Source organism: Mytilus trossulus, chromosome 1, assembly GCF_036588685.1.
Source record: "Mytilus trossulus isolate FHL-02 chromosome 1, PNRI_Mtr1.1.1.hap1, whole genome shotgun sequence".
Classification (NCBI taxonomy): domain Eukaryota; kingdom Metazoa; phylum Mollusca; class Bivalvia; order Mytilida; family Mytilidae; genus Mytilus; species Mytilus trossulus.
In genome coordinates this window covers 91,752,223-91,824,311 of record NC_086373.1, presented here as the reverse complement: position 1 = coordinate 91,824,311, position 72,089 = coordinate 91,752,223, and the positions used below count along the sequence as shown (strand labels likewise).

At 32.2% G+C, this 72,089-nt stretch overlaps 2 protein-coding genes and 2 pseudogenes across 2 annotated transcripts; all 4 read right to left on the bottom strand.

Moving 5' to 3' along the window:
* Positions 1 to 27,568: 27,568 nt before the first annotated feature.
* LOC134690551 (protein rolling stone-like) lies at positions 27,569 to 34,853 on the bottom strand. Its single transcript, XM_063550512.1, has 5 exons — positions 34,566 to 34,853; positions 32,408 to 32,529; positions 30,050 to 30,284; positions 29,515 to 29,625; positions 27,569 to 28,770 (listed from the first exon to the last, which is right to left on the bottom strand). Exons 2-5 carry the CDS (start codon positions 32,495 to 32,497, stop codon positions 28,397 to 28,399), a joined length of 810 nt encoding a protein of 269 aa, XP_063406582.1. The 5' UTR covers positions 32,498 to 32,529; positions 34,566 to 34,853; the 3' UTR covers positions 27,569 to 28,396.
* Positions 34,854 to 39,715: 4,862 nt separating this feature from the next.
* On the bottom strand, positions 39,716 to 44,884 carry LOC134704746 (uncharacterized; annotated as a pseudogene).
* A 2,639-nt stretch (positions 44,885 to 47,523) lies between these two features.
* LOC134711170 (uncharacterized) lies at positions 47,524 to 49,200 on the bottom strand (annotated as a pseudogene).
* Positions 49,201 to 57,723: 8,523 nt separating this feature from the next.
* Positions 57,724 to 60,942, bottom strand: LOC134704730 (protein rolling stone-like). Its single transcript, XM_063563580.1, has 4 exons — positions 60,856 to 60,942; positions 59,974 to 60,211; positions 58,647 to 58,757; positions 57,724 to 58,137 (listed from the first exon to the last, which is right to left on the bottom strand). The coding sequence occupies exons 1-4, from the start codon at positions 60,940 to 60,942 to the stop codon at positions 57,761 to 57,763; spliced, it is 813 nt and encodes a 270-aa protein (XP_063419650.1). The 3' UTR covers positions 57,724 to 57,760.
* Positions 60,943 to 72,089: the final 11,147 nt, after the last annotated feature.

Genomic DNA, 72,089 nt, shown 5'->3' with positions numbered 1-72,089 from the left:
TTGAAATTGTATAAATTAGTTCCATTTAGTAGTATGTAATACATTTCCCCCTATTTCCGTAAGAGTAAAATTTGCAGTTAGATATTGCCAATAATCTCTGCACGATTGAAATGGAAAAGAACTAGAAGTAAGTGACATAACTGGCGATTCAAAATGCTGAAATGTTCAAAAGATTTTGACCTTTTTATATATATAAATACATTTATACACACGTATACTAATATTATATTGCTATGCAATAATACCTTTTCCCTTAAAATAAAGAATTTGAATAAAATTACTGAATAAAAGACAACCCACTTACTTCAGTAACAACGAACAGACGAGGAGAATCGTGGTCAAATCCAAATGACTGAAACTGAAATTCTTCTTTACAGACTTTCTTGAAATATGCCTTCTTCATGATACTTGTTCTGATTTTTAAATAAATGGATGACCTATACGTATACAAAAATATATTTACGTTGATATAGTTCAATGCATGAAATATGATATTCGTTATGCCAGGGTCAGATGTTGAATGTCTGATATTATTATAATACAATTTCAATACACATTGTTCTTTAATCAAATATGTATTGCTATAATAGTCTGCAGGTTCTTTACAAAGTATATTTATTAAAGAGATTATCTGATGTCACAGTTTTTAAACCTCGCAATTGTTTCTGCGTTATTATCTTTTACAATATGTCTTTATGCACGTTTTCACGGAATTTGTTGGTGTTTTGATAAACAGAAATGAATTGACAACGAATCATTCCTTTTTTTTAAAACGGTTTAACAAACAACGTGGAATGGCTATTTGGTCAAGCTTTTTTTTTTATATTTATTACAGCATTGATTTGAATTATTTGAGTTTTACAATATCCTAAGAAAAAGATGGTATACCGTAAACATGAAGTGCAAAAAATTATACACCGTATCCGGATTTCGTCAATTAATGATTCTTCAGTAATGTAAGGAACCGAAACGATAGTCGGAAGGCCATACAATATACTGTACCTTGAAGAGTCGAAATAGGACGAACGGATCATATAAACATGAAGACAAATATAATAAAAGGTCAAACGAAAACGAAAACAATGTTCAAACCTATGATTGCGTTGGATAAAACAGCAATTTTTATACGTGTGCATGCAAATAAATTTCGTGATACAGAGGTCTAAAACTAGCACAAATAACATTTTCCAAAAGACCAAAAAATGTGAAAACGTATATGTTAACAGGTTGAACAACGGATTCTTAAAACCTGCTGACTGCTGGGGCGATTGCTAAAAAAACCCGGATCACCAGATGAAACAAAGTGGATCTTAATTATAAATTTTATACTAAACAGAAAACAATAAAATTGCGGAAAAGATGGTATACCGCTAATATGAGGTGAACAAATTTGTACACCATATCCGGATTACGACAATCAATGTCTTTACAGTGATGAGAGGAATCGAAACAGTATTTGGAAGGCCATAAAATTTACCTCAATTTAAAAAAGGCTCTTGAATTTTGAAGAGTCGAAATAGAAATAACGGATCTTATAAACCCGAAGGCAAACATATAAGCACTAACGAATGAAATATTAACAAATCTAAATTGAAAACAACAATCAAACTTGTGTTTGCGTTGGATAAAAACTTCCGGTTTTATACGTGTGCATGCACAACAAATTTCTTGGTAAAGGGGTCTTAGTACAGTACAACATTTTTAAAATTCTAATAGTCCCAGATTATATCATGTAATGATCAAATAGATTTAAAATAGTTTGTTGTTTGCATTACGTCAAGGGTCTAATATATATAGCCCGATTGTCAGGGCTACAACAAGTAAAAAAATAACCAACTACTTATTTTTTGCTTAATGGGTTATATAAACCTAGAAAGGATAAATGTCTAGAATGACACAGTAAAGACATGGTATATTTGTAAAACGCAGTAACCTGTTTTGTAAAAGGTGACACGAGGACCTTTCAAAGAGTTACCGAAATATTATAAATACTGAGTGAATATTTGTTATGTAACATTCTCAAGTAAGGAGAATGTAAGCTTGCGGTTTGTCGATGGTTGCCGTTGGTCAGACCAGTTTTTCATTTATTGTTGAAGTATAAACCAGGCTGTGTGCTTGCTCTTTGACATTTTATCATACAAAGGCCTTTATAGTTAACTTTATAAAACATAAAAAGAAGTAAAACAGAAATGCATCTGAAAAGTCGCCAAAAGGTAAAGCCTGGTACCAAATTGGTCTGAAAAAGATAAGATTAAAAGTTGTTACAGATGGGCAAAGGTCATCCTGTGCGTCACTTTTTTTTTTTAAAAGTCGAATCAAAACCTTAAACGAAACGATAGAATAACATCAATATAGTCTCTTAGAATAGGATGATTTTATTTGTTTCTTTTAAAAAACAAAAAATGTCTAATAAGGAAAAAGATTCAAAAACAATTTCTGAATGTGTCCCCTTTATAACTATTACTTTTCAACTGAAATCTTGGTATGACACACTATAAGTTATTAAAGTCCTAAAGATTGAATCACATTTCCACAAGATGTTCATAATTTAAAAATAAAAAAAACCCGAAGTACAATCTTATGATTCCTTTCCATGATGTCAATATTTCAAATTTGATATTTTTATTTCGTCTGAAAAAATCTAATCTGTTTTCGATGAAAACACGTGAATATGGAACAAAATGAATTCATCATTAAAAGAAGACAACTGAATGTCACCACCAAGGAAAGGAAAATCAAATAAATGAGAATAAAAGTCCTACAGTTTATCATAATAATAAAGTTTGGTAAGAATGTAGATTAACAATAGAAATTCCGATATCAAAGCCTTTCGAAAAAGGTACAATGGCCAATTGTATCTGTAGTCAGAGAGATACAAACAGGACGGACTAGGATAGAAGTTTGCGTGCTTGAGGAGGAATCTACACGGTGAGAATAATTTGAGACGAGTTATCAGATAAACGCAGAGTGAAATTGAGTAGTTATGTGTATCCAATAAAACATAGAACCCAAACCTTGATCACACCAGATATTTTGTCTCTCAAGTAGGCAGAACTGTACTGCTACAGTTAAGATATGTGTCCTCACACAGGACAATGTTTCATAACAGTTTATATTTAATTAAGTCTTCCAAGGGAGAGACAACAAAGGTTATCAAAATGTTTTATTATAAAGAAATAGATGGCAATGAATACAGCTTTCATTTACACTAAGTTCAAAGAAATACCAAGAAAAGTTCAATGAAAATGCCAGGCGAACACTTCGAAGAAAATGTAAAAATTATAAAATCGAATTGGAGAGGCAGTTTTCAAAATTGCATCAATATGTTACTGGCGTATAAAATTATAATCCTGGTACTTTTGATAACTATTTACACCACTGGGTCGATGCCACTGCTGGTGGACGTTTCGTCCCCGAGGGTATCACCAGCCCAGTAGTCAGCACTTCGGTGTTGACATGAATATCAATTATATGGTCATTTTTTTAAATTTCTGTTTACAAAACTTTGAATTTTTCGAAAAACTAAGGATTTTCTTACCCCAGGAGTAGATTACCTTAGCCGTATTTGGCACAACTTTTTGGAATTTTGGATCCTCAATGCTCTTCAACTTTGTATTTATTTGGCTTTTTAACTATTTCGATCTGAGCGTCACTGATGAGTCTTATGTAGACGAAACGCGCGTCTGGCGTATAAAATTATAATCCTGGTACTTTTGATAACTATTTACTTTCCAATCATTGTCGACACTGTAAGGAAGTACATATCAGCATACGATAAATGGAAATAAAATAACACTAAGAAAGCAAAAAAAAAATGTTTCTGAACTATGTCCAGTGTCTTGTGAAAAAAGAATGTTCGAAAAATTGGTATTGATTAAGGTGGACCATTCTTGAAAAAGGAAAGACGATCCAAACCAACTGATGGCTATAGATCAGGAGATGTCAACGAGGCGGTACTAGGACTAGGAAGTGTCTCAGCAAGGTATAAGGACACGTTTTAGTAAAGTTAACGAAAGTCTCCTAAATAAGAAATTTTCTAAACTTGGTCCTACAGTTAGAATATATAAATAGATTTCAAGGATGATGGTCTTATGATAGTCATAAAAGTTACGGTGTCCCAAGTTGAAATGAAAAGAATATGACCGCTTTGTATGTTCATGTAAGACGACGATCGAATATCATTCGTCAAAACAGAGTGTTTAGTGCCATTGGATTATTTGCACGATGCTGATATTGTTCGTAATATACGTTTCTAAACCAAAGATTGTAGAATTTTGCGGAATGTTTTAAAATGAGCTCGATAGGCCGACTAAAAGGTCTTATGTAATTCCAATATCATTACAAATAATGGTAGCCTTAAGATTGTATGCAACTGTGAGCTTTCAACTGGTTAATGCTGATTTCCATCGTATTTTAAGAGCAAGTGTTTCGTATATTGCACGTGACGTCACACAATATAAGAAAATTGTTTGCAATCAATACATTTCGAAACTATAAGATCAAGCATCTCTTCATGCTTTAAAGCAAGATTTTTGTGACATTTAAATTTTCTACATGCTATTGGTGCTGTTGATGGTACCCATGTGCGTATCAAAAGCCCAGTTGATGAACACTTACACGTGAACAGAAGGAAATACCACTCGCTTAATGTAACGGGAGTTTGTGACTTTAACTTGAAGTCTTTATACATAGTGGAAAAGTGGACTGGTAGTACACATGCATCATTTGCGTTACCCAATTCAAAGCTATATGAAAAGTTTGAAGGTGACATAAACGATTGATGGCTTCTTGGGAACAGTTGGTATCCCATTATACCATGGCTCATAACACTAGTCATAAACCCAACAGTAAGACAGGACCAACAGTTTTCATATGAGAACAAAATGTGCTGCTGAGAAGAGTTTTGGAGTGTTAAAATCTCGGTTCCGATGTATCGATTCCACTGCAGAAACATTTTTGTATAGCCCAGTTAGATGTTATGGCTTTATAAAAGCTATTGTTCTGCATATGTGTATTGACAATAGAATTCCATTGCCTCAAGGAAACGATAATCCAAGTGATCGTGGACACATTTGTGGGCAGCAATTTTACAAGATTGATTAAAAACAGATTATACAAGTAATAAAAACATATTCTTATTCTTTTTAACCCCTTATGGGTTGTTCATTGCATTTATTCTTGTTTTCTGATACATGGTCGGATGACTGTCTCGCGGACATATAACCAATACAATTTTATTCTGTGGTACAACACAAATACCAATTAATAGATTAAAAAGTAAAGACTGAGAAAGATTTTTTAGGGACACTCAAAATGACAAGTTGAATACAAACTGACAAAGCCATGGCATTTTTTTTAAAGACAAAGATCATCATCACTATACAAAACACAGTATAAAAACAAAGATGGAGGGACACGGTCCCCTCTACAAACCGGCAACGATAATCATTGAAAACTTATATAATTTTTCAAAGGAAATCAGATAAAATATTTACTGAAATGATAACTTTATGATTGTCTAAAATTGAACCAAGTCATACAGTATATTAAAGCTAAGACTACTATAACACTAGTCTCAGATTAAAGCAATATGCTAGAAATATGATTTTTTTCACTAGTAATCATTGGCTAGATTTGAGTTTTCTGGAATCAGCAAACTTATATCTAGTGGAGACAAACGCAACTATTATTTTGCTTGTTCCAGCTGAAGGTGATGTTAGGAATCGAAACGCTTAGAGGAAGGCCATATAGTTTTCCTCAATTTATGATAGACTCTTGAATTTTGAAGAGTCGAAATAAAATGAACGTATCATACAAACCCGAAGGCAAATATTCATACGTGTCAAATATAATAAAATATTTTTGTAATCGTGATAGTGGTGCCAAATGGTTATCACTTTATACGTCCAGTCTGTCCGTAACCAATTCCTGGGAAACTTAGTAAACCCCTTCGACTTATAACACAGAATAAATATTGCTGGAAAAGGTACAGGTGTTAAGTAAAACTATATATCCGGGTGAAATTTTATCTGGTGTAATTTTTTTTACAGTATTTGTTAATTTTTTTTATCCTTAACCTTCATAATACTATGATGACTATAACAATAGTGTATTTTAAATTAATGCTCAATTGCCTGTTTAATCTACCGTAAATATTTTCAACAAAATATTTTTGTTACTTCAATTTTAATTTCGAAAAAGTGGATCATAATCTATCAAAGTTTCTTTATGATCGCTTTCTAAAGTTTTCCCTCCCTCAGCTCACTACTGATGACCTCTATTTTCGGCGGCCTGACCCAAACAGAAAGTTGTATAAATGACTGTTTTTCCCGGATTGGACTAAATAGTGATAAGGTGTATATTCAAATAAATATCATTCTTTTAAAAAAGACAATTGTCATGAAACATATGTAAGAAAACCAGTAGTAATTTCAAAGATCTAAATTGTGAAATAATATCATGATTAATCAAATACATATAAAATAAGGTAAGTGAAATTCTGGTAAAAGTGAGTTGTTTTCGAATATCAGTACTAATATAAAATTAAAGGTAGATATATAGTTTCATTACTTCTTCAATCAGTCGAATTCGAGAATGGTGCCAGTATCAGTTTCTCAACGTCATCCGATCTTAACAAAAGTAAAAGCGAAATTAAAGAAACAACGAGTACAGATACTGCAGATGAGGGAGAAATAACATGTGGACAAGCGAAATTTTCGTCATTTTCAGAGGAAACTACAATGCTAAATTTTAACATTGACGTATCTGATGTATGTTTATCTGATGAAGATGATCACAGTGCCGATTACAAAAAAACCTGAAGAAAAGGAACAAGAGAAGGCACAAAGAAAATGAAAGTTTAAACAATCAAGCATTTATGAATACTATTGAATACATTGTACTATAATTGAATGTATGGTTTTGTAATATGTGTTTATTTCAATTCATTTGATGAACAATTGTACATTTTTTGGTGTAATAATTTAACTAACTTAATTTTGAATATAATTCATGTGTGTTCATTTATTAAAAGACAGTGTTTAGTTTGTAATCCTGTATATTTTTTGGAATTTTTATATTTCTCTTTTGCTTATGTTCCGTTTTGAATTTTCCTCAGAGTTCAGTAATTTTGTGATTTTAATTTTTGAAGATTTCAAAATCTTTCGAAAAAGGGACATTGTATCTGCAGCACGATAGGTATCTCGTAAGACGCGAAGGGGACGTACTAGGAGATAAGAAGTGTGTGTGCTCGCGGTGGACAGAGTAAAATCCTGTGTATAGTTATTGTGTTTCCACTTGAACCTAGAACCCGAATCTAGATTATCACATCAGATATTGGATAACTATTTTGTCTCTTTTAAGTGAACAGAATATTAGTTATATTTATGATATGTGTCCTCCCAAAGGACAATATTCCATAACATATCATATTAAATGGACAGATGTCCTAAAAGGGAAAGTACACAAAGGTCATCATTTTTGTTTTATTATAAATGAAATGTAATTAATTAAAGAAAGTGTATTAGAAATAGACAAATTTCAACATAAAGAAATAGATGGCATTGAATACCCACACATTTTAAAATTATTTAAGTTCAACGAAATATCCAGATAAGTTCGATGAAAATGAAAGGCTTATACTTCGAAGAAAATGTAAGGCTAACACTTCGAAGAAAATGTCATAATTTTTAAATCAAAGTAGAAGAGTTATACTATATTCATAAGGACATGAACGAAAACAAGTATAGACAAGCTGGAGGTCCATTTTGATAGGCTAGATACTGTATAGAGTATATATTACGATGAAAGTGGCTTTCGTCATTTTCCAAAATTGCATTAAAATATTATTTTCCAAACATTTTTGGCACTGTCAGGAAATACTTAGCAGCATGTGATAAATGCAAAAAAAATAAAGAAGAAAGCCAAATTGATTGTTTTTCTGGAATATTTCCAGTGTCTTGTGGAAAACAATATTGGGAAAAATTGGTATTAAATATTAAGTTGATCCAGGAAAGACAACCCCTATCAATATATGACTTTTGCTTAATATGTTTATTGTGTATTGCATTAAAAACTATATTTATTGTTTAGTGCATTAACAACTATATTTATTGTTTATTGCGTTAAAAAAATGTCGGCTCTGGTTGAGTCAATTTGTCATAGGGCATAACAGATGACGAACTGTTTCCTCACACATATATATTTAGTGAATGTATTTTGAAACCGAGATGGTGCCCTAAAGTTATCACTTTGTACGTCCATCTGTCTGTCTGTCATTTTTTCTTATCAGAATGGAAACTTATAGAATCCCTTGTACATATGACACAGAGTTAAGCTTGGTTAGGTACAGGCACAAACAAATGTGGTGAAATTAAACAATAATTCATAGGGAAAGTTATTAAAACATGGACACTTTATCACAGGTTAGAACGTTATATCATATTCAAGGAACATTGTGTCCGGGACAGTTTAAAATAAAATAAATATTTTCTATGAACAGTATTAACTTTGGTACAAAATTTCCATAACTTAGTTGGGGGCATTATTAACACTTATACAATCTTTCAGACAAGACCGAAATCTGCAAACCACTATTATATATTAATTGGTGATGTTAAAAATAATGTGAGACAAGTGCCTGTGAGGCTAATGCAACACTAAAGGATGATTTAAATTTATAAGGGTCGGTCTAATAGGCGTTGTTCCGTCCGGACCTGTTGATAATCGCAAAAATAGAGATCAATTTCAACTTAACACAATTTAATTACTCGGTTGAATATTATACCTCTAAATTGAAATTAAATTAAAATGCACGATAATTTCACGCTTCAAAATTTATTTTATTATATAAAAGAAAATTTAATTTGCCTTTGTTATACAACTGTAACAATGTTTCGATGTGATACTTGCCAGAAGGAGTACAAATATAAGAAGAACTTTTCTCGACATATGTTGGAAAACACAAGTCTGATTATGAACATTGGAACTGTAGCATGTGTAACAGTCAGTTTATAAGTGCGAGAAAACCTATAACCACTGGTATTAAAGAGATAATGGTAACTGCAATTACGATTATCCCAATATGGCGACGGTAGATATAGGTAAAATCTTTACACTCATTTTTCTAACATGAAAAATTCGGGATGATAATCGTGACTCTATGGTATTTTTCTTCTTTGATAATCGTAATTTTCTTAATCGGATAATAGTAACTGAAACATAATAAATGTGTCTTTCAGCATTTCAATGGTATTTTGTGTGTTAAAAATGTAAATGCCCAGTTTAACGATGGCATTAACGCATATAAAAATAAATGAAAAATCTTACAGGTTAATATCTAGGATAAATTTACCTATATATCTCTATTTGATTAGAAAAAGGATGGATAAGCTATATCCCATATTCCAAAAGTGCAATCCTTTCAATTCATTGCTCAAAATGAAAGTCACGTATACCACATTTTCATATGTCATATGTTGTTTGACTCTTATGTCACTTTTATACTAAAATTCTGTGCGAAATGAACAAAAGTTTCCGTCAATAACTTTATTTATCGCTATTTTGTGCATTTTTCCTTTGATCCTTTTTGTGATAATTTTCATATCATGCTTCTCGCTTGAGATGGAAAAGTTATCGCTAGAAACTAAGGAGGCCACGTGGCGTTGCTAACGAAATTAACATTGAAGTGCTTTTCTTACTTTCGCTGTACCAGCTCAAGCGAGAAAATCAATCTCGTTGAGATAATCAACGATAATCTATGAAACTGCATTATCGGATTTAGTGTTCATATCTGACCCCCATATCTCCCTTTTCCTTATATTTCAATAAATTCAGCCGTCCATATTTTTCCCTTGGATTCACTTTTTTCTATTTTATACTGATATAATATATGATTTTAAAAATTAAGTTCAAATGTTTTTATCAAATTATACCCATGTATTTTAGGACGTTTCTTTAAACAGTGCAATGGTAAAGGATCTAGAATAGTTACCAGTTTATTGTTACTATTGTTTATTGTCACTTTTTTTTTTTTTTTTTTTTTTTACTTTTGTTTATAATTGTTATTTTTGTTTATTGTTATTTTTGTTTCTTGTTACTTTTGTATTTGTTTTTATTAGCCTTACCTGTAGTCTTACGAAGCATTTGACAAAAAAAAACAAAAACACAAATATATATATTGATAAATTACATCAAAGGGCATACATAACATGTAGATCATCACAGTCAGAACTGGTGACACCATGGATTGTTATTTTCGCTCTGCCAAAATTCACAGATTTAGGATAGTTTTTGTTGTGCTATGGAATTAACATTTCGCAAACGTGAATATTATTATCATAATTGACTGATGCAATGAAAAAATTTGAACATTAGATGCTCGAAATTCCACTTTATTAACTTTATGAACTAAACAAAGAAACTTCAAATTTCGTTCATTGAGACCTGCCCTGACTATACCCTTAGGCAGATATACCCTTGGAAAGAGCTCACAACACTTCGAACGAAGTTGGACTTTGTACCTTTACCTTTGTGTATTTCTAGAGGGCATTTCACCTATTATTGATCGATTTTATATCCATATTCCGTAAACAACAGTATGTCTTATCTAACGGAACTTCAATCTAGTGACTTATTAATCCATCCAAGCTATGACGGGAGCCAACATAAACAGTATTACAATTTACCTCTATCCCAACCATGTCCGTACGCAGAGAATGACTCTAATACATTAGAAAATACTTCCAACGAATTTATAAGTTTAATATACAATGAGTTAGGTTCGCTTCCTAGAGACACGTTCATTCAAGAATTAATACAAAACTGCAAATCATCAAACAAAGACATCGAAACAGTTAGACATGAACTTTTTGACGTCGTTAAACGTCAACAGAATTTTCCATATCCAAATGCAATATTAAAGAAAAGACTATGTCCTAGAAAATAAACGGGAGATTCGGTTGAAAGTAAACTTGGAAATGATTGTTATGCATTGTATTTAGCCTCAGTCGGGGAATTTGGTGACGATTTGAAAAACGCGCTTAGTGTAAAATCTTCATCAAGCTCAAATAGAACTATATCGTGTACTGATGAGATATCTGGATCACAAAATGACGCAACAGTTAACCTTGCAGTTAAGGATACGCTAGTTCGTCTAGAAAATGACATGATTTTATTAAAATCTGAATATGCACGCGACTCCGAGATGTTCAACAGGTCAATTGAAGAACTAAAGAAGGAGAATAAACAACTCAAAGACCGCGATTTCAAATACAGTGATCGTTTCAAGAACCTGCAAAATCAAATCAATGTAATAAAAACATGTACAGAAACATTTCAAACGGACATGAAAACAATGAAAGTTCAATTACATCAAAACTGTGAACAGAATAGTAAAACAAAAAGTGATCTAAAATCTTTGTTTTCTCAATTTTTGGATAGTGTCAAAACAGTAACAGAGATGAAATCAGACATTGCTAAAATTCATGAACATATAACGAAACACGCAGTGAACATGAAATCAATAGAAAAAACAGTGAAAGCAGAGTCTGAGCGATTAAACCGAATGTCCGATACCCGCGTAATAGGAGTAAGCAGTCTGAAATCTAAAACAGATCTTATTAATTCAAAGCTTAAAGACCTTGATGCCCAAGTAGAATTAGCATGTCAAACCTATAGCTCACTAAGTGTATCAGTATCCGATGTCCGAAAACGTCTGGTTAATGCAGAAAAGGAATTAAAAACGGTAAACAAAAACCAGAAAACTTATTCAGAAATTGTTAAAAAGGTTACCCCATTAACATTGGTTGAGAACAAACAAACTAACAAAGTCAACGAAACAAGGAAAATAAATGATGTAAATAATGGCAACGAAGTTAACAAAGACAATACAGAGAACAAGGTCAACGAACACTTTTGTAAGTCAACGGCCCATTATGTTAGTAGTCAAGGTATGAACAGTAATGATGCATCGTGCAAACTGAATTCGAAACCAAAATCGACTCGATTAGATGCACTGTCAAATAGAGACTCTGTCACTACAGCTGAAATACATAATACGTTTCACGATGCTGAATCAGCAAAAGACCATATTAAGAATTCCGAAGATAACGGAAATCAAAACATTTTAGTTCACTTCCCTAGATCGGTATGCAACCCAGTTCATAACTTTACGGGTCTCATTCATGTTGAACGTAAAAGAGTCGCTCGTTTCTATGTCGGTGGTATTGACAAAACTGTTTCGTCAGAACAAGGAATGCGATATTTTCTACAACAAAGCGGAATTAGAGTGACATTTCTGAGATATTTTGACAAACAATCATTCAAAACAGCTTCCGCTCAACTCAATATCGATGCACGAGATGAACATATTATACACGACTCCAGTTTTTGGCCGAAGGGAATCTTTACTAGAGATTGGAAGCCTTGGGCTTCATTCATTCACGACAAAGGACACGCTTAATTATGGAACTAAACCTCGCTTGTTGGAACTGTCGTGGAATAATGTCTGGCGTTCCATATCTTATTGACTTCTTAAATACAAATAGAATTGATGTAATTGCTATTGCGGAACACTGGCTTCGGTCTTGTCAGTTGATGTTTTTAGATACAATTGATCCGACTAATTATATTGGTAACGGAAAAGGCGCTGACGACAATTGTCACCAATTATTCAACTTTAATATCAGAGGCGGCGCCGCCTTTCTGGTATCGAAAAGGCTACAGCCTTTTATTGAAGTACTGGACATTCCGAGTAATAGAATAACGGGGATCGAATTAAATATTCCGGACACACCAAACACTTATCTCATATCTGTTTATCTACCAGCAGTAACACAAAGTTATGAATTATTCTCGAAAGAAGTTGAAATTCTGATAGATGTCTATAACATTTATTCAACTATGGGAACTGTTGTCCTTATGGGAGATTTCAATTGTAAAGTTGAAGGTCCAAGATACACGTTCGATTATGATAAACGAAGTGACAGTTTTCGATCATTTATGCAGGAATGTAATCTGCGTTCTCTACATCTGGAAACAAATGGAATTGGACCAGTTTGTACCTTTCAGTCCTACCAAGGAGGACCCAAAACCGCTATTGATCATATAATTGTTAGCACGGAAAATCTCACCAAATTTTCAAACATCCAAGTCCCGGATGAACATATGTTTAATGTTTCAGACCATAAGCCCATTAGATGTTCGTTTGCCTTATCGGACAATACAAACTATGTATCTAAAGACGACGATCTTACTGTTCAAAGGCGTATATCATGGACTAAAGCTGTACAGAACGGTGCTATTGCCGATTATTCCTTTGCCGTGTCACAATTCTTATGGGACATTAAATCACCAACTGCTACTCCGGCTAATATTGAACAATACTACAGCGAAATAGTCAATGCTATTTTGAGAGCCGATATGGAAACTCTTCCCGGTAAACAGTACGTAAAACATTTAAAACCGTACTGGACAAAGACTGTGAAAGAATATCATACAATTATGAGATTACAACGTCGAACATGGATTGAGAATGGCAAATTGCATGACCGTAATGACAAACATTACAGTGATTACAAAAGCGCTAAACTGAATTTTAGAAAACAGCTTGAGCTAGCATATGAAAACTACATTAGTGAAATAAATCGTAAAATCGAAGAATCTGTCGACTGTGATCAACGTTTTGTATGGTCTGTGATAAAAAGTGGACGCAAAAGTGTATCGCATTGTCAACAATTAAATATTAGCGGTATTCAACTCATTTCTTCAGACGAAATACGTGACGGTTGGGTGACTCATTTCCAATCTGTATTCAGTTTCGATAGCAACTTGATCAACCCTGTGAACGAAAAAGCTATCGATAATACTATCAACGACTTGTTAGAAACTGTCCGTACAAACACAAATGAAAAGATCGAGGAACTTACTTTCGACGAACTATATAAACTTTGTGACAATTTGCCGTGTAACAAATCTCCAGGGTTAGATGGAATCTGTTACGAACATTTGAAATACGGCGGAAAGCTACTTCAGCGTCATATTTGTAGTTTGTTTAATCTTGTATTGGAAACATGCTACACACCGATAAGCTGGAAAGACAGTTGTATCATACCTCTATTCAAAGGTGGAAACAAATCAAAGTCTGATCCGAATTCATATCGTGGAATTTCTCTTCTGTGTAGCATATCAAAACTGTTTGAAAAGGCATTATATACTCGTTTACCATCGCTTCATCACAACTTTCCACACCAATCACAAGTTGCCTACCAGAAGACATTATCTAGCACACATGCAAGTTTTAACATGCAAGAAGTCGTACACCATAACTTAGAGCGTCATAGCAATATTATCGTCACACTTCTGGACAGCATGAAAGCATTCGATACTCTATGGCACAAAGGACTATTAGTTAAGTTGTATATATATGGAGTTCGGGGTTTAACTTGGCTGTTGATCTATGAAATGTACCAGAACAGGCGAAGCTGTGTGCAATTTAAAGGAAAGTGTTCTAAATGGTTCAACCTCAAAAGAGGCGTAAGACAAGGAGGGGTGCTGTCTGCTGTTTTTTATTTAGTGTTCATTAATGATCTTCTAAAACAATTAGATGAAAGTCCTTATGGAAGTATGCTATGTAATCTTCGCGTAAGCAGTACCGTACAAGCGGACGACATTGCTCTTATATCTACAACATCAAAAGGTATGAAAACTTTAATAGACATTTGCCAAACATATAGCGAAAATTGGGGCTTCAGATTCTCATCAGCAAAAAGTGAAGTGCTGAAATTTTGTTCTTCAAAATGTGCTACCATAACCCAACCATTGAAACTTTACGGAGCGGACATTCCAGTAGTAATATCAACCAAGCATGTTGGAATTTTATTAAATGCCGAATTTAAGAGCATGTCAAGAACTTTAAATGCATGTAGAATTTTGCGTGCAACTGCGTTATCCGTAATGAAATCCGGAATACACCCATCCTTCCTTAATCCATTAACGTGCTCCAAAATAGTATTTCAGATGTGTTATCCAAAAGCAATGTTTGCTTGCGAGCTTTGGTATGGTCTTTCAAATACTGAATTAACAATGTTAGAACGTTCTCACAAATATATATGTAAAACAATTCAAGGGCTTCCTGCACGAACACGATCTGACAAGTGCACAAGCCTACTAGGTTGGCTTCCTGTGGAGTGCTATATAGACAAGTGTAAGTTACAATTTTTTGGAAGACTGTAGAATGGACAATAATTTATTACCAAAACGTATACTACTACTACGACTTTTAGAATTTAGAAACAAATGTTCCAAAAAGCAAGATGGTTTTGTACCAGATCTAATCAAAATAGCCGTTAAATATGATTTGATAAACTTTGTTGAAGATTTCGTGAAATCAGGCAGCTTCCCAAGTAAAACTGTATGGAACAGATATATTTCCACTTCAATAGCGAAATCTGAAAACAACAGATGGCAACAAAGAATATCAGTTGACAGTGACTTTGAAGTTTTCCGTAAAATTCACACACACATTGTACCACACAGAGCTTGGGTTATTGCTAAAACTAATCCTAACTTCAGAGAAGGAGCTAAGTATATTGTTGACCTATGTTCCGTCATCCGATCATAAGAGTCACCTCTCTTATGCGATAAATGTGGACAGTTTTTCTACAACATTATTGAACATATCATGTGTATGTGCGATCGTCTATCTGACTTAAGAGCGAAGCTTTGGGAGGACTTAATAAGCATTAATCCGATTGTGTTCAGTGTGTATCTAGACAATCTAACGTCATCCACATTCACAGCAACACTTTTGTCATGTTATACGGAATATGATCTGGATAATGATAACAGTATTTATTTCTCAAAAACTTGTATTACACATGTTCAACGGATGTGCAGCGTTTTTTATAACAGTTAACTTACCTTCAGAAATATTATCATTTACTTTAAAGTGACATTCAACTGATGTAATATTATCATTTACTTTAAATTGACATTCAACTCATTCAAACACTCTTTATCAATTTATGACATTTAAATCATTCAATCACTCTGATGTCTTGACCAATATGTAAATATTATTATTGTACAAAACTGTTCAATACATGCAAAATCTTCGATAAGAAGGAAATAAAGTTAATATATATCCCATATTCCAAAAGTGCAATCCTTTCAATTCATTGCTCAAAATGAAAGTCACGTATACCACATTTTCATATGTCATATGTTGTTTGACTCTTATGTCACTTTTATACTAAAATTCTGTGCGAAATGAACAAAAGTTTCCGTCAATAACTTTATTTATCGCTATTTTGTGCATTTTTCCTTTGATCCTTTTTGTGATAATTTTCATATCATGCTTCTCGCTTGAGATGGAAAAGTTATCGCTAGAAACTAAGGAGGCCACGTGGCGTTGCTAACGAAATTAACATTGAAGTGCTTTTCTTACTTTCGCTGTACCAGCTCAAGCGAGAAAATCAATCTCGTTGAGATAATCAACGATAATCTATGAAACTGCATTATCGGATTTAGTGTTCATATCTGACCCCCATATCTCCCTTTTCCTTATATTTCAATAAATTCAGCCGTCCATATTTTTCCCTTGGATTCACTTTTTTCTATTTTATACTGATATAATATATGATTTTAAAAATTAAGTTCAAATGTTTTTATCAAATTATACCCATGTATTTTAGGACGTTTCTTTAAACAGTGCAATGGTAAAGGATCTAGAATAGTTACCAGTTTATTGTTACTATTGTTTATTGTCACTTTTTTTTTTTTTTTTTTTTACTTTTGTTTATAATTGTTATTTTTGTTTATTGTTATTTTTGTTTATTGTTACTTTTGTATTTGTTTTTATTAGCCTTACCTATAGTCTTACGAAGCATTTGACAAAAAAAAAAAAAACACAAATATATATATTGATAAATTACATCAAAGGGCATACATAACATGTAGATCATCACAGTCAGAACTGGTTTAATTACAAATATTTTTATAGATTTTGAAACAAATATTTTGTGCTTCAGAAAAATGCATGAAAATAAGGTAAGGCTAATTTATGTTTTCATTTAATAGAAAGGTATTATATGGCAAGCATGCAAATACAAAAATGTTCCTTGTTTACTATCTTCAATATTTTTCTCTACAATATCTTCCATGCATATGTATGCAGCATACTTTTCATATACCGAGTATTTATGAATTTTTAATAAGTTTGTTTCTTATTTTGCGGAATATGCGTTATTTAATTCTCAACTTTGCAGTCATTCTTTGAATAAGTATTTCTTGTAAGAAATTTTAAAGCCACATCAATTTTATTTCTTGATTTTCGGGCTTTTGGTCAAACTATAAAAGAACACAAATCCATGTTTGTCAATGAACTCCGCGTTACTTAATTTCATAATACACAAAGAATCCCATGTAGGGCCAATTTTTCTTTATAGTCTTATATTAAATGTTTTAAGGATGTCATATTATCATAATTCAAAATTAATTTTGTGTTTTTTATAGTTTATATCTGAGATACTGAAATTTCAGTGACAGTCATGAAGTAGCCAATATAAATAAGAAGATGCGGTATGTTTGCCAATGAGTCAACTTTCCACAAGAGACCGACAGGACTCATCATTAACAAATATAGGTCACCGTACGGGCTTCAACAATGAACAAAGCCCATACCGCATAGTAAGCTATAAAAGACTCCGAAATGACACTATAATTTTGTTTTCGAAGTTATCCCTTGTTCATCATAACTTTTAAGTTGTGATATCATCCATGAAAAATGATCGAAGTGACATGAAAACTGTAGCAACTAATTTCTCGTCAAACGGGTTTTGACGAATACTAAATGTCTTTCCTACTTCGTTATGGCATAATAGGGTATGTTTTAGAATTAAATCAGCAGTGGCTTCCCGGGGGCAGAAATAGCACATATAACCACCTGCAATAAATGAATTTAAACAATATTAACTATATTTACTATTTACTTCAGGATACATTAATTTTTGTTTACTGTCTTAACCAGAAATCTGATATAAGGTGACACATGCATGTCGCCTGACAAGGATTGTCATATTGTCATGTATCATAATTTCCAATGCTCATTCACATATTTTGTGGCATACCTAGTGTTTGGAAATTTCTGTAAATTAACAAACTTTGTGTTTTCCCATTTCCAAATTTCTTGAAGCGTGTTCGCCCTTCCAATTTTATGATATACTAGTATGTAGCTGTTTTCATAAGAACTACTTATTATATATGCATAAAAAGAAATGTCATAAGATGTTGGTACGTTTCGTAAATAATTCATCGCCATAATTTCATAATATGCTATCAGATTTACGTTTTTAGTGTCAATATCAATAAAACAGTTTCCAGTTACGATTATCTTTTTTATTTTTAGATACCATAATTACGATTATCTTTTTTCCGAGTTACGATTATCATCCCGAATTTTTCAACGGCTATTTTCACAGCGCTTAGACAATTCCAGTGCACCGTTACGATTCAAATATGATGAAATGGTATAGATAAACCTTGCAGCTGAGTAACTATTGACAAAAGCATGCTACATGTAAGAAAAATGAGTGTAAAGATTTTACCTATATCTACCGTCGCCATATTGGAAAGAAACACACATCAATAACCTAAATGATTGCATTTTAGACTTTAGTTTTATAACAATCAGTGGTGACGAATTGAATAAGGACACAACTACTAGTATTACATGTTCAAACAATCCTAATATCAATGAGGAAAAGAACTCACTATGTGAATGAAGTGGAAACAGAAAGTTGTTTAACAATTACCGTTGATCGAAGAATATCATGATACACTCGCCAAAAATGGGTTACTTACGAAATTGGACTCCAATTGTGCGCGTTGGCAGGTAAACACGGCAAAGGAAAATCCGAACAAAATACGTACGCACGTGCTTTGTAAGAGGTATTGCGAGGTTTTACTTTATTACACATTTTACCATGTTTCTTTGACAAAAATTTTGTCAACAATAGTAATCACATCAAAAATATAAAAAAATGTTGCTCGAAAGTCTCCACGAGTATGAAATTAACTTTAAACCTAAAAGAAATGTAATATGGCAAGTCAGTGCTTTGTTTTAGGTAGGACACTCATGGTAATCCATGATGGGTAAATTAAAGTGATGAAATAGCATTGAAAAACACCAAGTAACATTCAAGAGGTAGAGCAGTTTCTGGGTTTTGTCAATCGCCATCGATAGAGGTAGGGCCAATATGCCGAGGATTTTTTTCACAGAAGGGCCAATTTCAAAAAGTGCCAAAAGAGTAAAATTTCCTATAAAAACCAAAAATAAAAATGCTTTTTGATCAATATCTCGATTTACATATAGTATGATATGTGTGATCAATAGATAATTTAACCCTAAAAAAGGATGAAAGTCCAATATCCGGATTTTCGGGTATTTTTATGTGGAAAAAACAGGGAATCCCCCAAGAAGGACATTTCAAACCAAAGAAAAGTTATGCTTTTTATGACTGTTGTTATTCATACTACTTTTAACTTCAAAAATGAAATTGGTTTAGTGTGTCCTTATTACATAAAAAAACAACTTTTTAAAGAAAAAATTGTAACATCGATAAATTGTACCAATATAGCTTCTAAATAAGAGTTGTAATGTTAAGAATCGCCGTAGCTCCACCAGTAGAGCACAGAACTACTAATTAATGACGGGTTCGAATCTCGCTCAGAACTTTTGCATTTTTTTGTGTTGTTAAATTAAATTTTAAAGTTTCTATCATATTTTTTCGGTTGTTTGCTTGATACATAGAGTCATTTTGGTTCATATTGACTATTCAGTTAGTGTACTAGTAAATAATTTTACGTGTATCAAAGAAAAAACAATGTATCGCTTATTGTGTGCAATCCTATGACTGTCCATACTCTTGAATTACTTTCTATTCATGTGTTTATGTTATTACATATATCCAAGGGACAAAAATGTAGGTGCCTGTACATAACCAATAACACGAGAATTAATTCTATAGAAATTAAGCCTACATGTTGCGGGTGTAATATACACATAACTTAAAATAAGGCCATTGTATACAATTTTCATAACAACAAAACACATTTCGTCGAAACCTTTTTTGAACATGGTATTATATGTAACAAATGCAGTCAACAACAATTTTGTCGCCAAATCACAAACTGTAAAGATACTAGTACTGAAATTTTTACCACCGTCTATACACGGGTACATAACTCATCAGAAAAATAAAACAACTTAACAGAACAAATCAATTACACTACAAATCGTGATTGTAGGTAAAACATCAAGAAGCTGTTGCATCTGTATCACAACGAAGGGCCGATTTGTTAAAATTACAGAAAAGGCAATACAACATGAAGTAGTAACACAGGGTGATCTATGACCAACTGATGTAAGATGTTCTCCGGTTAAAATATATACATGTACATGTATTTTCTTGTCTAATCTTATAGACGATAAAACCTTAAAAGACCAGGACAAATACTGTGTAACAGATATACATATTTAGAATGAGAAAATCACGATATGAATTAGTTCGATATTATTTGGCTCCTTGAGAAGTTACATGGTATGGCACCTTGCATAAATGATGTTAATAATAAAATAAATCAATATTAAAAAATCAATAGTCATGGCCTTGTTTTTGTAGGAATACCTGTTCAAGGTATGAAAATAAATGATGTGACGTATTTTTATGTACTATAAATAGCATCTATCGGGCTATTTAAAACATGATTTACCTATCTTATCGAATGAAACAAATTGCCGACAAATTGTCCCTACCTCTTTTATAAAAATGTTCCCAAACTGGTTAAACCATGATTGGCAGAGATTAAAGAAAAGAAATTATTAATATAGGAACAAAATCAACAATAATCGCATATGACACCCTTTAAAGTGTGTTGCAATCGACACGAGTAAACGTTATCAATTTGAACTGATCATTCAATTCCATATCAAAATTAATCATAAAAACAGAAGGTCTACAAAATCGTTAAAATAGCTTAAATCCTAACAAAGCAGCAGGACCAGATGAAATTAAATAAAGATTTTTAAAAGAAATTTTACATGAAATTGCACCAATACTTACCATTACTATTATCGTTGAGAAGTCAGTTAAAACTGGTGTTGTTCCAGAGGACTGAACAACTGCCCATGTCTCTCCTGTATACAAAAAAGGACAAAATATAAACCTGAAAAACAACGCCCAATATCTCTCATATGTATGTGTTGCAAACTTTTAGAACACATAGTAGTTAATCACATTGTGAAAAATGCAGATAATCAAAACATCTTATAGCCCCATCACCATTATGAAATATGCAGATAATCAAAACATATTATATCACCTACAGCATGGATTTTGCAGATGTCGATCCTGTGAAACACACCTACATGAATTTATTGATGATGTCTTACTTTAAAAGCATGGAAAACGGTAAACAAAAATATATTTGGTCATGGACTTTTAGCCTTCGATAAAGGTTTAGATTCTCTTCTAATTGATAAGCTTCAACATTAAGAATACAGGGGGGGAATAAAATTTCTGGATGCAAAAATTTTTAAGCAATCGTAAACAAACCGTAGTTCTAGAGGGGTAAACATATGAGTAACTTGCAGTTCAGTCAGGGGTTCCACAGGGTTCAGTTCTTGGACCAAGTCTCTACTAGTATTATATAAACGACATTCAACTGGTTTAACAACTACAGTTAAAAACAGAAGACACAATAGCTTATTTGGCAAAAATCAAATTCTAATGAATCCACATTACAAGAAGATCTTATCAAACTGGCATCGTGTGAAACTATGTGGAAAATGGCATTCCACCCAGATAAGTGTTTTGTAATTTCAGACGGAGAACATATCAATATATTAGTTCCGTGTCTGCCCTTCTACTAAGTGACTCAAGAAAAAAATCCCCAAAATGGGTAACAATTGTATCTAAAAGATAAAATCGAGTGCACCTTTTTATGTTTGGCGTATTTGATTGAATATTTTGTCTTTAAAACGTTTAAAGAAGAGTATTTGATACATCATCTTGCTTCTATCATGATATATATCAAAGACTCAGGTTGACTTTATATCATAAACAAATCACAGTACTAAAAGATGAAAGATATGGGTCAAATGCAATATCTTTCTAATGAATCACAAAACAGAGTGGGTGTGTTCGAATAGCTATTTCTTTTACAAAAAGTACTTGACGACAGTCTTTTAAGTTGGATGTTGAAAATGCATATCTTCGAAAAAAAAACAACATTTTTTTATGTGTGATAATTAGGGTTTATAGTCTTCAACCACTGAAAATATTTATTCTGCCCTTTCACGAAATATTCAATAAGAAATCCACCTGACAAGCGATCAGACAATAGTTTTAAGTTGAATCAATGCAGACAAGAACATTAACTGATGCTCATTAGCTAGTAGATACATTTGTCTTTTAAAATACAACTGACATATAAAGATCGTAATGGTGCTATGTGGATAAATTTATCTGTTTTCAAGAGCTTTAAAATTGGCAGCGCGTCATCCCTACAATGGCTTCCATTTCTACGATTGTAAAAATGAACTGGCGTAATGGGGAGAGAAGTAGTATCCTGACTGTAAATAAATTAGAATGGCAATGGAAACTACAAGAAGTGACAACCATCATGTTGTGACGATATCAGTGAGGATGATACTAGTTCTGATCTAATCGATAAGCTGGATTTTAGTGGCACATCACAAAATTCGATGTTGATCTCGAAGAATTGAAAATGATACGTTCATTTTCTCTTGATGTTTCAGAAAATGATTAATCCTGCTACTTGTATATCATATTAATAAAAGAGGAACGAAAGATACCAAAGGGACAGTCAAACTCATAAATCGAAAATAAACTGACAACGCCATACATTCACGTTGATATGCATTATTAATAACATTTTAGATGTGTATGACATAGCCTTGCACGATGAATGTTGCACATTCAGATGTAGGTCTACGCGATATTAACCGAATAATAAAGTTATGTAGTAAGTTTTATGTTTTGATTATTAACAATATATAGCAGTCAAATTAATTACCACGACGATAATTTGAAAATTTCAAGTTCACATTTACCTTTAGAGCATACAAATGCAGGCGGGACAATGTTCTGTATTAGGTCCCCTTCTATTCCTGATTTTAAAATGTATATTAACAAAGCTGTTAATTTGATAAGTCTAACTCGAACTCGATTGTTTGCTGATTATTCCAGTTATAGCACCTGTCCCAAGTCATGAACCGGATTTCCGATAGTTATCGGGTGTTGATGAGGTTCATAAGTGTTTCTCGGTTCTCGTTTTTTATATACTGGTAGATTTGACTGTTGTTTTTCCAGTACAAATTGTTTACACTAGTAATTTTTGGGCCCTTTTTATCTTACTGTTCGATGTAAGCCAACGCTCCGTGTTGAAGACCGTACTTTTGACCTATAATGGTTTAGTTTTACAAATTGTGATTATGATGGAGAATTGTCTCATTGGCACTCATACTACATCTTATATATACTTACAAAATATGGGAGTCTGAAACCGCGATTAAGAACACATCTCAACATGGTCCACAGATTGGCTAATAAACTATAATCTTAATAAGACAAAGTGTGTGATAGTCTCATGTTATTCTTCCCTACATGATATTGAAACACAGTTTCAACATTAAGAAATTCTTTGGAAAACAAATCTATGATTCTGATAAAAATAAGTTTATAAATTGATTAAGCTGAAGTTATTCCATGAAAGTTGTAGACTTCAGAATTTAATAAACCGTTAGTGTAAACATATTTTATTAATTAAATTCAGATTTAGTAATGTACACATATTGCAAGGATCCAGAAACAAGCTGTTACATGTAGCCTATATTTATCCGTTTCCTAATTCAAATAAGAACATTTCATATTGTCATGCTCAAGGAGTTGAATGTTAAAAAACAACAATATTACACTAGATGGAAAACAAACAAAACATATATTAGGGTTGTGACCACAAAAGAGAGAATTTTATTTCTGAACGGACACAATTATTTAAGATATAAGTATTACTTGTTGAACAAGATTTTTTGTTATCATATGACAAATCGTTTGCTAATGAGTATGAATGTTTGAACTGCAAAAAAATCCGTTGAACCGTTTAGCAAAATTTCTTCCGACAAGAAATGTATGATATTGATATTATAAAAATGCTGTTCACGCATGATGTGAAATCGGGGGCAGTGCAACAAGTAATGCGCTGTTGTTTCTATAGCACCACATAAACAAAGTGGTGAGGCCACTATATATTGTTTTACAAAAAAATGTGGGTTTAGAGTACTGCACTGCATTCGAAGTCTTGAGTGATAAATTTGACCTAATCGCGTACCAATGTAAAAATAATTTGGAGGTTTAAACACCCGAGACCGGATACAATTCCTGTATGCCTCCACCGATGTACTGGTCTCAAGCATTATCAGGGGGGAGATTCCATGAACGCACAGTTGTCGGTAAATAGTAATTTGAATACAGGGCTGTTCTTGTGCGAACAGGAGCATTAGGGCATGGGATTCTGGAACTAAGTTTGATAAATTTTCAGGAGTAATATGATGTTTTATCTTATAAAAATAAATTAATATGTGGGCCTCCCTACGGTATTTAAGCTTTTACAAACCCGTTTCGATATATAATCTCTCTAAGGACACCAACCTAGTACCCCCAGTTACGATCCTGACAGACTCTGTTTGTACTTTTTCAATCTTATCAATAAAAAATGTATTGTTGTCCTAGATGACATCAGCATATTCTAATAATGGTCTTATATATTTTAGGTATAGTGTCTCGAGTGTTCGTCTGTCAAGGATGAATTTAAATTTTCGTAGAACATTCAGTCGTTTGTATGCCTTTTCGGTGATTACATCAAAATGTTTATGCTAAGTGCCATCGTTTGAATTATATAATCCACGGTGTTTATGGGTTGATATCTCAGTAATGATATCCAGGTTTGTGAACTTTCCGTGAAATTGTCATGGTCTCGGTTTTCTGAGGTTTAAAGGTCACTAGCCAATCTGAAGACCATCTATGGATTTTTGCGACATCACTATTCAAGTTGTTTTTCGATTCTCGTGGTCATCTACTATCAAATATAAACTTGAATCATCAGCAAACAACTTGATAGTGGACTGTATCAGATATGATATCATTGATGAATATCAAAAATAAAAGAGGACTAATGATCGACCCCTGGGGTACTCCAGTCTTTATATTACCCCACTCGAATTATACATTAGCCGTTGTTTTTGTCTATCTTTAAAGGTCTCCATAAGTACTATCATTCTCTTTTCTTTTCTGCAATTGTTAAATCAGAACATTCATTTTTTGATTTATACTAGTTATTATCAACACCACATGTGCCACTAGCGAAGCAAGACGTTCTAGTCATAAGTCGCAAGCGATAGCGTTCACAACTAGTCTTGTTTTAGGGGACCTTTCTATTTTTGATTTAATGGTGGATTTTGTGTTATTTTAGGAATGTCAACCTCTTTCCAACACCCCTCTTTTCTAAAGTGGTACATTTTAAAATAATATACATTTGCTGTGTTGCTCATGCTTAAGTTTTCCATGTTGTGTTTTGTGTCCTGTTGTATGTCTTTTCGTTGTTTTTAATTGACATTGTCAGTTTATAATCAAGTTTAGATATTCCTTTGGTATTTTTCGAAACTATTCTCATATCTTTCATCCCGGTCCATCTACCTTCTTTTGAATAATATACTTGTTATTTTTCTGCATACCAGTATACATGAACATTAACCACAGGGCGTTAAGCCGGCATCGAATAATTATTTTTCAAACTCCAAGTCGGTAAAGATAATAAAAGTTTGATATTTCAAGTAGGCTCTAGTATCAGATAAATACTTCTGAAGCAGTATTGTGCGACCCAATTTTAGATGCAGTTCATGGGAGCCAATTTTAAGTGTTGTACGTAGTTTTTATTAGGCATCAGTTGTCTTTTATTCTTCGAGTTTTTGTTTTGATAACTCACCAATGTTTACATCAAACATAAGATGATCCGTTTCTTAATTATTCTGATAGTAAACTGTTGTGGCTTTGCAAATGAACAGTTCGGTTTACTCCTGGTTTGCCCACTTTTAATTCTACCAATTATCTATTAATAAAGAAAACAAAAAAGACAAAAGGTTTAATGAGCATACAATTGTATAGTCAGTTCCAACTTAAGTATATAGATTTTAAGTGTTATCTATATATTCAGGTTGTTTTTTTTGTATTAAAAAAATATTAAACAAATCAAATATTTTTTCTCAATAATTTAATATAAATTCATTCAATTCATTCATTATGCATAGATGTACACAACAAATAACAAAAACAATGATATTCAGTAACAAAAGTGTCTTAATAGTTCATTAGTTTCTGAATAATTTTCATGATATGAATACGTTAATATTAGATGTTTGGGTGGGCATGTTTCAGTCTCTTCTTAAGTTTGTTGTGCCATCCTTCCAGGTGATGTGTGGTACGGGTCCACACTGTTCGTGCTGCGTTGTAGGTTGCTGTTTCATAGTAAGTAAAAACTCTTTCTGGTTGAAGTTCTAACTGGCATTGTTAGTAATCATGATTATCAATTGAAAGATATTTTCTTGTTGTTGTTTTTTTTAAGAAAATGCTACCTTGGAAGGAGATTTCTGTTCAAATTGTGTCATATTTTAGCTTTGATACTGAACAGTTGCATTTATATTCTAGTTGTTATAGAATTAATTGGATATTTTTTTATATTAAATTATCACAACAGTGTATTTTTTTAAAAATTAATTAAAAAAAAGTTAAATAATGTCAAAAATATTCAAATGAGATTTATTCTAATATATCTTTAGTTTCATTCTTTTACCTTTTACTTTTTTTTCTCAGAATGTACCAATAGTTAAAACTTTTTGGTTGATAGATTGGAATAATAATTCGTTTTTAGTGCACATTTTTCCTTTTTTTTTTTATAAATACACATATATTTTCCTGTCAAAGTAATATAAAATCTAGAAAGTTTTGCACATTTTCCTTGATTTAATAGCAAAATATAATATTCTTTTAAAATTGTACAGGTAAAATAATAGGTAAAAAATATGACTATAATTCAAAAATAAACTATAATTGTTAAAACAACAATTCCCTCTATGTTTACATATACATGTAATTAAAAGTGGGCAAACCAGGATGACACCAACAGTTCATAATTCTAGATTACAAGTATTGAGAGCTTGTGGATTCAAGTTTAAGAAAATAAAAACTGCAACGATTAACAACATGGAGTATTGAGTCGAACATGGTTTAGTGGCAAAGGCGATAAATAACATGTAAAAGAAAACAAAAACTCTCATGGTTTAGGAAACTCTTATGTTTACTCATATGATCACAGTTACATATCAATAATATTATTGATTAAAAGGATTATTGCTGAAATAATAACGAATAGGGCTACAAATTATATTCATATGTTATATATAATATGACAATCCATACAATGATAATACTAGTATAACAAAATGCTGACAAAAATAAAAATTCTCGTACTAAAAAAAAATGCTAGTACTAAAAATAAGGAATACAAAAATTTGACGAATAATCTAAAAAATGCAATGTTCATATCTACTGCTTAGTTAATGATGAACCAGTCTATAACGATCATAAAAAAAATCATCAATAAAACCAGCCTTATAGTGTTGTGCGCCAGAAGCGCGTTTAGTATAATTACGAAAGATTCGTCGGCGAATCTAAATAACTGGCGTTTGACCATTGTCTTCCTTGAACCATTGAATCCTTTTAGAAAATTATGTCAAGGTTTTATAGTTTGCTCAATCTCACACTTGCATGACAGAAACTTCAGGACAATTTGGGGACTCTTCAAGTCAACAGAAATCCCTAACCAAAGCATGCAATTCTATTGAAATCTCGCTATGTTTTCAAACAAACTCATTCATTTTAAGTTGAAGAATGCTGATGTACCTGTTGCCATAATCAAACAGGACTATTTCATAAAGTCATAAAGTGAAATATTCAAAAATACTATCGAAACCAGAGATTTAATACAATGTTTGATTTGGAATGTTGCAATTTGGGGAATTAATAACATAAATGCTTTAGGAAATGTTGCTATCCCATGGGAAATACATATAAACACAACGTATATCAAATATAATAGGTGAATTAAAATAAAATTACTATGGAAGCATTTCGTTATTTGCAATGATTCTCGCCCTGTTATTATTATGCTTATTCCTTTTGAAATAGAGGTAAAATTGAGACAATAAATATTGACCTATAATGCGAATAAAATCAAAATATACTAACGACAACACTCATGACATTTAAGAAGTACATACTACATGGACATTGTAGTTTTGTTTAGAGGATATGCGATTACTACCATCACACTTTTCTTTGATGAATGTACGCACCTTGTAGAGGCCAAAGAATGTCACATGAATTATAGGAACTCCTACAAATACCAATACAACACAATAAATAACAGCAGTTTCAGGCTTTGTCCAGTCAATAAAACTATACGCAGGGGGGTTACCAAGGCCGAGTTGGTCCACTACCGAAAACACTGAATAAATTACTCCGTATATGCTTGGATAAACAAAGTGTAATATTCGAACTGGCTTAGCACACACAAAAAAGTTCAGGATGACATGCACTGAATTTATTGCATGATACTGAATACTAAGAGGGGTAAAGTCTGAAAAAAATAAAACATACAAATTAGTAAGAGCTTTAAAAAAAGAGGCAAATGTAGTATGAACACACAGCCACATAAAGTTAACACTTAACTGTAATGATACGAAATCAAATTTCCCAGCTATGCATATTTCATTATTATATTGATCGCGAACATGAAGTAATATGGGTTTTTTTAACCGTTTATTGTTTACCTTTGATTTTTCTTAGTGAAATGAGGAAATAATTGTTACTCTTCTCGAACATTCTAGTTCACCCTTGTATGTACTAAGGTTTGTATTGCGCAATCTTATTTTCTGTGCATCACTTTGTGAATACATGTTTTTGTCTGTTCATATATATAGTCATCGTTAGTCTGTTTTTTTTCAATAATAGTTTTTGGTTTCCTCTTCGGTGCGTTCTTCAAATTTTATGTTTATGTTAGTAAATTGTCTTTTAAAGTTGAACGTTTGAGTCGAATTATTCATAAATATATTAGGTCGGTTCTGTAAAGTGGGTCAACTGGGAACAGACATTTTGAAGAGGGTGGAAATTTTGCCTCATTGGCAATCATACCACATCTGCTTTTTTTTTTTTTATTAAATAAGTTGTTTTTGAACTTCGTAATATGACTAAATAAATCAATAGTAAAAAAATCCTGAAAATCATTCGAAGATAAAATTTCTACTATCTTTCTTTGGATTCCTCTTTCATTATGGTTGGCTGCGCGATTAACCACAAAGTAAAATAATTGTAAAATACCTACTTGGAGTTAAAAGGCTGTAGAATAGTATCGTTATTAATAGTGCTGCTGTGTTCTGCATCTCAAAGAATAACCAGCTTAGTTGTAAATACCAAGGAGTTTTTATTGTTTCACCTACAAAAATGAAATACGTACAGAAATCATAGGTGTATTATTGCACTGTAAATAAACTCATCAGTGATACTAGAATAAAAATTTGGATGCCAGACACGCTTTTCGTCTCCGTAGATGCTTCAGGGACACACGATTTAAATATTTAAAAGTTAAAAGAAAGAACGAAGCTGAAAAGCATTGCGTTCCAAAATTCCAAAATTGCCAAATACCGCAAAGGTAATAAACTTCCTCAATATTCTTAACATAATATTGTTAAATGTGCAATAATTAAAACATCACATTTAACTTACATGTTCATAATTGCATGGTTTGACTGCATGTGTTAATTTTAAGTTATGATATGAAATGAGAATCATGTATGTTTGATAATTTTTTACAGGAATGTTTATATATCGAGGCTTGTCTCCCTTGTTTTATGTTTTACCTTGATTGTCGCAGGAAATATCAGTTCTTCTACAGTGAGTAAATAATGTAGAAACGACATCAATAACATTAGACAACACGAGAAGTATAAATGTCCAGTTTGTCAGCTTGGAAAAATAAACTGGATCGCCATTATTGTCTCCTTCAAACTTAGTATAAATATCGTAGCATATCCATCCTAAATGGTACATCAACCAACATGTAGTCCAAATCGGATATAAAATTCTAAGACCAAACTGAAAATATAAATTAATTTTTGTACAGGTCTTTTTATTATATCTATATTAGGCATACTGAATTAAGCACACCTCGAGCAAATAATAGCTAACCTCGATCCAAGACGACTGTACTTAGACATATTTTAGAGGCATATATTTGAGAGGGAGGTTTCCAGGGCTGAAATAAAAAAGGACTTGTTATTTATAATTTATTTTCTCAGTTACTAAATGCTTTTAAAAGATGAAAACTTTAAACTAGTGCGTGGTAAGAACACATTTTTATTTATTGATCGAAATATTCAGTGTTCTACGTTCATTTATTAAAAACATTTTTCTCCTCGTTATCAAAGAGGGACGAAAGATACCAAAGGGACAGTCAAACTCATAAATCTAAAACAAACTGACAAAGCCATGGCTAAAAATGAAAAAGACAAACAGAAAAACAATAGTACACATGACACAACATAGAAAACTAAAGAATAAACAACACGAAACCCACCAAAAACTAGGGGTGATCTCAGGTGCTCCGGAATAGTAAGCATCTTCCTAGTCTGTCAAAGTTATAAGGAAAGACGAGATGTAATTAGTCGTCTCAGAATTAAGTATATTTGAGTAATATTTCCAAAGAACACATACACTTTATAATTGGTTGAAAACATAAAAGAATGGAATATAAATCGATGTCATAATGTTATTTTTATTTAATAAGGTATGAACAATCGGAAACTACCAATAGATTAATTCGATTGTAGTTTTTTTTTTATTATATGCTCAACATCCATATTCAGAACGGAAGCCAAATAACAAATAATACAAAAGGAGAGGAGATGAAGGGTGGACTGAATACTGGATGATGAGGTTAACTATGTTGGATATACACAGAAATTTTGCCTTGCAATAGTCTACCAACACACTCCTCCAACAGTTGTTGTGATGTGTCGTGGACATGCAGTATTGACTCTCTTTAGAAATTAATTTCGTTGTTTTGCGGGTTACTTATAAAATCTATTTGGTCAATATTTAACCCTTTAGTTGTTTTAAACGGAAGTTCGCTGAAACGGATAATTATACAGATTTTTGGAATTATACAATTTGGAATTCAGGGAAAGACTCTCAAGCAATAGTTTACCAAATCCTTCCTTCATTCAAAATTAATCTGATTATTATCACTAACTAAATATTTCTATTGTCAAATCTAAAGATTTGTAAAGTTAGTGGTTACTATACCAATCCTTATCAAATCTCATGTATGGCAAAACATAGAAAGAGAAAACAGAAAATGTGTATTATGTAATTCAGATGCCATTGGTGATTAATACCATTACATTTTTAATTGTTCAGCTTTTGATAACTGCAGAAACAATGTATTGCATTTTATTATAGAAATAGTCCAAATACATTGAAGTTTTATGACTTAATGAATTCAAAAAAATGTTCAGAACTGAACAAACTATGTAAACTTATAAAGGAGATCAATAACAAATTGAATTTTTCTGGGTGAAAAATGTGAATGCCTCTATCTACTTTCGGACATTATTTATTTATGTAATTTTGAAATATGTATAATTATCTCTAGATACCTTTGTAATTTGGTTTGTGAGAATAAACATATATATATATATATAATTTTAATTGGATATGTGTCCGCAGGCTAATTTTAGTAAATAGGAACTGGTGCCATAGCAATTATTGGTTCTTTGTAGTAAACGAGTGTTAAAATTTTGTAAATTGCACATTTAACTGACACGATGACAGATTAACTTGTAAATCTTTGAAATCAATAATTGAAATCGGTATTTCAAAATATTTGAAAGTATCATTTCAAATAAATAAATATACACCGTCATGTTAATATGATGCACTTTTTGCACAATGTTCATAAACATCACTTTTCCCCCGGTTAAACTATAATGTACCGGGATATTCTGAATATATAAAAAAAAAATAGTTCAAACTTACGAAGTTGGTTTAAATGAAATGTGTTTAAATAATAATTAATATGTATGCTAGAGATGAAGCGCAGCAATAAAAGTGCTATTCCATTGCTTTTTATTTGTTTTTTTGCTGTACATGTACTGATTTTGTGATATGGATAGATACTCCATATCCTTTGTTTTTCTATTTAAAATTGTAATGCTTACCTCAGAAAGAACAAACTTCTTTGGATTGTCATAACTTAATCCGAATTTTCTGCATTGAAATTCTGTCTTAAATTCATCACAGCAAGCCATTGTAGCGAACAGAATCCTATGTATTTGCTAAACTGAAATACAATTATACATATTTTAATTGTCACGTGTTCTTATAGTTCCACAGTAGCAAACCTTGTCGAATTATTTGACAGAAAACAAAGAACTACAGAACCTTATATCTGAATTTCAAAGGAATACATAAAAAGAAGTAAATTGTTTTACGCTTTCTTCTCAATTAGTATTATCCGGGTACCATGTCATTATATAAGTTACATATGACTACAATCCAAAGATTCCAAACCAATCGTTACTATAAAGGACAGTTGATAGGATAAAAGTGATGGATTGCCACACCCATATTAAACTGAGTTCCTATGAACTAATCCCGGTAGGATTTCATTAATTTCCCTGATAAAAAGACAAACTACTCAATGTAATCAAAAAGAAGGAAATTACAGAGCAATTTCATTTTATGAAGCCAATCAACTTTTCAAATTAATTGTAAATTCTCTTTTAAAAAAGATATATACAGACTGTTTTAAGACAGCACTGAAAAATAATTTGAAGAAATATCACTGATGATTTCGTTTTCTGTTTGTAAAATAATGAATTATTGAAAAATTCTAAGATTTTTGAACCCCCAACGGAAAAAACTCATTTTACAAACTGGTTTGCAGACGTGCCTTTCCAGAATGTGTGTATCAGAAAGTGATATTGTTAGACCAACATCAAAGTTGTTGAAACATACTAGAATTTAAGTCAGAAAGAGTCTTCATCATATACTAAAACGTAAAAGACAACTGCATAATTATATTTATGAAACCTAAATCTTATTTAATATCGTATATTGCTGTTCATAGACATCTAGTCCAAGGACAAAGTTATCTGCCTTCAACTTTCATTCTTGAATAAACTTTTTAGTCTTTTTGGGGAATTTTTCATCATTTATTTGTGGTCAGGTGAAAGGTAAGACTTCAAATATACTGTCTAAAAAAAATCTTTTTGAAATTTTCAGAGTTATTTGGTAGGTAAATAAAGATGTAATTTCCTCTTCACGGAAGCTCTCTGGATTCATCTATACAGATGTCCTTATATTGATGGTTACCAGGAGATAATAAGCTGGTAGAGCTTTCTGAATTTTTGGTATGTTTTGGGATAAAAATCAAAATTTATGCACACCATATCTTATTAGAATAGAGCAGATGGAATTTGTTTAAAATTGTCATTATGTTTTAATAGCCAAATAGGAGAATCTAACTGTGTTCTCGGACCATCTGATTTGAAATAATTATCTTTTGTCTTTTCCAACATGTTTTTGTTGAAAGTTTTCATCGTAGGACATCCTAAACGGATATAAATTAATGTATAACATAACAGACAAGCATAACGCTATATAGAACTTAGACTTTTGGTTTTATTTTTTGAGGGATAGTTATCAAAAATTTATAAATTTGCAGTTTGTGCCATTTATAATATCAAAACATTTAAGAAAAGTATATGGAATCTTTAATTGGACACACATTGTTTCACAAAGGGGAGAAGGTTTGGTACCATTAAAACGTTTAATCCCGCTGCAATTGTTTGCACCTGTTCTATTCAGGAATCCGATGTTCAGTGGTTGTCGTCTGTTTATGTGGTTCATAAGTGTTTCTCGATTTTCGTTTTTATATTAATTAGACCGTTGGTTTTCCCGTTTGAATGGTTTTACACTAGTAATTATTGGGACCCCCAATAGTTTGCTGTTCGGTATGAGCCAAAGCTCTGTGTTGAAGGCCGTACCTTGACCTATAATGGTTCATTTTTACAAATTGTTACTTGGATTGAGAGTTGTCTCAATGGCAGTCATACCATATCTTCCTATGTATACATATAGCTTTGATATTGTATATGTTTGTAAAGCGTAGTTCTTTTTTTTATGTATGAATGCGACCGATGTGAAATATTTTCAGGGGATATACCCTTATTGCAATATTGATATAAGTATACGATCTTAAAGTCATCTCAATCTATACAAACGCGGTCAAAATTGCATTTGGTCTTCACGTTAATTTACATAGATCGTACATTATATAAAAAACCTGTTTACCTTTATAAGTGAAGTACTTACCTAAAGACAATAACGAAAATAACTTGAAGTTTCCGATGAAATCACATATACATTCCCACACTTAGAAATAATTTCATTCTACCAAATACAAATCCACTTTATAAAGATTTATACCTTGTGATTTAAAAGTACACTTAATACACAAAAACATGCATAATATGTAAAATGAAAAAAAACGACAATCCCACAATTTAACGTTAAGTTTACGCCCAACTTAGCACAACGATGACTACATGCTTATTAAATATGTCACTCATCTGCTTGATTGGTTTTATATCAGTTTATTACAATGATGTCGTACAGCGATCTTTCATACATAAAACGGAAGTTCAATTGTTTGTTTACAAATACAGATCTCAGCTTATTTGTTTACAATCATGTATTTTCAATTAAGGGGACGACCATTTTATTTCGAAATGGAGATCTGGCAAATTAAAGAAAGTTTGATCCGAAAGCAGCCAAATTATTATTATTTTTTTCTCAGACCAGGCCGAAATATTTATGTTCTGCTCTTTCATTAAGTGACGCACTAATTTACCCTTTCAGAACAACTGGTCTTCACCCAAAGCAATTAAAATGTTACTCTGACTGGGCAGTGCGTGGCAAATTGTTTTTCGAAGATTTTTTTTTCTGAAAACAGGGGCATACACCTAACTGAATCACTACTTCTGTAATATAAAATCTTAAATCTCATTCAAAATTACTGTTTACTTTTTCTTTCGAAGGTTTCAAGAACGGACTGAGATTGAATATCGCACTGATGACTGGTGGCATTGCAACAAATTATACAGGATTAATACTCATAATGTTCACAAGGGTAAAACTGGTGTCCGCTATTGCAGAAAACACACTGAGATGGAGGTCAGAAACTGATGTACAATCACTTTGTTTGTAAGTAAAACAAAGCATTCTTCTGAGAGTTAATTTAGAAATGAAATAAAATTATTCAAAAGTGCTGGAACTAAGTATTATATATTAAATATTTTAATCGTTTATGATTTTTCGAGCCATCTAAATTATTTACGAGATGTAGAATCAATGTTAACAGCTACTAAGCGTTACAATTACCCGGTACGGGCTTTAAACTTGAGTTTTTTTTATTCATTTACTGGTGCGTTACTTCGAGATATGCGCCTGTTATAAAAAAAAAAAATAAAGATTAATTTTTTAACACCCCCTCCTCCCAATCTGCCATCTTTAGGTAAGATACATTAGTTCAACTTCCGGTTAATGTTTATGTCACATTTATTATCAGACACGAAATCTTTAGCGTAGAGTATTGATCATTTTAGTTTTATTACTATAAAATGAATTAAAGTTGTTTTGCTCATGGCTCTATTTGCGTTCTGTTCCATGTAAATAAAACCGGAACATTTCTTTTAACGCCATTATATATTTTTGATCTATAGACAAGTGTCTATATACTAGATCAAGCTCTAAATTGTCCCGAATATAGAAAAAAGTAAAATCACAAAAATACTGAACTGAGGAAAATTCTAAACGGAAAGTCCTTAATCAAATGGCAAAATAAAAAGCTCAAGCACCTCAAACGAACGGATAACAGCTGTCATATTCCTGATTTGGTACAGGCATTTTATTGAATTTTTTGGATTGAAATAGTTTTTATAGTTAGCTGAACCTCTGACTTGTACGCCAGACGCATCAAATTCCCTTATGTTTGTTTTATTCAAACATAGTAACCCAACATCCTGGCCGTGGCTACAAAGCAACTTCGGAGTTAATTTTATTTTGAAGTCCACAGCTTCATCAATAAACTTATAGTACATTACCTTTTGAAGTTTAATTAAATGTAACATTGTTCTAAAAAGGCAGGAGTATAATTTACCATGTCTCCTCTTTGAACTAAAAGAATGTAAATTGTCAACTTTGGTCTCTTTTATAGATTTTGAGATGGCATACGATACAATTTACAGGTCATTATTGTTTAACAAATTAAAAGATTTAGGTATTAGTTCAAAGTTTATGTTTGCATTGCAAGCCATTTATCATCAAATATAAAATGCTGTTTCGTGTAAACGGTAACACTACTGATTGGTTTAGTGTAAATACTGGTTCGAAACAAGGATGTACCCAGTCGGAAAGCAAGCCCTTAGAAACGACCGTTGTTGCTACTTTCTTAAGACAACAATGGAACTGATATTAAAACCCGCCATTCTGAAATTGCGTTAATTTCGCGGATTTTTTTTTTTGGCGCCAATTTGGAAGTGTATCCCTTTTCAGTTTCCTACTAGCCATTAGGGTCTGAAATATATTTATTTCGATTTGTTAAGCATGGATTATATTATCAACAGGAAAAAACTTCTCAAACATGTCAAATTGGCCGTCTTTTAACGATCCCGTAATGCCGTTGATCGTCGTTATTTTCTTCTTTTTTTTTCATAGATTTAATAACAAAGACTATATGTACTATACAAAAAATTAATAACACATATTTCAAAATTAAAAAAACAAACATCAAGTATAACGTTCTATCACCCCTTGGGAAACCCCGTTTTAACTAAATTCCAAAATAAAGACATTTTTTGACATTGTAGTTTTTCGGTCTTACACATTGATGTCACCTTGCATCTAAACACAGTCAATGTACACATATTAAGTAGGTTTGTTTGAAAAAGTAATGGCGAGATCAGCTGTGAATATTTGACTGGATTAATATATTCTCTTTAGACTAAGTCAGTGAAATGTATGACTTAACTAAAACAAGGTAAGGAAATCGTATACTGTCTTTGCACAACAATAACTGCTTTAGATGACCGACATAAATTATAAAACACATTTTGTGATTTTAAGGAATCCTGCAAAAGTAAATGAAAAAGTATTGTCCTAAATTTGAACTTAGGCAGCCAACAAACCATTTGATGTTCTGGTGGGGGTAGGGGGTGGTGGCTATTGAGTATTGATTGTTTTGAAGAAAAAAAGTTTATAACCAATTTTTGGATAAAAAATAATTTGTTTTTTACCCTAAGAAAAAAAATGTTTGTTTTACCCTCAGCTGCCATTTGATGAAATGCTAAAATTGAAAAGAAAAGAACTGTTTTCAACTTGTCAGGGAAAAAAAATCCATAGTTCCCCCTCCCTGAAAACAAATGGTTGCTGCCCAAACAATTTCTTTCAGAGTATCATTTTAATCAATCTTATTCAAAGCTTTATCATACTGACATGAAGTGTGACTTAATTTTGACTTGTGATCTAAAACAAAATTGTCCACTTAGCCCCCAGAAACTGCTCTGAAATACTTTCATATAAATATAAAAATGCATAGATTTTTTTAATGTTATTAATTATTATTTTTTTCAAATAGAAAAATAAAAATATTACTGAGTCTATTTTAATCTTATTCATTTTCAAGTGCATGATTATAGCACCATTTATTCATTAAAACTATAACTTGCATGAAATCAATGAGATAACATTTATTGATATATTTAGTTTGTTCATACAAAGATTGCAAATAGTTTTCTTTCTTAATATTTAAAACAATGAAGATTTTACATTCAGAATACTTTCATTATGATCTCTTTTAAGTTTAAATGAAAAAGGTAGGACCTACTTGCAAGTGTCAGAAATGAAAAGGAACTCTTTTTTTTTTTTTTTTATCATTTTCTGTCTTGATCCATTATTCATGAATATTTAGACTACCCCTTGTATAAATTGAGTAGACATTTATTTCTGTGTTAAAATAATTTGGTTGCAGCAGTAAAAATACCTACCAAAACATGAATATTAAACTAACTCTTGGAATATTAAATTAATATTAAATTATTAACCCTATTATGGCACATAGGGACACATCTAGGGCCTATTTCACTGGGACTGAGTTCTGAAAAGTGATAAAATGTGTTTTTCTATTTTTTGGCACATGTTTATAGTATCAAAATGTATATAAGAGATTATCTTTAATAATATCCACTTGTAAATAACAGCATATGGTGTTTGATACAACAATAGTTTTTCATGATAGTGTCAAACAAAGGGACGTAACTCGTGAATTACCGTCGGCCCCGCTTCGTCAGAAATATCGCCACTTCTAACTGGCACATTTGCGTATCTGTGCATATCAACTGGCACAAATTTGACATTTCATAGTCAAAGTTATGTTACATAACATAATTTAAATTCAGCATAGCCTCCCGAGAAGTTAAGAAAGAAAATTACGATTTAAAATTTTTTTGACCACATTTTTTGGTCAACACCTACACTTTGAAGACATATTATGAAAGAAAAAAATAAGTTAAATCTTTAATTGAGTTGATGAAAATATTCTTTATATACTCAAGAATGTTCACTTAAAAGCAAATTAGTTTAAATTCATTGTAACAGCTACAAATTCAAAAAAACGGGCTTCCCTTTTTTGGGTAAAAAAATGCCCATATATGGTAATCACATGACGTCCATTGTTGCTTTAAGAAATGGGGTCAAACCGGGGTCAGCTTTCCGACTGTACCCATATCCTCACTGTTCTAATATCTTCTAGCATTCAGTCCATGTTAAGTTATGGGGAGAAAACTCAATATGAAACCGAATACTAGATGATAGCAAACATGTAGACAAGGGATTGGGAGGGGGGTTACTTCTTTAAAAATACAAATAACACCCAGCTTAGACTAGCAAAACAATATCTTTTGAAATACCACCAATATTGAAAATGGTTTACACTATTGCCGACCCGTATTCTTACGGCCAACTACCGTAAACGTGAATATTGAAAGAATTACCATTCTACTATGGTCACATGTACATGTACTTCCGCTAGGTAAATTGACCAATGAGGCTATACCCATATCCTTACTGTTTAATATCTTCTAGCATTCAGTCCATGTTAAGTTATGGGGAGAAAACTCTGCAATTTACAAAATCATACGTGGTAAATCACATAAGAATTAGAAAATACTTCGCAATCACATAAATAATAACACTTTTATTCCCAATACTCAAAACAAAAATGCTTATGAACTTAAATCGTTTAATTGCCATCAATTACAAGACCAACATTAAGTTCAAAATATATAAGGATTAATTCTATAAATCATAGTTACACAACAAAATACAAATTGTATGAAATCCTTCAAATCACAATACTTAGATGCAAACATATGTATTCTAAAACCTATTACCATTACGATTGTCATTTAAAAAACCCTTTTAGGCCCGGAAAAATCTGCCTTCTCTCTATATTGTAGTTCAATATTTTCGGCTTGGCTAACAGACGCCGCAAGATTCGAAGCCACAATTTCAGAATCAATCAGTGTATTAACACGAACATAATATTCCGCACTTGCTTTACCGAATCACCCAACGTGATTCATCACCTCGTCTACATTGCTAGCAGAGTCAGAAAAAAACATAGTAAAAGTACAACCAGACCGGAAACTATGAGACGTTTCCCCTTCATATATACCCAGAGTCGACAGATAGTATCGTAATCTCTCATATACCACAGAATAACTAATTGGTTTCTCCAACACTCTACCACTTTCTGAAACTACCCTAAACAAGTAGCCTTTGTCAAATCCACATTACACGAGTGGGCAAATTGAACAAAATCCAACAATCTTTTTACCGCGCAAACTACATTGTCATCGCATCTCTTGATGACGAACGAGTTACTCCTACCCTTTTTACCTCGGAGAGTTTTACCAAACGTATGCTGGAAAACAATCCCTGAACCGTCTTTAAGAAACTTCACCTCTTGTGCAACAACTATAGGTAATCACTTGCTCTATCGCAAGCAAAATACTGCAACTTAAACCAAGCTTGATCTCTGTAAAGGACAATTTTTTCCTTAAACTTAGAACCGTCTTTTTGAAGTTCCCGAGAAATAAAAGCACTAATAGATCTAATCTTTGTCAAAAATATAGGCTTCGCCTGTTTGGGTAGAATATGCGCCTTAGCTTGTTCGACTTGCACCAATTTTAGATACTCTTTGATTACAGGTGAAACTGCCGGATTTCCTTTCCTTTCCACATCGCACCAAGTTCTACCCAACCCTTTATCATCAAATAAATTAACCAATTGGTTAATGAGACCTTCTATTGTTGCCGAAGCTAATCGGTTAGGACAAGAACACTGAAACATACCCTTTAATCCCAAATATTGACAGTTTATATCATGGACAGTAGTTTTTCCAAACTTATCCTTCCAAACCAAAAAAAATCTTACAACATTTGGTCCACATTTAGCTAGCGAAGGCTTTTTAGGTGATTTTTCAAGAATACAAAGAAAAGTTTCAAACAAACTGTTCTTTCTTTTATAGTCGGAAGAAGAAGTAATCCTTTTATCCAAATCTGCTGTCCGATCATTTATTGCTTGCCAGTCTATAATAATGTCAGCAACCAAGTATTTTGAATGTATGCGTTTTGCGAGCGGTTTGTCAAAACTATTCAAAATGCAAATAAAAAGTCAAGAACGTACTTCAATTTCTAAATCGTTATTATTTCTTGACTTTTATGAAAACATAGAATATCACAATCAATCTCTATACAATAGTTAAATAATCAAATAATCTGCGTTAACCCTCTTGCTGCCAAAGGGACATTTATGGCTTCTACACACAAATCTTGTTGATTGTGTAGAACGTCAAAGGTCCATTGTAACGTCACAATACTCAGGGGTACTGACAACGTAAAAGACGGCGTCAAAAGGACGATTTTGGCGGGATTAAAGCAAAATGCTTTAAAAGTATACTTAAAACGGATATAAGATCATAAGCTTGTTAGTACTATAATACCAACTTATTTATCGTGTTTACTAATTATCTAGTTCGTCATTTTCATGTAAAATGTTGCATTCTTTCGAGAAATTTGTTTTACGTTTTTTTCGTACATCTATCAATCAGAATATCTCATATAAATCAATAATCGAATTCCTAATAAATAATCATAAAAAAGGTAACTGTTATGCTTGATTACGCGTAAGATTAATATTCATTCACAATACACCATACACGCTTTATTTAAAAGAACTGGGTAATTTATTTAGGAATTTAGGGCTCAAATACCACGATTGAAATCTCAGTTAGGATTTTTTTTGGGGTAAAATTCACACATGTTAAACGATGTATTTGTATTGCCATACGATCATACATTTGAAACCAGTTTCATCATGGAAGCACTGACTTTAAAATATTTATTTTCTTTCGAAATGGGGATGTTAAATAAGAAGTAGACACAATGATTTCTATTCCTATCATAGATATACTTTCCCAGTGGCAACCTATTTTTTTTGGCATTCACCACAGATCTTTTATTTTGTAGGACCCACTGAGCAATATATTTATTGTATTATTGTATATTGAATTTCAGACGTCCTTCATATTGCATGAAATACTTGCCACTGAACGTTGAGAGGAGAACAATTTATCAATTAACAGATTTTAAAGATATGTCATGTATGTCAATTACAGTGGGTACTTTATCATAGTAAATGAAAATGAATTATTATTGATTCAGGTTCACTTGTAGACAATAGAACTAATTTTAATTTTAAAGGATTTCTTTCTCGTTTTTACTGTTTTTTTTATTCGTATTTATAAAATTTAGAGCAATAAGTGGGCAACAAAATAATATTTTGAGCAATACTAAGTGGGCAACAAAATAATATAAACAAACATGATTGAAAAGTAAGCAAAATGAATATGGATAATAATTTTATATAAAAAATATATCCTCGCCTACCGAAACAAGGATTGAAATCATGATAATTTAAATCTGACAAGTTTGATACTTTACAACAAGAAGTAGTTTCTAGAATCATAGAGCAGCTGCTCGGAGATTTTTTTTTTTTTAATAAGTTGTACACGCTTTGTTTTTATTTTCATTATCATTGGGTGCCGTTGTTTAGCCGTTTATATAATGATTTGAGAGATTTTTTTCACAGTTTTTACCAATTACCTTATAAAAAAAACACGAGAATAAATATTTTAATATTTTATAGGTGGTTAAGAATCATTTATGCATTCCACTTGACAAAGATAAAACAAAGTCGCCTTCAAAGCTAGTATATTCTTTTCACTTTATTTTAAGACAAGAAAGATAAAAAAAAAATATATTTCAAGGTTAAAAGTTGTGTTTTTAAATAATTTTGTATTAAAAACATCGTTTATGACAATTCTTATAGCAATAACTTCCGTAAAATTACTTATACATCGCTTTTCATAATTACGGCTACATTGACGCGGGAAAAATTATGGACGGCGGGAAAGCGCAGTTCTACGGAGAGGCACAAGTTTTGCAACGTCACAGATAAGAAACGTCAAGATGCTTTTGGCGCGATAAAGCCAGAAAAAAACTCGGCAGCAAGAGGGTTAAGTACGCTTAAATAGTAATAAATATCAATAGAATATCAATAGATTGCCAAACATAAATGTGGAAACCCCCTAGTTTAAAATAACATTGAATCAGAATCCAGGAAATATCAGTCACGGATTTCACCGTTTTATGACGAAATAAATACTGGTAATCTGTACATAAAATTCAAATACATACTTTTAAATAATGTTTCGATAATTAAATACTAGATCTAAATCAATCCCCAATTTAGAATAAAGCTTGCTTTCCGAAAAGCATCCGTTCAGCTGGGCATTTAAAATTAAGCTTACCAAGTTTGTTTTCCCAAAACCCGGCTGACGTCAAAACACGTCCCTTTTCCCGTAAAACACATTGACTCGCGGAATTTCTACATAGGAACTGAACGTTACTAAAATAATACACAGACGAACGTAATCAATTCATACAATACTTATCATACAATATGTACAATATTCAAACATCAATGAAAACACATTACAGGTTTATTCAAAACTCGGGGTTTATCAAAATACCGGAGAACGATCACGTACCGAAATACGATCACAACACTGCCTCCCTCTAAGAATGTATTTTGTCCCCAAAATATTACTATATGTTCATTGTATAAACATAACATTATTTTATAACTAAGAATAAACTAAAACTTGTATACTGTACTGAAGATTTCTCCTCTTTGAGTACAAATACACACACACACACAAAATATGTACAAATATATAATCACTCGCTACATAAAAATCACTTATATTCTCTATTCTATCAGACAGTGGAATTATAAACACCAAGAAGCCCTCTAAACTTCTTCTAAACGCCAGACTAACCTTTAGCCGACAAACGTCCTATCAAGTTCTATACCACAATCAAGGGTACCGCCGAGTATAAATATATACCCAACCTCGATACTGATGTACCATAAAAACATAAGTATAAAAATAAGTACAAAAGTACAACCAATAAAAAATAGGCCATCAGCATTTCCCGAAAAATATCTAAAATGGTGCAGACAGCATACCCGTGGTGTAACCAAAATGTATATTGCAATCTAGACTATCCTTTCGCCTAAAACTTATTATCGCACCAAAACAACACATGGTACCTAAAGTATCCCATATTGCAAATATACACAACCGAAAGCAGCTTCACATCAAAATAGTATAAGACAGCTTTACTACAAAAGGATTACAACGCCAATAGGGACCAACCAATTCCACCTGTTTGATAAAAATATTACTTCCAAAACAATTCCAATAACTCAATGTATTTCTCAAAGTGCACAACTCTACACATGTGTGTGCCTAGTATACAATCATATTACTATTCTTCACAATAAAACAATAAATCACTTTTTTTTTTACAGGAAATATCAGTCACGGATTTCACCGTTTTATGACGAAATAAATACTGGTAATCTGTACATAAAATTCAAATACATACTTTTAAATAATGTTCCGATAATTAAATACTAGATCTAAATTAATCCCCAATTTAGAATGAAGCTTGCTTTACGAAAAACATCCGTTCAACTCGGCATTTAAAATTAAGCTTCCCAAAACTCGGCTGACGTCCCTTTTCCCGTAAAACACATTGACTCGCGGAATTTCTACATAGGAACTGAACGTTACTAAAATAATACACAGACGAACGTAATCAATTCATACAATACTTATCATACAATATTAACAATATTCAAACATAAATGAAAACACATTACAGGTTTATTCAAAACTCGGGGTTTATCAAAATACCGGAGAACGATCACGTACCGAAATACGATCACAACACATGCAACATACCATTGGAATATTTACTATATATAAAACAGTAGATACTCTAGCTTCGTGAAAATAAGACCCTAAATGCAAACATTGACCACCTTAATCCCACTTTATCTAGAATAAAGCCACGTTTAGAGGGCGTCTGGACTACACCTTTGCCACCCTTCATACCAAGATATACCGATTCCACGGAGTAGTATTTCAAATTGGCCACCATATCGGTAAAGGTCGCATTTCGGGGACAATGATTGTACAAGAAATGCCCTGCTCTCGCAACAGACTCAATACTGGAAATACAAGTACGAAAGGTTGGTAAACATACGGATTTTGCTCACTCCTGCGGAACAAGGGGTAGGCCATGGAGTAAAATGTTTCAGTGGAACACCTGTAGATGACGTCATGACATTAGAATCCAAAGTCATTAGGTCAACTGAATGGGGACCATACAAAGACTCTACCAGTAACCACGACTCCTCACTTAACATTGAATCCGCGGTATTAGTTAATCTTGTTGGGGTATCCGCTTCGTTTAAACATGAAGGGACATATTTCAAATGTAAATCAATGTTATAAGTTGACACATGGCTAAATATTTCCGTCATGATGCAACTTAAAGCTCTAGACTTGCAACCTTGGTTTTCCCATGCCGCTATAACAGCCATGTTGTCTGTAAACAAATCAACCCTAGAATCTTGCAAAGAACTGTCTAAAGACTGTAACGATTTCAGGACAGCATCAGCCTCTTTCTCATGAATTGGCCTACAGTCACTTGTATCCCAATAGTCCCCCAATGTCATTGTACTCGCCTCAAGCTTCACTGAAGCGTCATACATGAAACCAGAGGAATCAGTCGACAACTCAATCACCTTGTGAAATTCAGACCTCTATTTGGAATATCCAGTCCAAGTATCACAAGGGGTACAATCACAATCAGGTGATGGATATACACACACCGGAAGTTACAGTCAAACTCGCCGCTTGAAAGGTTAGTAGTTGCATTTTCTTGTTTATATGAATTAAATTTTGATTAATAAGTTGGCACACCGAATGTCGGATAGTATGTAGTTTTAAAATACACAATTGTTTTTGCTAGAAAGCGTGCAGTTATTGCAAACACTTCGACACAGTCCCAATTTTTCGACGGATAACTGTGTCGAAGTGTTAGCATTAACTGCACGCTTTCCAGCAAGCATAATTGTGTATTTCAAAACAAGATAGTATCCGACATTCGGTGCACTACCTTATTTATTGAATTTTATTGATATAAACAAGTAAATACGACTACTTACCGTTCAAGCGGTCTGCTCGACTGTTACTTCCGGTGTGTGTATATCCATCACGTGATTTTGATTGTACCCCTTGTATCAAGAAAACGCCAAATGCATTAGTTCATCCCTCAACCGGTCCCATTACCTAAACCTTTCTACTGTTTTTAACACAAGTAGATATTGCAGCATTCACTTCCCTACAAAACAACTTGCACCCTGGAACAGCCAATGTCAACGAAATACATTTACCACAAAATATTCGCAGTGTCCTCAAGTCAACCTCATCCATTAAAAGTATAAAATTCCTCAAATCTATAAATTTCAACTTTTTATCATCAGGAAGTATGTACGCCTGTTCAACAGAGTCAACTAAAAAAACAAGAAATTTCTTACATGTGCCAGGTATAAGTGAACATTTACTAAAGAGACAGTGTATAACCTAGCCTTGTCAGCAACTGCAACACCATATAGGTTATTTTACTTGCGTCAAGCATAGCATCATCGTTATTCTTACTTCCACCTGTAACAAAAAACCTATCGTCGATATACATGTACAATGTATTTATGACGTCTAGCTGTCTTAAATAAGAGGCCACACAAATTCCTATCGATTGGTAGATAAACGGCGACGTTTTCCATCCAAACGGTAGAGTAGTATATGTCATATAAAAACCACCGAATTGAATACCAAAATATGTCTGAGATGATTCTTGCAAATTGACATGGCCATAGCCTGACTTTTCATCACATGTTATCATCAAAGCATTCTCTTGAACCAACCTATGAACATCTTTTAAATTCTCCAAAATGAAAAGTTAAATCTTTGACCCATAAATTAAGATATCTTTCGTCATGACATAACCGTGGTTTACTTGGTTCTACAGTTAATGGCATAATAACTTTAGGGGGTTGACATTCACCTACCCTTCCCAAAAGTTTGATGCACCCAGTTGAAATTCTTTCGCACAATTCTTTTAATATAAAAGCAGAGTATTTTTTACAAATAGCTGCATTCTGAAAATATTTTCTAGGGGGTATTTCAGAGTCATCATTTCTTCCCTTCAAGTTTCCCTTAAAACGTCGAAAAAACTCTCCAAAATCAACTCCATCTTCAAGCCATTTCACCACGTCTTGATGTGCATTTTCATCAAGAATAAGCCGCCATTCTAATACACAATTATGTAACTGTCCAGAGACAAATTTATCAGGGTCACATAATTGTAAAGAGTCTATATCAAACAAAATATTATCATGATAAACCTCTTCCGCACGTGGACTGAGGTTTGTAAGTGAAGGAACTCTGCCTTTAGGTGTTAGCCATGCTGGTTTCTCCCTTACTGTTACATTCAAAGAATCAAATCCACTTTCTAACTTCCACTCTGGGATTTGTAAAAAAGAATCACCAATAGTTGTATCCGTAGTTCCCTGTAGATAACAAAGAAACTACTTTGATTTAAATGAAAACCAGCATAAGCTACACTCAAAGGAAGAATTCCTTCACCTACAACCCGCGTGGAAAAACCACTAGGGGGTCAGAACCCCTTGGACTGTAGACAAAGCAATTTTCAAATTACCATACAGTAGCGTGTTGGTTTGAAAACCAAATAGCAAATAAATAGAATAAAAACACTATGCAAATATTTCTTTCTACATTATTTTGTTTTATTACAAAAGATAAATAATTATCAACAAATTAAATTTTATCATTCATTTTCCTTTGGCCACTTTCATCTTTTCACACTCCTTTATCTGATGTGTAGTACTTTCACAAAAGTGACAAGCGCCTCTAGGACGGAATCCAAACCTAGCCCCCATGGGCCTTGTATTCCTGTAACCCCCGGCTGTAAAATTGCCATACGGTTGCACACCTTGAGGTAGATAATTTGGCTGATACATTGAATACATAAGCGGGTTTGGGAATTGGGGGTACAAATTACTCAAAGGGGATTCCTCTCGCTTTGGAGCACTATCACTACCCTGAACAGCGTTACCAATATTTTTGTTCTCCGATTGTTTCTCTTTCAAACATTTAGAAATAGCCTTCGTAATCGTATCATCGGCTTTCCCACCTAAAACTGATAGGCACAAACTAGAAATATCCAGTTTGGAGTAGTGCCTGTTTGCCTGCCTAGCCAGCTCTTCATAAACGTCCGCATCATCGTAATCTATTTTTTTGGAAAATTTTGCAAGTTCATCTAACGTTTAAGAGAATTAGAGAATCGCTTTGATTCGGCTGCAAGCACAATGTCCTCACATTGTCCTTCAGCTCTGTTATTATTTCAACTTTGGTCTTTTTTTCCAAGGAAGCTATCCTATCCTCTAAGGTATCTCTAGCAGTAGACAAGTCAGGTTTTCTTTTTCCAGCCTTTGGTTGAGTGTCCATATCAGAAGTACTTTGTATTGGAGCCTATAAAATATTCATGTAAAAATCATTTGAATAATGATAACATTATATTTCAATAAAAATTACATATCTTCTATTTCAAGCTCAAAACTTTCATTGATTTTATTCTTATAAAGTCAATATGATAGCATATGAGTTGGGTAGCTTTATTTATCACCTATGCTATTGTTTTCTGTGTTAAAGTACACGTGACCTTTTTGTAGATTCATTCTTATTCAACCATTAAATTGATCTTAGTGTATTGATTAGTAATTAATTTCAGCTGTGTATTTTTAAAATATCATAAATACTGTAGTTTTATATATAACAATGCTAATACATAAAGTGAAAATCTTGAAAACTATTACGAAACATCGTATATATCTAATTTTTTAAATATTTTTTTCCAAAATGTAAATAAACACGAATGATTAACCCGAGGAGATAAAACGGAAGTAAAAATCGCGCTGGAGAATATTAAATATAGAAAAAATAAATAACTCAGAGTCTCCTTCCGAAACCTGCAGATTTTGACCCTTCGGCTGTCCAAACTCATTTGCATATATAATCAGTGAGTGGAGGATCCACCTGGCCTCACCCACATCGTCATCACTTCTCCCAGACAACTGGCAAATTTCACCCAAGTACTCCCCAGTAAGCACCTTTACATGTTGCGCTATCTCCTCCATGTTCAAATTTTCAGTTTTCAGTTCTTTATTCATTCTAGCTAATCCTTTCAATGATTCCGGCTGTTCTGGTCTTATACGTTTGATTACTGGAACTAGTTTCATTCCCTTTAAACTATATCGCTTTTTTAGGACTGGTGGCAACACCATCTGAAAATAACCAACCAAAAGAATGTATATAGTAATTATCTTCATTCTATTAATATTGCATACAGCTAATTTCACAATGTTTGCAGACCAAAACTTTGGTTGGCATGCTTGCTTTTTAAAAAACGTTAACTCAAGTTTTGTAATTAAGATTTAAATCTTCAAACAATATATATGGTAAATATATTATATTTAAATTTGATAAGAAGTTATTCAAAAACAAAGCAAGCAATCCAACCAAAGTCCAGCTCTACATGCATCAAGAAACCAGCTCTAATATTGATTAATCAAACACTCACAACTGAAGAAATCAAGCAGACCGCGTAAATAGAAAATAGAACGATTAACAAATTGAACTAGATATAAACCAAACGGTTTTCGTAAAATAAAAACTACTTCTTTTCATATTTCTGTTCAAAAGTAGAGCCACGCTACATTCTAGAATCTTATTTAATCCATTAAATAACACGCAAGATTACTTGAATTATGTAGCATTAAATCTATTCTTATATAAAATAATAAAGTACCAACATATTACCATGTTTTATTCTGTTCACATATTCGCATGCTTACCACGTGCAATCTGAGCGGTCGAACGTGGTCCTATCTAATTTTCTACATTTATTCTCTAAATTCTGAAAAAACCGGCACGTACTCTTTCATTATATTCTAATAAAATAACACCAATATAAAAAATATATAGCCACCAAGGCTCCTGACCACCAAGGTCTAATAAATCTCATTAATAGCCACCAATGCTTATGACCACCAAGGCATTTTAAAAAAAAAAAATTTTAAATAAAAAAGATTTTTTACCTTTGAATGAATGAATGAATTCTTTATTTGCAAAGCAGTAGTTACATGCTATAGCAAAACAAACATATTTACATTGTGACACACAATAAACAACAGAGGACAATTTCATAAGATAGTACAATAGAAAAATTATCAACTTATTAAATGTGATCTAATCTGCCAGGCAGATTTCAAATAATTACATACTTTTCCAACTAAAGATCTAGATTTGGTTTGATACAAATACATAAGTTTTGTCACATTTGGCCATGAACAGTAATAATTTGGTAAAAACTGCAGTCGTAGATGTCTATACACAGGACACACTAAAGTAAAATGGTACTCATCTTCAACACTTTTCATATTACAGCAAGTACATAACATGTTTTCTCTTAGTATATTTGTATAACGGCCTATCTCAACATTTAACTTCATAGTACCACTACGTAGCTTTGTGAAAAAATGTGAATTATAGTAAAAATCTACGTAATCTTCAAAACAAAAATCTAATTTTAAAATTCTGTACATAGTAAGTTTCTCACAATCCTGCATAGATGCAGACCAGCTTTGAATATATTGATCTTTTAATCTAGTTTTTATTACATCTAATGATATATTCATACCAGACTGCTGGTACCATACAAAGTTTAAACCAATACTAAACAATAGGTCACGAACATTAGACACCCAATTAGTTTTACCAGTATTTGCATCTCTGAGTAACAATATATAGATATCATACACAATAAGTGGTTTATGAGTTACAATTTTTAACCAGTATTTTAAAACTTTTTGTTTTCTTATTACATTCATTGGCAAACGCCCTAGTTCGCCATATAAAAATACATTTGGCGTACTTTTACCCAGTTTCAAAATAGATCGACAAAAACGGTTATGGATAATTTCAACATCATTTCCACGATGGAAACCCCAAATTTCCGAAGCATAATTTATCACAGACGCAACCATACTATCGAAAAAATCACATTTCTTTTTCTTCGTCAAGTATAAACCATTTGTAGAATTATTCAGAGCTGCCAAAGATCGTGAACCTTGTAAGGCTAATCGCTTCTGTGTTTTTAAAAATTTTCCATTACAGTGTATCAGCATACCAAGATATATATACGAATCGACAATTTCTAGTTCTTCGTTGTTGTAGAAAAATTTTGCAGTTACGGGTTGCCAGCCATTTTTGAATACAACAACTTTCGTTTTATTAATATTCACTTCTATATTCCATTTATTACAATAAATAAGTAGACTTTGTAAGTCTCAGTACGGCTGCCGTTCTCCAGTAGACACGTCTTTCTACCTCCGGGGATATTAAAAGAATGACCATTCTACTATGGTCACATGTACATGCACTTCCGCTAGGTGAATTGACCAATGAGGCTATGATTTCTCCACAGTCATGTTTAATATTTTCATTAATAAGTTAGTTGATGATAAAAATGTTGGTATTATAGACAATTATTAAAAGTGAATAGGTTGCTATTTAGTTATATGCAAATGATCTTGTATTGAAAATACAGCAGATATGCAGAAATTGATTGATGTATGAGACTATGAGGTACATGTATGGTGTAATTATAATAACTGTTTAAAAGTTTATTTAAGCCAATCAAAGTACTTAAGAACTGAACATCAGATGACCACAAGTTCTTGTGGATACTCACAAGCCGACTTGTCTCAGAAAGAAAAATCTCATCTCTATATCTGAAAGTGAGGTTCAAGTACAGGACTATGCAAAATTCGACAAAGCTATGTACAAAAGGCATTAGGAGAGTACGAAGACAATCCTGAACTCTTTACAGACACGGAAATAGAGAAAGCAATAGATTGCCTCAACACCAAAAAGACGCCGGATGAATTTGATCTTACAGCTACAGCTTAAGCCTCTTCAATATGCTAAGAGTACTATAGCACCAACAATGAAGGCATTATTTAACAACATTCTTATATACAGAAAGGTACCCATATTTTTCAAGTCTGGGATACTTTCACCAGTACAAAAGAAGGAAACAGACCCAACAGAGACCAGTACCTATAGAGGAATAACAGTAGCACCATTAACTGGGAAAACCTTTGAATACTCATTTCTAAACAAACTGATGATAGAACCAAAAACAGATCTCCAATTTGGATTTCACCCAAAGGCTTATCGCCAATCATCGCAAGCTTAATCCTTTCAGAAGCTAGATATGAGAAAAAAAGGCAATGACAATAATTTCTATATAAACATTCTGGATGTAAAATCAGCATTTGATGTAGTCTAACACACTATACTGATGGATATGATGGATAACATGCTTAATCAGGAAATCCATCCAATACTAGTATACTGGAATTTATTATCAGACATATACACTGAATTGACTACAAAAGTTAAATGGCTAAAAGGTTCAACTCTGAAAGGATTAATATAGAAATGATCAATGGACCTTTTGTCTGACACTGCAGAACAGCTTGACTAGAACAAAAGGTATGGCAAAAATAAATAAAAACTCAATGTTTGAAACAAAGAAATTACAGAATCATTTGAAGCAAATAAATTGGCGTATTAAAATTGGAAATCAACTGGTAGACCTTCATATATAGATAATTTACTTTTAAAGGAAAAGTACGGAAGCCCTGGAGTGCCATGCAAAAAAAAAAATTCAACTTGTGCGCACAAGTTACCAACTTGCGCGCACAAGTTACTATCTTGTGCGCACAAGTTGCACGTATTCTTATAGACATGCGGTGTTTTGCTAGAGAGACTATTTATGGAACGCCGTAGCTGCCGAATACAAACGTTTATATACATCAATGCACATACTTTTCAATGTCTGCACATGTTTGTTCTATGTATACACATACTTTGCGTATATATGAACATAGTTGCACTTATTTTTTTATATATATATGCACATACTTTTCCTACATATGCACATCTTTTACCTTATATGCAAATACTTTTCTATATATCTATTTGAACATAGTTAACCTCATATATGCATATACTTTTTTTCTATATATGCACGGACTTATTCTACATAGGAATGTACAAATGTAGTTCTGCATGTGAATACTTTACTCAGTATATATGGACATAGTTTTACATAAAGTTGTCTCTTTAGCCAAACAGCGCATGTCTATAAGAATACGTGCAACTTGTGCGCACAAGTTGTACAACTCGTGCGCACAAGTTAATAACTCGTGCGCACAAGTTGTGTAACTCGTGCACACAAGTTGAAATTTTTTTTTTGCATGGCACTCCAGGGCTTCCGTAGAAAAGAAACTCACTCAGGACAGCCATAAGAAATGAAGAAATTAGAAGAAAGCATAACGAAAGAAACGACATTATCAACTAATCAAAATGATTATCAGATTTTTTTTTTTAAATTAATACACAAACAAAGGCAAACTGGGAACACATTCATCAATGACCTACATGTTGAAAATTAAATATTTGAGAGAAATGATATAATAAATGGCTGGAACCAACATTTTACCAAACTGACAATTCCCTCAGAACATCCTTACTTTCACTATCAACACTTAGCACTGTGCGAAATGGATTATATCTCTATAAAAAGGATAATTGAACATTAATTATGCTACCAAACATGTTGATTAAGACACTATCGAGAAAGCTATAAAATCAATCAATAAAGCTGAAGATGTATTTGGTATGTCTATTGAAAATATATTATATGCCGGTCAACAAGTTAAAATATTTTTACATAAACTGATTAATCGAATGTTCCAAGATGGGCTACTTTCAGACATCATTAAAACCGGGATATTGTCACCAGTATTTAAGAACAAGGGAGAAAAAAACGATGCCAAATATTATCGTGGAATAACGGTCCTTCCCATACTATTGAAAATCATCAAATTTGTTTTACGTATAGACCTAAGATCTGGGTCTCTAAAACTACAATCCATACTTCAAAGAGGCTTCACAGCAAATACTTCACCATTGAATGCTGCTTTTATTTTAGAAGAAGTATAATATTTTAGGGAATACATGGACAAAAAATACCCTTCTATATAGTACTATTGGATGCAAAGTTAGCTTTTGATGTTGTTCTAAAAAGTACATATCAGGCACTGATCCATCATCTTGGCTACCGATTGATGAAATTCATAAAAGCAGAGAATCTCGAATAAAATGGTCAACCGAAATCTCAGAAAAAATCCGTTTCTTCAAGGAGTTAAATAAGGCGGGTTATAGAGCGCGGATGTATATAAGGTGTATATCGAAGATCTTCTTAATACACTCGAAAATACTAAATCTGGACGTGAGATAGGTGAAACGCTGATTAATGCAGTAGCATGTGCTGACAACATATTAATCAATAGTGAAAATCCACATGAACTACAACACATTGTGAATATTGCTGCACAATACAGTGAAGACCACCATTACCTCTTACAACCTCTGAACAGTTATCATAGGTACCTGGATTGCAAAGCGTAGTTCTACAAGTACAACCCTCGAACCGGAAAAAAAACAGTCGATCCAGTAAGCATATATATTAATATCAATGCAATGTCAGTTACAGACAAATCTCCACACTTTGGCAATCTAAGATCAACAACCAGTCAAAATACACAAGATGCTACCGTTGAACAGAACATCACAAAATCAAGACAAGCGGCTTACAGCAGCTTATTGTCAGCTGGTATGCATTGAAAAAATGGATTCGAACCCAATACTGCTATTCAACTATTTAAAACCTTTGTACATTCTATCTTAACATATGGTCTCGAAGTTATACTACCAACTTCTAAAAACCTACTTAAATTGGAATTTTTTTGGCAATTAATCGCAAAATAAAATAAAAAAAAGTAATAGTTTGTTTATAGCAACCAAGAGAGTACTATTCAAATACCATTTACAATCACCAGTCATACTTCTCAATGATCTACCAACACAACATTCATGGCAGAAATCCGTCCGTTTATCAATTGGTCGTTACTGGAAAAATGTATAAATATATTATATATATATAAGAGTTGTACTTATATATTTCTGAAATACCTTGGAACTTCGAACATTTTACCGGGAAAATGCCATACTTTATTATTCATTGGAAATACAAGTGACCAAACCAGAAAGCTGTCCGAATATCTGTGAAACCAAAGTTTATTTCTGATACGTACCTTTTACAATCCCATAGATCAAGATATAACCTAAACGAAACTCGTATCTGTAAATTTGTGATATAGATACCGAAGATTTTTCTCATTTTTTACTTAAATGTAAAATACTTCAATGCATTAGAGAAAGATATGTTAACCAAATTGATGAACTTATTTCTGATTTCTTGAACTTTAGAATGAGGGACATACTAACTGATGACCAACTACACATTTTCTTGGACTGCACCGTGTTACTTTCTCGGTATACAAGTGATAATAGTTTATTTCAAGGATAGAATATATATCAAGACAGTTGATATATGCTCTTCACGTAGCTAGGAACATAACGTTAGACATTAAGAAGAGATATTTTTGAGTTTATAACAGAAAAATAAGTATATTGCTAGTGTGCCGTGAACAGTTAGTGCTTATTTCACCGTGATTAATTAATAGTGTATATATGGTGTATATAAACATGGTGATGGATTTTTATTATGGTGGCGGATAACTGCATGTAGATAAAGAAGACAGGAAAAGATTAAACATCTCATTTTAGGTTGTTCCAACGTGGACAGAAGGAAATTACCAGAAGAAAAATACACTAGTAAACCTTTCCAAATTAAGCAAGGTGTAAGGCATGGAAGAATACTATCAAACCATCTGTACTAAATCTTTGTCCGATATCTTCTGGTAGAATCGGAACAAAATTCTTTAGGATTCCAGTTAACTTATACGTCGGATCACCAACTTGCGCCGACGATATAGCCTTTATATCGAATGACAAGCATGTGTCAACGTAAATTTGTTCCGCCTATCAGAAGTTCCATTGGAAACTTTGATACAAACAATGTCATAATACCTATTCCTGTTGGAAAAATAGTCTATACCATTTATTCCGTTAGGGACAAATCTGTAATATTTATTCCGGTTGAAACAATATATATTCCAGAAAATTTCGTCCGTTTGAAACTTATATTATGGACTTTATTAAAAATTTCAAGCACAAGAAATTATGCAATTTCCATAATTAAAAATAGTTCCATGTTCAAATAATAGCCTGTTTTATGTATTTGTAAAATTGAACATACTCAGTGTACTTACTTTACAAGCATGCCCACATATCTGACTGGTTTGTTTTAATATTACTTTGATATGTGCAGTAGCACATATCTCGGTTAGAGCCGGGCCGAGAACTAAGTTCTAGTTAATATATCAGTTAGGATGGTTCAACAAAGTAGTCGACAAGGAATTATTAGACAATTAAGACCAACTGAGGAAAATGGACGGATTTGTTACGGGGGTTATAGGGGATTATCAAATAGTTATTCTAATGGCATTCATCGTTGCACAATGCATAATATCCAAACATGAAGTATCGTATTGAGCTTCCTAAACTAGATCGGATATATATATATATATAGAATGTTTGTGGCACAACATCGTAGCCACAAGTTAACAATTTTTTTTTTCTGTGACGTATTAAATTTATATTCAGATCCAATTTTGTTACATCTTGTGATCAATTTTATTTGGCAATCGTCAATGGCAGTCAGCAGGGTTAAAGAACATCAGTTGTTCGACCTGTTAGTCAAATGCGTTTTGTTTAAATATACTTTTTCACTTTTTTGATCTTTTGGAAAATGTTGTTTGTGCTGTTTTTAGACCCTTCTACAACGAAATTTGTTTGACATGCACACGTATAAAAATTGCGATTTTTATCCAACGCAATCATAGGTTTGAACATAGTTTTCAATTTAGACTCGTATATATATATATATATACATATTGTCGAAATCCGGATCTGGTGTACTAAAATATATTGACACCGTATGTTTGTGGCATAACATCGCGGCCACAAGTTTAAAAAGTTTTTCTGTTTAGTATTAAATTTATTTAGATCCATTTTGTTACATCTTGTGATCAATTTTATTTGGCAATCGCCAATGGCAGTCAGCAGGGTTAAAGAACATCAGTTGTTCGACCTGTTAGTCAAATGCGTTTTGTTTAAATACACTTTTTCACTTTTTTGGTCTTTTGGAAAATGTTGTTTGTGCTGTTTTTAGACCCTTCTACAACGAAATTTGTTTAACATGCACACGTATAAAAATTGCGGTTTTTATCCAACGCAATCATAGGTTTGAACGTAGTTTTCAATTTAGACTCGTATATATATATATATATATATATAGTGCAGGCGATTTGGTGTCACGATATCACAGTAGCATGGGTTCGAATCCCGGCGAGGGAAGAACCAAAAATTTGCGAAAGCAAATTTACAGATCTAACATTGTTGGGTTGATGTTTAGACGAGTTGTATATATATATATATATATATATAAACAATCCACCTTATAATATACCTTTAGAAAGCATTCAGAAATCTCAAGAGGTCATTCCATATATATGACTTCTATTTAAGTAGGTTCCCTGTACCTGGGTGGTAATAGTCTCAATAGCAATAATACCACATCTCCTTATTTTCATATCCATAGAAAAAAAATCAATATCTAAGTTGTAATATATAATCATACAAGTGAACAATATGTAAGACTAGCCCAATGGGTCAATAGGCCGTATGATTTGATAAAAATGAAAGTCTAAATGACCACATCTCCGATTACAAGATTACTATGATGTTAAGATGTACAAGGCTGTCATACATCTTAGAGTCTCCAATAGCTCTCTTAAACAGTTGCCTCCTTAACTTCTTTGTCTTCATATTCTACATCTTCAATGCCTTGTTGTTTTTTACAACATTTGTAAATCCTATCCCGAAGTATATGTAGACCAAAAAAAGTCATATGAACAAGTGGAACAGCGACAAATATTACTGCTAAGACGGTGTACATAGCACGGATAGGTTCATTCCAGTCCAGAATCCAGTATATAGCAGGATTGTTCCCTCCAAGTTGATATATAACTGTAAACACTATATAAATAACCATGTATATTTCAGGATATATAAAATGCAATACACGTACTGGTTTAGAACAGATGAAAAAGCTAAGCAGCACATACACTGAGTTGATGGCATGATATTCCAAAGCCAAAGGCGTGCCAACTGTAAAATATAAAAAAAGGCAAATATAGTAGTTGTTCGAAAATCATAAAAGCAAGTTGTTAGATATCAATAATATTTTTTAAATAGGACAATAAAAACACAACACTAACACACTATGGATTATGTTCGCTGTTCCATATAACTATGCAAGCATACCATTCTGAAATGGCACTCTTTATTTTATAAAGTCATGCATGTATAAAATCTAACAAGTCATAAGCGGATCTTGCTTTTACGTAACAACTCAATTTTCACACAGCTAAAACCAAAGGACGATAAAAGTATCTTCGGACGGAAATATAGTCCCAATTGAACAATTAACTCTCGCTTATAGAAGGGGTATGATAAGGATCATGATTTGATCTATGGAATTATAAAAATATTGAAATTTTTCAATCCTTTCAAAATTTTGTTAGTTTTATGGAAGTATAAATAGGATGATATCTCGCAAATTCAGTTTTGGTGTTATTATGACACAAAGTCAATGTTAAAATAGTGTTTTATATTACCAGGCTTTAGAAAGCTGTAAAATCCTATTGTTATAATTGCTGCGATAGTGTTACTTATTTCAAAGAATAACCAGTTCAGTTGAGAGTACCATGGCATTGCAACAGTTTCATCTGAAATAGATACCAAAGTTCTTGATAAATTAAAGATTAAATATGTGATTATTATAGAACGTTTTATACTTCCTAAACATCATCATCATCATCTTCCTCGATAATTTCAACTCATGTATTACATACAAATACGTAACTATTCGACAAGAAGATCCATGGTAATGAGTATTACGTATAATACATTGGAATGTAATACATAGCCACGTCCAGTTGAAATTCAAGACAGTGTTTAATCTGATGCCTAGTGTTGAAAGCAAGTTTCATTTTTTACTCGGAATAACCCTTGCATTAAATTAAACTATGTGTGGTTTGATAGGCGAATTATTGCAGTGAAATTCTAACCTAATCTTAGAACTCATATTTTAATTGGAAGTTCTTAGTTTTCCACAAGTTGGGAGAAACTTCATAACTTAATAATAATGTGTAATATTTTCTTATGTTGATTATACAAGGTTTTTTCATGCTACGTTTTTAAGATTAAACCTGTTATCTTAAATGTTTTACACCCTCATAACTATTGTTCTTGGTATTCTTTAGAGTAAATTTTGCATGTAAATATGATTTTGCGCATTTTTAGTTCGATAAAATAAATATTTATATTTTATGTATCAGTTTTCTAATGATTTATTTTTTTAAATATTTCAATTAGACACTACTTGCCTCCTTAGAAAACGATCTTGGCAAATATTAAAATAACCAATACACCGAAGAAGAAATATTCACAATGGAACGTCCCTAAACAGCTGTAAAAATCAAAAAGACACACCAAACGAATGGAAAACAACTGTCATGTTCCTGACTTGGTATTTGCATGGAAATCATGGTAGAGTTAATCTGTTGTTATAGCTATCTAGCGCAACGTCTCAAATGTATGACAGTCGCGTAAAGTTCCTTTATTTTAACAAAAATGTCTGAGCAAAACAAACGGACATAACAGGTAAAATGTCAAAATGTGGTTACAGCAGTCACATTGTGTTGTAATCTTTATCACTATATAAAACAAATTAGTATGACAACATAGAAAAACAAAACGGCATGTAGGCTCTCTATAGACAAAGCAAAAAGCAAAAATGAAAGACAATAATGCAAAACATGTCATAGCATAATAACACAATGGTATGATGTATAAAAAAGGTTGTTTATTTCAGAAGAGTAACCTTTGCCTTTAAATATGATTTTGCGCATGTTTAGTTTCATAAAATAAATAAAATCATACCTTTGCTTTGATGTAAAATGTCTTTCCTTCTACAGTGGATACTAAGTGTACATATAAAATCAATCAAATTAGAAAAAGTTATAAGAAGGGTGTAGCTCCAATTCGGAAGTTTCGTAAAGTACAGTGCATCATCTGCTTGTCCCTTCTCTGTATGTATGAAAATGTCATAGCACAACCAGCTCAGATGGTAGATCAGAAACACCGTAGTACATATAAGGTATAACCATTTGGGTCCACACTGAAATCATGTAATTAAATAGATAGATATGCGATTAAGCTGTAAGTGGCAATGTAATCATCAACGATTTATATTTACAGAAGGAGATTCAAGGTCGAGATGGGTTTAGCAAAAACGTTCGAAATATTCTTAACTAAGGGCTATTTTTCCGAAAATCATTGAAAAGTTGTATCGTACCGTTGTCATCTCAGAAATGTATCCCATTCATCTCTCACCATTCAAGGCGTAAAGCTTACATATCAAGATAGGTTTTTGACATTTTGCATACTAGTATTTTGAATATTCTTTAAGCGGTTTAGGTTTATTGTTTTATGTAGATTTTTTCTCGGTAATTTTTTATGAACATGAACTGTTTTCTTTTATTTCACTTGTTATATTGTCTAAATCATGAAACGACCTTTTAACATCACGAGGGGGCGGTCGGTGTATGTTTTTTTCTTGAAAATATATTCTGATTCTAAATTTGATGAAAACATATTGTGGTCAAGCTTATTTGTCACCATACTTATAGTTATATTTTGAAAACATAAGTTGATTTATTGCGTCGAAAAACTATTAAAAAATGTGTTCTGTCTCGGGCAAAAAAACATAACCTCTTTGAAGTTAAATGGTTACTCCCTTATTCGTTTTAAAATATATATTACCTGAGAGAGAATGCAGACTTTTGGACGTGGGTAACCAAAACCAAAGTTCTTACACCGCAACTCCCTCTTCAACTTTTCCCAAACCATCTAGATGTAAACTGGAAGTATAACTTAACTACACAATATCAAACATATACTTTTCTTATAATCTGATTGTGCATCAGTTGATGATAATTAATAAAACAGTTATTATAAATATACTTTCTAATGTTATTAGACATAGATTATGGAAGGTATTATCCACTAATGTCTTTAAATTGTTCTGACAGGAAACCAAAAAAAATAATCACATAAAATATAGTTTTAAAGCTAGTAATAATCTTAATTCTCATCAGACCACTAACACTTTCAAAGTTCAACGTCTCATTCAATTTTAAAGTCATATAAAACTTCAAATTAAAATCAACAAGGGGAATATGTTTTCGATACTTTAATTACCTAGTTTTACTTTAAAACAAGGACCTGTAAAAGAAAATCATTTATATTAGAATAATTTTCATAACAGCGCAGACAAGACCATTTCTTTGCGCGCTCAGGTTATCGACTGACTGGGTCAGATAAGGTGAACGTTCGTCTGTAACGTCCATTTGTCATATCGAATGTATTAACTGTGGGGTCGCCAAAGTTTCCTAACGTCAAAGTCAAATAAAACGAGAATTTTCCCGTACACTAATTACTTAATACTTTCCCTGTATTCAACGAATTAGACTACGGAACCTATCGTTAGAATTCGACAATTGCACAAGTATGAGAGACAAACTGTTACGAAAGAATGTACACAAACGAACACTTGAAGGTAAAAGGTGATAACTGACTCTTAAAGAAGAAATTACAACAAACTATTTAACAACTTAACAACTGTTACGGGAAAGTTATATTAATTTACTAAATTCGAACGTGTGGAAAATATATAATAAAAATTATTATGGCTCTATCAATTCACTTATTAGTCATATATCGCTATATGCTCTGTGATCATTTTTTGTTTATCTTTGGCACAATCCGGTTAACCTCGACAACACACTTGAAAGTCAATTAGCTTCCGATCAACTAACACTAAATGAGATATTATTTGTCGAAAATACGCCAAAATGTGCATACAGAACTTAGTTGAAGGGCGTACGGTGACCTATAGTTGTTAATGTTTGTGTCATTTTGGTCTTTTGTGGATAGTTGTCTCATTGGCAATCATACCACATCTTCTTTATTATATTAGGTAAATGTAAATGCATTGGTTCAATAATTGTGATAAGTAAGTAAGTAAGTAAAACTTTATTTGGATTCGGCATATTGATAAACAGTACAAACATAAGCTCTTATGAGCATTCACCAAAAATTTTAAAAAAACATATGCAATAACCAATAAAACAAGGCATGCAGCATGCAAAATAAATAACAAAATAGCAGCACTAAAAATTAAATCTAAGCAATAGCATATACATGTATCTTGCAAAATACCAAAACATATATATAAAGCACTATTTTTCTAAAAAAAAAAATGCAGTTTAAAAACATTTTTTTAAATAATTTATGATTTATAAAGTAAAAATTTCAAATCTTTCAAATTTTGATATGTAAAAACAAATATCAGTTGCAATGCAAGCTGTTGATGCAGCATAAAAAGCATAAAAAAAATTGTAACACTTATTATCTATAGGCAGAGCAAAAACATTCTGTTCCACTCCAGGACTGAACAAGACTTTTAAAATGTGAGAAGCTGTTAATATTCCTGAAATGGTCTGGTAAGCTATTCCATAAAGAAGCAGTAGCAAAACTAAAAGATTTTTTTCCATTTGAGGTAGTTCTTACCTGTGGTATTTCCAAAATATTGAGAATATTTAGTGTGTTTTAGTGTGTTAATTTGGAGTAAATTTTGTAAACATACAGTAGCCAAATTATTAAAATTTTTAAAAGTCTCAAAATGCCATTGTCCTGATGCGTCTTACTTGTAGGGTTGGAACCTTTGCGTTCTCAAGAAGAGTTTCAAAGGATGATAAGTAGTCGTCATATACATATCTTTATGCTCTCTCTTATCTTTTTCAAGTTTTTTAGAATTTTTCTCTGTACAAAAATGTCAAGCCAGAGGGTATTAATTAAAATTACTCAAAATAAAAGTATGAAAAATTTTAAGTTGATTTAATCTGTTTAAAAATTATCCAATTCACTTGAGAACATTCACCTGTTGTGATGCCTTTCTACACAAGTTACTTATATGTGCATCAAATTTTAGTTGGTAATCAATATCAATTCCAAGTAACTTTAATGTTTCTTCACATGATAAAATATTTTGCTGAATTTGAATAGATGGATATTTTGCAAAGGTTCTTTTTCCCTACAGCAATAACTTGATATTTATCAGGATTTGCCTGCATCTTATTTTCTTTAAACAAATCAGCACTTGAGACTCAGAATCTAATACGGATATGAGATGGTCATAATCCGGACTACTAAAAGACAAAGTATGGTCTTCCGCATAATTGTATAATGTACTATATTTAACAAAATAAAAAATATCATTTATGAAGACATTAAATAAAACGGGGCTCGAATATAGAACCTTGTGTACCCCCTTTTTGATGTCAGCCCAGCTACTCAGATCACCGTTTACTTTACTTTCAGAAATATATGATTTAAATAAAGATACTGAATGTGGAGAAACACCATATGCTAGTAATTTATCTAATAAAATTTCATGAGGTAAACAGTCAAAAGCTTTTGATAAATCCATAAGAACTGCAGCTATATATAAATTTTTGTCTAAGGCTTTACACCAGTCTTCCAGTAATCTGAGCAACAAAGTCTGACATCCATGTCCTCTACGGAAAGCACATAGATACGGATTAAAAATAGAATCAAAGAATTGTATAACTGTATTTCAAATATCTTTTCATAAAATTTTGAAAAAATAAGCAACACGATGACAAAAATTTCTTTTCGTTATAAGACTTATGCGTAGTAATTTGCATGGGTGGAATCACCCGTGCATACCTAAGCGGGAATTAAATCATTCCACGGTTTTGCATTCAATCAGTCTACACATTAAATTTAAAATTGCTGTTAAGGTCTGTTTGACTTTTATTATTATTTTTTTTTAATTTTCTTAAACAATTTTTGTTCTATTTTTACTGTCTGTATCACGTATAAGATTATTCTTATAGAATTATACAATTCAATAGATACACATGTATACTGTCCAAAGTTACACTATTTATTCAATTTTCTTTTTCCATTCATTTACATGTAGTTGTTGATTATTTCTAATTTTGTAATTCAATACTTTGTAGATTGTTCAGGCTGTTGATCTTACTTCTCGTGAAGAGAATGTGATAAGGACTCTTTTTGCGTAACACCTGCCATTATAAAGTTTTGTTATGTTCCGAATGTATTATTAAAAGACTGGAGCTGCAAACCTTCATCCCATAGTATATTTGTGTTTTATGTTATTAAGCCTTGTATAGAAAAGAAATGCTTTATGTTTGGTTGAACCCGTGAAAAAGAACATAATGGTCTGTAATTTGATTCCAGTAGTTTTAAGTTTGTTTGGAAATATTCTCGTGTCTACAGTCAAATTTATAAGTCTGGTCAGCTGAGGTGCAACGACAGATTTACTTGCTTTAACTATTGTTGCTGTATCATCTGCTCCAGTTACTTTTTTCACATTAACTTTATTGATTATTTTTTCCACTTTTTCTGATGTCACCTTTTGAAATTTAAAATTGGCATCTGTTTTCATGTGATTTTGTTCATGTATGGCATTTATGCAATGATTGTTTAATGGATAATATATAACGTCATTTCCTATCTTCTCAGCAATAGTAGCAAAGCATTTATTAAAAATATCTCGTACATCTTTTGAATTATTTATAATTTTATTTTCATAAAAAAAAATAGTATTTTGCCCTTATGATTTGCATTTTTTTTCTAAAGAAAGGTTTGACAGTATTCCAAAAATCAGCACTTTATGATCCTCCAGAACAGCGTTCTAAAAATATATTTTCATAGATTTCCCTTTTAACTTATTTACAAAATTTCTTTGCTGTCTGATTTATTTTCCCAAGTATGATTATTTCTTTTTTTGGTGTACTGAGAAAAAAGCATGTGTTTTCGGTATATGGGTTTTTTTAATTCTCCATTCATACATGGAAGACGACTTCTTCTGGGATACATTGACTTCAAAGGTGCATGTTTGTCTAGTGTGCTATTTAATAGAGTAAATGTATTAACATGGCTAAAGTCAAGGAATATTACAAAATTCTTGGACATGTTTTGACCATTTAATACCAGATAGATATATAGTTCTTTGAGAAAATATGAGCCCATTTGTACAAACAAATATATTATAACTTATATTGATCCTTCATAAAACATGAAAAAGGGATATTTATAAAATTAAGGGGTGGCCCCTAAACTGAATATGACTTGGATGGAGAATTGCCTCATTGTCAGTAACACATACATAAACCAGATTTAATTAGTTCTTGGTGAAGAGGGAAAAATACTTCATAAATTTAAGAAATGTCATAGTACAAGTGATAAATCAAATTTTAATATTGTCAAAACCTACTGTTTTATGTTTACAAAAAAAATATAATCGCTCGCCTTTACTTTTTTTTAGCTTCGCCTCAAAAATTTGCAAATTAAATATTTTTTTATTAAAATTTTCAAATCGCTCGCTCGCCCCAAACTTTGGAGTCCAAGAATCAATAGAAAACAAGAAATTAAATTGGTGTGGCCTAATAAAGTTATTTTAATATGTCTGGTAGATCTCATTTACCTGTTCTGCAGTTGTTACTCCATCTACAATTTCAATCTTAACTTTAGCAATATCATTATTATATTTATAAATATCAAAAAAATTATAGCTCCTGTATACGTTTTTCCATTTTGCTGTGCAGGCAACTGACCCTTTACAGTGGTAGAAATAAAATTAGGTCAGTCACTAATACCAGTTGGAAAATTTAAGGTTTTAAAACAGGATGCCTTTTTGTTCATAAAAAAAACCGTTGAAATTACAAGAAGTTCGTTTCATATGACTTTAATATTTCTTGTTCTAAGGTACTATTTGTTCAAAAGCCCACTTAAATACTGTTTCAAGAAAAAGTTCAATAGGATTTGTACTACAATGATATGTAAGAAGTTGAGTACATATTATATGAACTTTTCATCTTCTAACCACATGAGTGTTTTCTGAGCTTCAATCAAGTTTCTATCACATCATGGGTGTTTTCTGAGCTTCAATCAAGTTTCTATCCCATCATGGGTGTTTTCTGAGCTTCAATCAAGTTTCTATCCCATCATGGGTGTTTTCTGAACTTCAATCAAGTTTCTATCCCATCATGGGTGTTTTCTGAGCTTTAATCAAGTTTATATCAAATTTCATAACAGGTTTAGTTAAAGACCAAAGATTTCATCCTTTCCTTTAGCCAATCACTTAAATCGAATACGTGAAACACGAACAGTGTGAAATAATTACCCCTTGTAGGTTTCCACGCTATTTCTGCGACAAAACTTGTAAACTAGTACTTACTGATTTTCGGCCTACTGTATTTATTTCAGTATGATATTTCTGCCCATCCATACGGTTAGTGTTAACGCAGTCTTTCTGGTAACTTGAATAACTATTAGCATGTCGAAATGTTCTACTGTATTGTTAATGTGTGTACTTCTCTGACCTGAATGTTCTTCCATTTATTTGTATTGCACCCACCATTTCTTCGTAAAATGTCCTGTACCAAGTCAGTAAAATGGCATTTGTTATCTTATAGTTTGTTTCTGTGTGCTTTGCATTATCGTGTTTTTGTTATGCACTTCAGTGTTTCTGTTGTTTCGTTGTTTTCCACTTATATTTGATGTGTTTCCTTCAGTTTTAGTTCGTAACCCGGATTTGTTTTCTCTCAATTGATTTATGACTTTCGATCAGCGGTATACTACTGTTGTCTTATTTCTCATCTAAAGATATAGTGTAACTTTCTTTCCCTTAATTATCAAGATGCGTAAATTGGTGAATTATGTTCTGTCTTCAACCATTTCTCTGATTATATAAACTTTAAGATTTTCCTCCACAAAATTGATAAGTATGTACATGTTTTTCTTGTTGAATCACTGCTTCGAATTTGTCAAATTGTATTTACAAATTGAATGTGTTTGTGTACTTGATATATACATAAATCATAATTCCAAACGAAATACCGATAGGACTAAAATAAATTCACCCTAATCATGTAGTTTAACCATAGAAGTGACCAATTTAACCGGTTAAACGTATGCTCAGATACACTATTTGTTTAATAGTGTCATGGTTATAAAAGAAAAAAATATTGCTTGAAAGAAACTATTCTATAATAAAACTATTTGACAAAAAGATGACCAAGTTACCTACCTTAAGATAATGTAATATGTATTCTGCATTATTTCATTGTGTGACAGCATGTGGAAGTTAAAGTATCGACTTTATGTTTGTCAACAATGGGTCCTGTAGTCGTAAAAGTTATTAAAATTACTTGTTACTTAAATAACCTTATACCGATGAATTTTATGCCCCATATGTGATAGAGAAAGTTTAAGTTTAAATTCATCGGAAGATTATAAGTTTTCGTAACACTTGATTATTTAATACGGTTTTCAATAGAAGAATGAACCCAATCACGAGATGTGAATATATGAAATCAGATGGTATTTAATAAAGAATCTTTGTGCGGTTTGAAATAAATCAGGTTCAATCAACAGTGATGTTTCAGTTTGGTTTAGAACGCTTACTTTAAAGAATGTTGAGAATGCTTGAGGAACACTTAGATTTCATTTCTTCCGATAATAGTTCTTGATTAGTAAAACTCTTTCATAAAATGGGAAAGACACCAACATAACCTCGATCGTTTTTCATCCCTTTAATCAAAGTATTTCCTAGTCCTAGAACAGGTCCAAAAAGAGAAGAAACTAATGATAAAAGAAAGATCACACCCATGGGTTTTGTGTGGAGTATAGAAAACTGAAAGTTATTACACACAAGAACGCTGTTACTCTTCCCAGTATCTCACAAGCGGACATCAAAAATGTTAAAATGGAAACTTCCAGCGATTGTAATCAGATGAAGACCCAAAAAGACCGCATTTACAAGGAGTTTGTCCAGTTCAATTGTATGTCTTTTTGACTTTGTTTACAGTCATGAAAGCTTTAAAACGTCGAAGGAAAAATCATTGAGTGAAATGCAGATAAAAAGATTACTTTTGTATCATGATGATGTTATTGTCTTCGTAAAACACACTACGCAACTTTACTACTGTTTTCCATTGATTTAAAACAGAAACATTCAGTTTTTGACCAGGATTGTCCCTTTTAGGACAGTAAATAAAAATGGACAGCTTCAAAAATTGCAATATTTCACCAATATTATTTCCACTCATTCCGTTAACCTGCAAAATGACATACATTTATCTGTTTTGACATGTTTCTTAACTTTTTTCTGCCTTTGAAGCATGCTCTTAATTAAATAAGCTCTCAAAGAGAACTGATTTCAAACAGTTCCTGATCTTTTTTTTATAAATTTATAAATTGATTTAATTCTCGCTAGGGACGTTTTTGATGCGTTTTGTTATTTGATTTTGCCATGTGATTATGGACTTTCCGAATTGATTTCCCTCTAAGTTCAGTATTTTTGTGATTTTACTTTTTATTTCATACCGTTGTACGTCCTCCCTCCCGTCATTCACGTCCATGGCATTTTTTGTATTTACCTTCATCAGAAACGCCCAAACTCGATTATTTAAAAAGTCAATGATGTAAAAGAACCAAAAAATGAAAATATCCACATGTTAAAAAGTAATAGCCAAATCCATCTTTGCTAAATTCTCATTTTTTTGTATTAATTGCATACAGAATAGAAAATTTCTAAAAAAAAATAATTTTGTTTATAATTATATTAAGCTGAACAAAAACAGTTATTGCTCTTTGAATATGTTATTTCATTTCAAAGTTATTGATTTGATTTGATTTTTCTTTATTTTCACTGCATAACATGAAAGAACTACATATTGTGTATTGCAGAAAATATTGTAAAATCAGTCGTAGGGATCTGGTTTCGCATCAGTTGTTTCGGTTATATAAAGGGACGTTACGAAATGATATACGCGTATTATTATTGAAGATAAAGGGATTTGCTATTGAAAATGTAAAATAACAAATATACCGAGGAAAATTCAAAACGGAATGTCAGATGGAAAAATAAAAAAAGCTCAAAAACATTAAAGAAAGAGATAGAAACTATCAAATTCCTGACTTTGTTAAGGCATTTTCTTATGAAGAAAGTGGGTGATTGAACATAGTTTTATAGATGAGCATAATAACACAAAGACGGGATGTATAAGTACCGAGACACGTACAATCGATATAACAAAAAAAAAGACTAAACAGCGAAAGAAAAACATACAAAGACAATAAAAGAACACTACAACACTTATTTAAGAAGATAAACAACGTCAGTACCTAGAATCTATGTTTCAAGGCCATCGTGTATTATTTGTGAAGTTTTATCAACAAGGTATCTTCCGATGATTTTTTTTAATTAGAAAAAAGGAGGAGACGTTCTTAGACGTGTCCTACTTCCGTTGTTTCTTTAATCAGATATGGAGAATATATTAATTGAACCCGATCAGTTTAACAAAACATCATTTGTATCACAATTATTTATAATCATAGATCACAATGATTTTTAAGTCATTTACCTACCGTCAGTTAAATTTGTGTGCAAAATAATATAAAACTCTGTAGTCTGTAACTTCAATACTCTGAATGTGAAAGTTTTATGTCATAAGAAGACTAGTCAACTAGCTCAAAAGAATTTGAGTCATTTAGGAGACCATGTACTTCAATTAGAAAGTCAATTGCAGTTAACTCGTGAAAGTTTAGAAAATCAAGAAGTCATACGGTTTTGATTAAACAAATTAGAGATACCACAGTGCCAAATATTCTAAAAAAGATCCAACAGTTGAACACTGATTGTTTGGGTGATTATACAATTTCTAATGTTGCATATTGGTTTCACAGCGGGAGTGGATCAAACCAGAGTGTATGCAGAGATATGAAATTATTAAAACTTTAGGGCTTATTGAATATATGGATGGTACTGATTTCTCCGCCTTTTGTTGGTATGTAAGCAATGTCCAAACATATAATAATTTAATATTAATCAAAAGGTTTGTTTCTGAAAACTGACGCTAGATTAGGCCATACAAACCCTTGAAGGCCATTGGTTTTGATATAATAAAACTCATCATTGATACCAGGATTAAAATGGTGTAGTTCAAATGCGCTTTAGCGTACAAAAGACTCTCTCGAATAAAAAAAGTAAAAGATGTCAAATAAAGCACAGCAGAACACTTCGGACTAGAAATTCTGAAAAGTTAGACTTGTATGATTGGTTTATCCATCAACAGCACGATACAAGTTTAGTCCAATGTGGCATTACGATTAAGATTGAGAGTGCAACATTTATAAACCTATTTTAAACTGATGCTGTTCGGTTATGTTTGCATTTGTGTAAACAGTAGAGAACGGTTAATTAAAAATCTTATAATGAACACAAATAAAGTTCAAGTAAACATTTCGCGTCTGTTGCAAGAAATTATTCGTGTGATACTTTGAAGACTGTTCATTCATAATCATCACCGAATTTTATTTTGGACGAGTGGAAGATGTTTACAAATGTATATGTATCTGGTATACCCTTGATATCAATCGGTTTGACTTCCGTTGATACGGACATTTAATAGAGTACAATGGGTTACATTATTTTGTTTAATCCAACCATGCGAGAAATTGCATATCAATTAGAATATGAATTTTATGCTGTACACAGACATTCAGTTTTTTTGGTATCTTGATACCATAAATACACAGTAGCCTTGCAGTAAGACCATGTATACAGTATTAAAGTATTAATTGTGTGTCCTCTTTGGCGATAGAAGACATTATGTTAATTAATTTTTCTTAATTGATAATTGTTCTTCTCATACAACCTTATTCTTGTTCAGACCAAAAACCTTTTCATCTTTTGTCAGTGGCTTTTTATATTTATATGGCATGAAGGTACTTGACTACGTTTGTTCCTGGAATTTACCATGACGGGTACCACATGTGGAGCAGAATTTAAAATATAATAGTTATCAAAGGTACCTGGCTTGTAATTTGTTAGACCAGACGATCGTTTTGTCTACATAAGACTCATCATAGACGCTCAGATAAAAAAAAGTTTGAAAGCCAAACAAGCATAAAGATGAAAAGCATTGAAGACCCAAAATTCCAAAAACAATTGTGCTAAATACGGCTAAGATAATCTTTGATGGGATAAGAAAAACGAATTACATTGTAACAGAAAGCGGTATGTTAAAAATGTTTTAAAAATTAAACAAAATAACAAAAAATGTTCCTACTTTTTATAACCTTAAAATCCATATACAACATTAACTCGAAAAGACAGAAATGAGAAGACACCAGAACAATAAACATTTAATGTAATTTCATAGACAAAAAATGGGGATGAATTTATTTTATGACTTTTTTAAATGTTGACACCAATAAACATCCTTAAACAAGCCATTTAAAAGTATCTTGTCTTAGGAAGGAATAAATCCTAGTTTGTAAAGGATTACTCTGATTCAAACAAAAAATTCTCTGAAACTGATATTATCAAGATGCTTGATTTTTTGATTGACAACATATTTGTTACGTTCGGAGGACGTGTTTTTTCAACAGACTGTCGGCATTCCAATGGAACAAACTGTGCCCCTCTACTTGCATACTTATTTCTTTATTACTATGAGGCTGACCTCATGCAGGAACTTCTTAGGAAGAAAGATAAGAAGTTAGCAATATCCTTTAACTCTACTTTCCGCTATATAGATGTTCTTTCACTAAATAATTCAAAATGTGGTGACTATGTGGAACGCATCTAATCCATTGAACTAGAGATAAAGGATACTACAGATACGGTTAAGTCTGCTTCATATCTTGACTTACATCTAGAAATTGACAATGAGGGTCGGTTGAAAACAAAACTATACGATACAAGAGATGATTTCAGCTTTCCAATTGTGAACTTTCCATTTCTAAGTAGCAACATTCAAGCAGCACCTGCATACGGGGTATATATCTCCCAACTGATACGATATTCCCGTGATTGCATTTCCTATCATGATTTTCTTGATAGAGGGTTGCTGCTCACAAGGAAGCTATTAAACCAA

Coding starts and splice junctions, on each gene's coding strand:
- LOC134690551 (XM_063550512.1), bottom strand. CDS start 32,497: ATGGCTTGCTGTGATGAATTTAAGACAGAATTTCAATGCAGAAAATTC. Junction 30,285..32,407: donor AGAAGTTTGTTCTTTCTGAG/GTAAGCATTACA, acceptor TTATATTTTCAG/TTTGGTCTTAGAATTTTATA. Junction 29,626..30,049: donor TATTTCCTGCGACAATCAAG/GTAAAACATAAA, acceptor TCATTTTTGTAG/GTGAAACAATAAAAACTCCT.
- LOC134704730 (XM_063563580.1), bottom strand. CDS start 60,942: ATGGTTTGGGAAAAGTTGAAGAGGGAGTTGCGGTGTAAGAACTTTGGT. Junction 60,212..60,855: donor AAGTCTGCATTCTCTCTCAG/GTAATATATATT, acceptor ACATGATTTCAG/TGTGGACCCAAATGGTTATA. Junction 58,138..58,646: donor TTACAGCTTTCTAAAGCCTG/GTAATATAAAAC, acceptor TATATTTTACAG/TTGGCACGCCTTTGGCTTTG.